The sequence below is a fragment of the Daucus carota genome, chromosome 3, assembly GCF_001625215.2.
Source record: "Daucus carota subsp. sativus chromosome 3, DH1 v3.0, whole genome shotgun sequence".
Lineage (NCBI taxonomy): Eukaryota > Viridiplantae > Streptophyta > Magnoliopsida > Apiales > Apiaceae > Daucus > Daucus carota.
Window position 1 is genome coordinate 21,663,525 of NC_030383.2, and position 72,089 is coordinate 21,735,613.

The 72,089-nt window shown below is 37.6% G+C and overlaps 1 protein-coding gene and 1 non-coding gene across 2 annotated transcripts; one reads left to right on the top strand and one right to left on the bottom strand.

Moving 5' to 3' along the window:
- The first annotated feature begins 21,503 nt into the window (after window positions 1-21,503).
- LOC135151419 (uncharacterized) lies at window positions 21,504-29,370 on the top strand. The gene is made up of 4 exons (XM_064089866.1): window positions 21,504-21,782; window positions 21,828-21,912; window positions 28,269-28,981; window positions 29,356-29,370. Exons 1-4 carry the CDS (start codon window positions 21,504-21,506, stop codon window positions 29,368-29,370), a joined length of 1,092 nt encoding a protein of 363 aa, XP_063945936.1.
- A 42,476-nt stretch (window positions 29,371-71,846) lies between these two features.
- Window positions 71,847-71,953, bottom strand: LOC135151783 (small nucleolar RNA R71). Its single transcript, XR_010290702.1, has one exon. It is a non-coding gene; the product is annotated as a small nucleolar RNA R71 (small nucleolar RNA).
- Between the last annotated feature and the right edge of the window lie 136 nt (window positions 71,954-72,089).

Here is a 72,089-nt window from a genome sequence, read left to right on the forward strand (position 1 = left end):
GCAAGAAGATCTAAATGAATTTGAGAGAAATAAAGTCTGGACTTTGGTACCAAGACCCAAGAACAGATCAATAGTTGGTACTAAATGGGTGGTCAGAAACAAGACTGACAGTGAGGGCATAATCACCAGAAATAAAGCAAGACTGGTAGCCAAAGGATATTCTCAACAAGAAAGAATTGACTATGATGAGACCTTTGCTCCAGTTGCAAGGTTAGAAGCAATCAGAATCTTTCTAGCCTATGCTGCTCACAGGAAATTCAAAGTTTTTCAGATGGATGTGAAGAGTGCATTTCTCAATGGGGAATTGGAGGAAGAAGTGTATGTTGAACAACCTCCAGGTTTTGTAGACTCCAAATTTCCAGATTATGTCTACAGACTTGACAAGGCACTCTATGGACTAAAGCAAGCTCCAAGAGCATGGTATGAAACTCTGGCTCTATTTCTTTTAGAAAATGGATTCACCAGAGGTACAATTGACAAAACTCTATTTTATCTCAACCATAGTAAAGACCTGCTTTTAGGTCAAGTTTATGTGGATGATATCATTTTTGGCTCTACTAATTCTAGACTCTGTGAAAGATTTCCAAAGCTTATGCAGTCTAGATATCAGATGAGCATGATGGGAGAAATGAGTTATTTTCTGGGACTTCAAGTCAAACAGTCTGATGAGGGTATCTTCATTAATCAGTCTAAATATACCAGGAACCTGCTAAAAAGATTTGGCATGCAGGACAGTTCAGCTGCCACCACTCCCATGGCAATAGCCACTAAGTTAGATAAAGACACTGGAGCATCAGTGGATATTACTAATTACACAGGCATGATAGGCTCACTTTTATATCTGACAGCTAGTAGACCTAATATCATGTTTGCTACCTGTCTCTGTGCAAGATTTCAAGCAGATCCAAGAGAACCACATCTGGTAGCAGTTAAAAGAATCTTCAAATATCTCAAGGGAACAGTTGAGATGGGACTCTGGTATCCTGGAGAATCAGACTTTACACTAATTGGCTACTTAGATGCAGATTTTGCCGGATGCAGATTTTGCCGGAAAAGCACCAGTGGAAGCTGCCAATTTCTTGGAGGCAGATTAGTTTCTTGGTTCAGTAAGAAACAAAAATCCATATCCACATCCACTGCAGAAGCAGAGTATTTTGCTGCAGAAAGCTGTTGTGCTCAGATTTTATGGATGAAAAATCAGCTGCTGGACTATGGGCTAACTTTAACTCAAATTCCTATTTATTGTGATAACCAAAGTGCTATTGCTATGACAGGAAATCCAGTACAACACTCAATGACCAAGCACATCAGCATCATATATCATTTCATCAGAGAACATGTGATGGAAGGGACAGTGGAACTATATTTTGTCCCTACAGATCAGCAGTTGGCAGATATCTTTACCAAACCTCTGGCTGAAGCAACATTTACAAGACTTGTAAATGAACTAGGGATGATCTCTGGTCCTCTCTAAACTCTGCTTAGCTATCTAAAAACATATCACTCATTATCTTTCACGAGCATGATTTATAACTGCTTATGTTATTCTCTGATTTAAACTCTGATGATTATGTACTGATATGATAAACTCTGATGATTATACTCTGACTCGACAAACTCTGATTGCATAAATTTTCTCTGCTGAGTGACATTCCTGTGAAGAAATTGTTACAACTCTATGAATTGAGTCTTGAATTACTCAATAGTCTGATATTTGTTTAGTTGCATCTGTGGAATTCACATTCACACACTCAGAATCTTAGCCTGCTTCTTAGACTGACTTACTTCTTAGATCTTAGATATGTAATCAGTGTAAAATTTTCTTTATTCCCTTTATGAGCACAGAGTTATTAAATCTTAATTCTGGATTAGTTTATACTATGCCTTCTATACTCAGAAAAGAAAAGAAAATAAAGTCGCTAGAAAAAGAAAAAGCATATAGACTCAGGTACTCCTTTGAGATCTTAGATATTCTGTGGAAGGAACGATCCAAGTGCAGTGCTGGTATTAAGCAAAATGCATCAGAAAAGCAATATTTTTCTTGGTGACCTTTCACATTCTCTGATTACTGGAGAAATACTCTGAGCACAAGAAAATTAATCTGATAATGGTTATAACTCACTTACCCTGAGAAGTTTCCATTTTAAAGATCATCTGTGATTCAATAATGAGAAGCATATGTTAAACTCTGATCCATACAAAAGTAGGCTCTGTTGCAATTGGAGTGTTTAAATTAATTTATGACAACTTGATTCTTTCTAAAAATCTTGAAAATTTTGTCAATCTTTGTAGCAAAATTAGATTCATGAATTCACACACTTAACACTCCACTTATGTGATTAACGAATTTTTCAGATCCGAGTGATTTTTGAATTAATTCAAAAATATTCGTAAACTCTGAGGAAAAATACTGGTCTTAGTTTAAGACATCTGATATGTCATCTCAGTTCAGACAAAGTGTGTGTACATACTCTGAGTGGTCGTAAATTCTGATATTTACTTAAATTCTGACTTTCAGTCAATCTCTGATTATCTTCGGAATTTATTTATTTCATGATTATTTGTCTCAGTAAATATCAGATATTATTTTCAAACGGTTAAAAATCTGTTTGCATTCTTTAGTGGAGTAAAACACGGGTGATAATTGTGTTTTCTTGGTAATAGTCATTTTACACAGGTTTACACGCAACACTAATTATTACTACTCCACTACTTAATCTTTTTACCGTTAGCAGACTGCCACGTGTCCCACTAACCATTTTCTTTCAGCAGTACGCATGCAGTCATATATATACAGAGTAAAAAGATTTTCTTTTTATTTTTTTACACACCTCTTTCACTGCTGTTATTCTCTATCTCTTCTCCATATTCTCTTGCACATTATATCAAACACTTCGTATACATCTCACTGACAAAGCTGTCGCGTGCCTATCAAATAATAAAATATCTAACAAACCTTCCAACTATGTAGTAGGCTAAGTCAGAGTCGTTCCCACAGAGACAAACGTATCAAACACCCGGTTGTCCTACAATTTCATGTGTCATAGGAGAAACTTTTGTGGATAAGGCGTTACTTGATTTAGGGGCTAGTGTTAATCTCCATCCATATTCTGTCTACCAAGCCTTAGGTTTAGGGGAGCTCTGACAAACTAATGTCACACTTCAATTAGCCGACCGATCCGTGAAATTCCTAAGGGAATGATCGAGGACGTGGTAATTAAAGTAGGTGATTTTGTGTTTCCCGTAGATTTTGTCGTCCTATAGACCGAACCGGTTAGGAACCCGAAGAATCAAATTCCCATAATCCTAGGACAACCCTTTTTAGCTACATCCAACGCGTTGATTAATTGTAGGAATGGCTTAATGAAGCTAACATTTGGCAACATGACAATCGACCTCAACATATTTCATGTAGGGAAACAATCCGATGATTTCTATGATCAACCTATGGATGTTAATCTAATTGATGAAATAGTTGATCAAGATCTCATGAATCCTAAAGATGCCCTTGAATTTTGCTTAAAACATTTTGGAGAGGATTGGGATGTTTCTGACTACACACATGAGCTCAACCAAATGTTAGAATCCACCATTCCTACAACAAGTCAAGAGCGTGATGTTGAACCCGAGCATTTGCCTTCACCAAATAAAAGCGTTGAGTCACAACCGCTGGAGTTAGAACTCAAACCTCTTCCCGACACTCTTAAGTATGCTTTTCTAGGCCCTAACGAGTCATATCCCGTCATCATTGCCTCTAATTTGACTACGTCACAAGAGGAAGAACTTTTAGGAATCCTTAGAAAGCATAAGGGAGCGATAGGGTGGAGCATCTCGGACATTAAAGGAATTAGCCCGGCGATTGTCCAACATAGAATTCATTTGGTAGAAGATGCAAAGCCCGTGAGAGAACCTCAAAGGAGGTTAAATCCTCCCATGATAGAGGTAGTTAAGAAAGAGATTCTTAAGTGCTTAGACAATGGGATCATTTATCCCATTTCTGATAGTAAGTGGGTGAGTCCCGTTCATGTAGTGCCTAAGAAGTCGGGCATTACTTTGGTGACCAATGAGAACAATGAGCAAGTTCCAACACGTGTCCAATCCGGTTGGAGAATGTGCATCGATTTTAGAAAGCTCAATGTCGTCACTAGGAAAGATCATTTTCCTTTGCCCTTTATCGATCAAATGCTAGAGAGGTTAGCGGGTCATGCCTTTTATTGCTTCTTAGATGGTTACTCGGGATATTTTCAAATCCCAATCGCACCCGAGGACCAAGAAAAGACCACTTTTACTTGCCTTTTTGGAACCTTCGCATATAGACGCTTAGCTTTCGGCCTAACCACGAGCCCATCCACGTTCCAAAGGTGTATGACTAGCATTTTCTCCGAAATGATAGGTGACTTTCTAGAAGTCTTCATAGATGACTTTTCCATCTTTGGACCATCTTTTCACCAATGCCTTAACAATCTAGACTTAGTTTTGAAAAGATGTGAGGAAACGGATCTAGTGTTGAATTGGGAGAAATGTCATTTCATGGTTAAGGAGGGAATCATTCGAAATATCATTCGATCCCTTTTTCAGAAATTTTGTGTCCTAAAACGATTCCCTCCTTAACCATGAAATGACATTTCTCCCAATTTAACACTAGATCCGTTTCCTCACATCTTTTCAACACTCGATCTAGATTGTTAAGGCATTGGTGAAAAGATGGACCAAAGATGGAAAAGTCATCTATGAAGACTTCTAGAAAATCACCTATCATTTCCGAGAAGATGCTAGTCATGCACCATTGGAACGTGGATGGGCCCGTAGTTAGGCCGAAAGCTAGACGTCTATAAGCGAAGGTTCCAAAAGGGCAAGTGAAGGTGGTCTTTTCTTGGTCCTCGGGTGCGATTGGGATTTGAAAATATCCCGAGTAACCGTCTAAGAAGCAATAAAACGCGTGACCCGCTAACCTCTCTAGCATTTGATCGATAAAGGGCAAAGGAAAATGATCTTTCCTAGTGACGGCATTGAGCTTCCTAAAATCTATGCACATTCTCCAACCGGATTGGACACGTGTGGGAACTTGCTCATTGTTCTCATTCGTCACTAAAGTGATGCCCGACTTCTTAGGCACTACATGGACGGGGCTCACCCACTTACTATCGGAAATGGGATAAATGATCCCATTGTCTAAGCACTTAAGAATCTCTTTCTTAACTACCTCCATCATGGGAGGATTCAACCTCCTTTGAGGTTCTCTCACGGGTTTTGCATCTTCTACCAAATGAATCCTATGTTGGACAATCGCCGGGCTAATTCCTTTAATGTCTGAAATGCTCCACCCTATCGCTCCCTTATGCTTTCTAAGGATTCCTAAAAGTTCTTCCTCTTGTGACGTAGTCAAATTAGAGGCAATGATAACGGGATAGGACTCATTAGGGCCTAGAAAAGCATACTTAAGAGTGTCGGGAAGAGGTTTGAGTTCTAATTCCGGCGGTTGTGACTCAACGGTTTTCTTAGGTAAAGGCAAATGCTCGGGTTCAACATCACGCTCTTGATTCGTTGTAGGAATGGTGGATTCTAACATTTGGTTGACCTCACTACTAGAAAAAGTAGAATAGACATCGCCCCTTAGACATCGGTTGCTCTTGCAGCCGATGTAAACAATGTTTTCCACATCAGTTTTTAACGAGCGATGTATTTTGTTAATATAAACATCGGGGTTTTAGTCAAACTGATGTTATAAGTCTGTTTTAAAAAATTAACAAGCGCGCCTTCCCCGTTTTTCCCCCTTAGCCAAATATTTATTCCCTCTTAAAAACTCCCCCCCTTTTTTTGCCTTAGCAAAATTTCCCACCCCCGCTCTTTTCTTTTCACTGTGCATCTTGTAATTAAAAATAAATAAAAATTATAATCAAAAACATAAAACTTAAAACTTAAAACATAAAACTTAAAACTAAAACATAAAAACAAAAACATCAGTCTCCTCTCCTCTCCTCGCTCGTCACTCTCTCTCTCTCTGTGGTCGGAGCTGCTCTCTCTCTCTGGTGGAAGCGCTCTCTCTCTGGTGGAAGCGTTCTCTCTCTGGGCTGTCTCTCTAGCTCTCTCTCCGTCGAAGTTACAGTGTTCAAGGTTAAAGGGTTAGAGTTTAGAGCTAAGTTGAAGGTTAAAGGGTTGTCGGAGCTCAAGTCGGAGTTCCAATCGGAGTTCAAGTGGGAGTTTAGAACTAATTCGGAGGTTAAAGCTTGAATTGGGTAAGTTTTAAACCCTAATTTTAGAATTGGGGGTTTCAGTTTGAAACCCTAATTTTTAAATTTGTAATTAGTTGAGTGATTGTTCTTATTGTGCATGTTACAGAGCATGTCCTAATTTTTAAATTTCTCATGTTGCAGTTCAGATGTAATAATATGATGTTGAGCATATTATTGTTGTTAGTAGTAATTTTATTGACCATATTTTCATGTTTTCATGTTAATCTAAGTTTGAATTGGGTATTGTTAGTGTAGTGTAATGTCAAGGAGCATGTGCTAATTACTATTTTTGCCAGCTCTGGTGCGGGGAATCCGTATGCTATTCATATTGTTAGTGCAGTGAAGGTGTTTTATAAGAAGGAGCTGACGTTTTGGGTGTCGTTGATTGTGATTGTCACGACTCAAGTGTTGGGGGTTTGGATGGGAAGGGATTTTTAGGAGGTACTTGGTGGAGCTGGCTGCTATGTGGTGGCCGCAAAATCTTGTACACGTCTCGCTTTTCAGGTATTTTGCAAGTTACAAGTATCTCAATGTTTGTGTTAGGGGTCACATGTTTTGTTATAAGGAAATAAATTTTAATAAACAAGTCACTTTTAAGTCATTTTTGAATTAGTCATGATTTTTCTGGATATCACAAGGGATCTTGTTCAAAACTTATATTAGCTTGCACATAAAGGCCAATTGACAAGAGAGCAAGTGTATAACTAACATAAAAACTACATAATTGCTCATTATCTTTTTCTGGAAGGTAAATTGAACTTCCAAGTTAATCTTACATTATCTTTTTGGTGAATCAGATTATACTTTTTTCAATACCCTATATCTTGTGGTTTTGCAAGTTTGTGGAGAATATCATGGAAGAAAATTGCTTTTGTGATGTTTTCTTTTAGTAAATTTTGCTCATTTTGATTTGAAAATATTATCTCTAGTGGTGATTTGTTATTGCTTTTGTTTAGTAATTTATAATGTTTCATTGTTTGTGTATGCATACCTACATAATTGGCTATCTTTCTTGAGCAACTACCTTGTTATATAATCTAACTCACATTTACAAGGTCTTAGAGAACTATGGCAGCAGAGCAAGTCCGTTTTCCAAAATAAACATATGGATGTGCACACAAGGCTTATGAGAAAGTACAAGCAAGTTCCAGAATGGTGGTTCGCTTGCATTCTCTTGACAAACATTGTAGCAACCATATTTGTATGTGAATATTACAAAGCCCAACTCCAGTTACCATGTTGGGGTGTCTTGCTAGCATGTGGCATTGCCATCTTTTTCACCCTACCTATTGGGATCATCACTGCCACGACTAATCAGGTATCACGCCATCACTCTATGTAACATTTTACTTATTGTGCCCTGAAAGTTGTTTATACATTTTACTTTTTCACCCTAAATGCATTGGTGCATTTAGGAACTTCATGGTGGCTAATGAGCACTGTGCCAATTATATGTGACAGGGCCTTGCTTTCCCCAGCCAGCCCATGGACGTGCCGAGGCGATCATGTGCTCTATTTCGCCTGCATTTTTTCGGATATTGTAGCTAATACAGTTAGAAAAGATCATGGATGAATGTCAAGTAGTAGTAGTTGATGTTGATGGTTTAGTATTACTATGTTGGGATATATTAGTGTGGATGATATTTGGAGATTAGTGGATGTTAATTTGGATGCTCGTGGATGTTTGGATGTGTACTAGAAGTTGATTAGGAGAATATGATAATTGGTATATATTTGGAGATTATTTGAATGTTAATTTAGTTGTTTGATTTGCAGTATTTTGGTTTTGGTAATGTTTTTGGCACCTTTTTTTTCAAAATTTGCATAAAAAAAAGCAGGTAATCAGACATCATTTATTACAAAGCAACCGATTTTAAAAGGAAGTAATAATGTTAAATTAATATGACTTTACACAACAGTGTATAAAAAGGAAATGATGTTATTAATTTTCATAGACATCAGTGCCTTCTACAGAGACATTAGTTCTAGCTTAAGAAACGATGTTAAAAGCTCTACTAACATCGGTTTATTTCGAAAACTGATGTGAGAGATGTTAGTAACATCACTTTATAAGGAAAATGGAAGATTTTTGCTTGTCTTGCATATCTTTAAATTGATAAAACTATCATATTATAGTAATATATAAATTATAGATGTGCAATAAAAATTTAACATCAAGAGATAGATATCAGTTTACAACTGAAAGAACGATGTCATTGTCATCTTTTACATCAGTTTAAAACCGATGTTAAATGGGGGGACCTTTAACATCGCCCACAAAGACATCGTTTTTTGTTTTTCATAGACATCGGTGTTTAACCGATGTTTATTGATGTTTTTCTAGTAGTGCCTCATGTGTGTAGTCGGAAACATCCCAATCCTCTCCAAAATGTTTTAAGCAAAATTCAAGGGCATCTTTAGGATTCATGAGATCTTGATCAACTATTTCATCAATTAGGTTGACATCCATAGGTTGATCATAGAAATCATCGGATTGTTTCCCTACATGAAAGATGTTGAGGTCGATTGTCATGTTGCCAAATGTTAGCTTCATTAAGCCGTTCCTACAATTAATCAATGCCTTGGATGTAGCTAAAAAGGGTCGTCCTAGGATGATGGGAATTTGATTCTTCGGGTTCCTAACCGGTTCGGTCTCTAGGACGACAAAATCTACGGGAAACACAAAGTCACCTACTTTAATTAGCACATCTTCGATCATTCCCTTAGGAATTTTCACGGATTGGTCGGCTAATTGAAGTGTGACATTGGTTTGTCGGAGCTCCCCTAAACCGAAGGCTTGGTAGACAGAATATGGAAGGAGATTAACACTAGCCCCTAAATCAAGTAACGCCTTATCCACAAAAGTTTCGCCTATGACACATGAAATTGTAGGACACCCAGGGTCCTTGTATTTCACGGGAATTTGGTTTGAGAGAATCGAACTAATGTGAGACGTAAGGAAAGCTTTCTTAGGAACATGGTTGGTTCTCTTATGGGTACATAACTCCTTGAGACACTTAGCATATGAAGGAATTTGTTGAATTGCATCTAAAAGGGGTATGTTGACCTTGACTTGCTTAAACACTTCAAAAATCTTCTCCATTTGAGCCGATTGCTTCGGTGAAATGAGTCTTTGAGGGTAAGGGACTCTTGGTTTATAGACAACTTCACTTTGCAACTCGGAAATCGGTTCCGGGTTTGGGTCACTCGACTCCTCACGGGTTTTTGAACTCTCGGGTTTGTCATGAATAATGGTAGTGAAGGGTGGACTTGGGTTGGAAGTCGAATCCCCTTTCTTACCGAGGTTCTCACCAACTTGGGTATCAACTTGTTTACCCGACCTAAGGGAAATGACCGCATGCACATTATCCGGGGGTCTTTGGTTAAGTGGAAATTTCGGGTTCACCTCCGGTTGACTAGGGAACTTATTCTTTTCTCGCTCACACAACGTGCTTGCTAATTGACTCAATTGGGACTCTAACTTAGAGACGGCTTGCACATTAGAATGCAAAAGTTGCCTATCTTGAGTTAAAGTTTGCATGAAAGTTTGTTGGGATTGGGTCAAGTTAGTTTGCGATTTCACTAAGGCCTCTATGCTCTTTTCTAAGGAATTAAGTCTCTTATCCGAATCATTAAAACCGGGAGGATTTATCGGAGCTTGACTCGGGTTTTGATAATTCGGAAAAGAATTAGGATTGGGCCTAGGAAAATTAAGTTATGGAGCTTGAAAGTTTTGACCTTGGTTCCACGAGAAATTCGGGTGATTCTTCCACCCGGGGTTGTAAGTTGGTGCAAAAGGATCATTTCTAGACTTAGGTTGAAACATCGCGTTCACTTGCTCAAAATCATGAGATTGTTGGATCTCGGGATGGGAAGCATTATAGTTCGGGAACATAGGCATAGATGAGGGGCCACTATGAGACTCTAAAGTTTCGAGTCTCTTAGTAAGGGTTGCTAATTTGGCATCGGTTGCCACATTGTTTCCTATCGAGTGCAAACCCCTAGAGCTAGACGCCTCAATCGACTTTTTAGGTTCCCTAGTAGACTCCCATAACATTGTTTTCTCGGCTAAGTCCTCGAAAAATTCCCACCCTTGGTCCTCATCTTTTTCCATGAATTTGCCTTGGCACATAGATTCTAACAAAGCGGTTGTTTGACTATCTAAGGCCTCGTACACAATCTTACAAAGTCTCCATTTCTCTATTCCATGGTGGGGGCATTGTGATAAAAGATTTTTGAAACGATCAAAGAATTTCCAAAATGACTCATTTTCCCTTTGATGGAATTGATTTATTTCATTTGTAATTCGAGTCGTTTTATGGTTTGGAAAATACTTTTTTAGAAACATTACCACAAACCCCTCCCAAGTGGAAATAGAATTGACGGGAAGACTATACAACCATTTTTTAGCATTTTCTTTTAAAGCAAAGTTGATTAGTCTAAGCCGAATGGAGTCTTCGCTCAATTGTTGGAGTTTTTGCAAACCGCAAACCTCCTCAAATTCTTGAATGAAAAGATAGGGATCCTCACCTTCACTCCCTAAAAATTTAGGCAACATACTAATGTGATGTGCCTTAATCTCGAAATTATTCCCATTAACGGGAGGAAGGGTGATGCACGAAGGTTGAGCGGAACGGGACGGGTAACAGCGGTCTTTAAGAGACAACGCCATGTTTACTATCGGTTTGCTAGCTTCTATGGGTTCGGAGTCCGAAGAGGACGAAGAAGGAATTTCGATGATCGGTCTAACTAATCTAGACGATTCGCTCCTAACCCAAGTAGTTCGCATAAACTAGATAGTAAACACGTAGCAAGTAAGTGCGAAGAAATAAAACAAACAAAAGAAAGGGTGTAAAAGTGAAAGAAAAACCTAAATCTAGGGTTGCCTAATAAAAGGAACTAGACCTTGCTCCTAACGTTAAGGACCACCAAAAACTCGATAAATCCAAAATTATTCGGACCGGTTTGGCCAGTTTGGAGCAGGCATTGCCAAGAGGCCAATCTCCGCGCTTAGACACCAAACCCTAATCGGCCAGGTAAGCTTTCGCTTGCCTTAGACACCGAAAAGTCGGAATAATTAAAGATTTACCTCGTCTTTTAGGTACCTTCCTAGTTGAGTGCGAAATCCTAGGGGCTAACGTCTAATTCAATTTTATTAAAAGGCTAGGGAAATGCAAAATGAAGTAATTAAATCGTTGTGGGCCAAGGAAAGAGTGATGAAATCCCTTCCCTTATCTTATGAGTGGTTTTGCCCTTAAGATTTATTTAAAATGATGCACCACACAACGGGATAATAAAAGCGATAAACAAATATGGATGCTCTAAACTACGTGTTTTAATCTAGAGAAAAGAAAGAAATTAACGCACCTTAGGGTCCTCCAGCGATCACCACAATTAAAGGTACGAAAATTTAAAAACAAAAAATTAAAATCTAAATGATGTGCCCTAAGTGATTAAATGTATGATGCAACACACATTTAATTCTATCTAATATTTTTGGATTTTAAATATTTGATTTGTTTGTGTTTTTTTTCAATTTTCAAATTTGTTTGTGATTTTCTAAATAAAGACGAAAAAGTGGGGAGATACGGTTTACCAAAGCAAGCTTCCAAATTCCGAGCAAAATTTGTCCACTTTACTCCATAATTCCCGAATAATCCTCCTCGAAATAAAAACAAAAATAGTGAGAAACAAACTAATCCGAAAGATTAAAAATAAATGTGCGAAAAATTAATTTTAATCCCCGGCAGCGGCGCCAAAAACTTGATGTGCTAGAAATAATTGCAAGCGCACGATCACCGTTTTAATACTTTTAGATTCGTCCACAGGGATTAAAAGTATTTTCGCAACTTTAAATATTAATCTAGGCGAATTAGAACATTTTAATTAGTGAAGAGGGATTTGTTAAAATTAAGTCTAAACTAATCTAAACTAATTAATTAAGCATAGTGAATCACTTAAAATTAACAAGCAAATTCCAGAAAAATTAACAATCCGATTAACTCTGGACTAATTAGAAAAGATTTGTCTAGTAAATTAAGTGAAACTAAAGCAAAGCGAAAGATTCGACTAAAGTTTTTGTTTTAAAGCAAAATGAATTCGGCAAGCTGTGTACTCATATTCTCGACTTAACAAAAGAATCCAGAAAACAGGCTTGGCAAATATACTTAAACTAATCAAAACAAAACTCAGCATGAAAGCTAGTAGCTAACTCGAAGACTCGGTGAAAACAGCACACTCTTGTTTGCACAAATTAAAAACATACAAACTCTCAAAGCAACAAACAAAACTCAGGCTTAGACTTCAAAACACAGCAGCGGAATAAGAAATCAGACAAACCCAGCAAGCCAGAACTCGATCTACAGGGGGACTCGGACTACAAAACAAAAACTCGGCAAGAACGAAAGAAAACTAAGCAAACTAAGAGAAAAACAAACAACTCGATGCTGTGACTCGAATGACTCATGAGCAGACTTGACGAAAACAGAGCAATGCAGACAAACAAAAGACGCAGCTCGGAAAAAACCATACTAAACTCAACATCAGAAAATCAGAACTCGGACTCACAAATTAACATGGAAACTAACCAAAAATCTAAATCAAAGTTCGGCCAATAAACGAAAACGCAGCAAAAGTTCACAACCCAACCGGACTGAAACTCGATTAAGAATCTAACTAAACAACGGACCCAGATTTTAAAACTAACGCAGCAGCAGAAAGAAACTATCAGACTCGAAGACGCGACTAAAACAAAGCGGTAAAAGCAAAAAGAAACTGGGAAAGAGGTTTGGTCAGATGACCCACGAACAAAACGCAGCAAAAAGAATTAAAATAGCTTGACTCAGGACTCAGCAACTTAACAAAAACAGAACCCAGGACTCGATTTACAAACGCATGCAGCCATAACTCAGCAACACTCGCTACTCACAAAGCCAGCACACTCAAAAGTTTAGTACAAAAACGAAACAGAACAGCCAACTCAGACTCGATTACAAACTCAGCTACAAACTCGGTTAAAAGAACAGCGACTCAAACAGAAAGCACAGCAGATTCAACTAAGCAAACACCCAGAAAAAGCAACACAGCAACTCGAAACATGACTCGAAGGCTCGGAAACTCTGCAACAAAACTAATACAGTAATTAGACAACTCGGGGTACTGACTCAGAAGACTCTGTAGTGACTCGGCGAGTGACTCAGTAAATTAACTCGAGAAGAAAAGCAAGAAAAACAGGGGAGATGCTTTATGTTTAAAACGAAATGATGCAGTGCTGTGAACAGGGGAAAGGGAAATGGGTTTTAGACATTAAAACAAATATTCCTCACTCGAATACATAATTTAAGATTATGGCTACTAAGATTTTATGATAACAAAGCTGAAATTCTGAATTGACACTAATATATAGTGGCCTTTAAATATAAATATTTAACCCCCACACAAATCATCTTTTGTGCTAGAGTTTTACTTTCTTCTTAAAAATTAAAACTAAAAATTAAGAGATCTACAATAATCACAAACTCAATGATTCTTCATTTCCCAAAAGCTTAAAAGCATGTGGTGGTACTTAGAAGAGTCATTCAATCTTGGAGAACATAAATTAAAAAGACAATACAAGATTAAGATAAAAGAGATTTGCATAGAAATTAAAAAGTGTATACAAGCTTGGAAAGGAAATTGGGGCTAGCAAAATGTAAATCTATCTAAGATACTAACTATAGAAATGACTAGGTAGAAAAGGAGAGTAGGTGGCTAGGTTTTTTTACAAGTAAAGAGAAGGAGGGTATTTATAACTAAAGAATTAGGGTTTAGGGGTAGGGTGACTCAATCTTGACCATCCATGTGCCTTGAGTGTTGGGAGAATTGTGGCCATCCATGTGTCCTTTACTTGCCAACCCTTTTTCTTTTTCTTCTTTTCTTTTCCTTTTCTTCTTTTTCTTGCATTTTCTCTTCTTTCTTTATTAATCTACAATTTCCTGAAATAAAATAAATAAGCGATTAATACTACGAAAATAAACAAAAAATAGGCACTTAAATATGCAAAAATATGGACTAATCAATCAATAACATGGCATTTTATAAGCCTGAACATACATATCTCAGCAGATTTTAATCATCCAACACATACAGTGACAAACTTATGAACCAAATCAGTGGAAAGCAGATAGACTCACATATTTCTAATCAATTCAGCAGATTTTTTTTTTTAAACTAACCACATAGCCACAGATTTTAAACCCAATATTACATCGATTAGAGCAAAAATCAACAAACAAGTTCAATCGATTTATTCATACGCGAAATCAATTTTCTAGCCAAGCAAATAGAGAATATCAATTCAACAACAGCATCACAGTCATTTCATGAAAATTATATAAATCTCAGCATCTCAACATACAAAACACATAACTCACGTCAAAATACTGGCATGCAATCACAGAAATAACAGATTTGAAACAGGAAATTACCTGAGCCAAGGTCGAGAACCTCTTGGACTTACCTTGCGGGCGGATTAAGTAAGATGGAGAGGTTGAAATCTTTAAGCGAGCTTCGTGCGACGAGTTTGCTCCAAACTTCTCTGCGATTCTTCGAATCAACCAGAAATCAGCAAATCCATCATAATCAACTCGAGGTCGAGTTAGGGTTTTAAATCCCAAACTCTCAACGCGATTGAATCGCCCTCGAATCGAGTGATTAACCTTGAGAGAACAGCAAACAAGCCACATGTCTCTACAGAACCCGTCGACAACTCGAGATCGAGTTAGGGTTTGTAAACCCTAACTCTCAAAAGAATTGAAATTGCTCTCGAGGCCAGAACAGGGTCCTGCAAAGCCCAGAAATCATCAATCAAGTGTAAATCAGACTCATTGCCGATTAGGGTCTGAAAACCCTAAATCCAAGATTTGCAAAATAGTGAAATATCAGTATCATCGGCTCCGATTCGTCGTTCCTGCAAGACAAAACTCAAATACATGTCAGTATGTATTCGGAAATCAAATAAATCAAGGAAATCAGTGTGATTCATCCACATATGTGCGATTCAGACCTTGACTCGCCGTCAATTAGAACGACGACGAGACTATGTGGTCGTGAATCGAGTTTTTCTTACCCAAGCCCTTCGAGAGTCTTACAAATCTAAACATAAGACTCAAAAAGTTTGTAGAATCAAAGTGTTTTTGTGAAAGAAACAGAATCGCCATGTGTTTTTGATCGGAGACTCGCGAATCCTCTAGAGAGAACTCGAGAAAACGAGAGTGGCCGAGCAAACAAAAGAAAATGAGGCGAGAGACAGTGAATAGTGCTGTGACACTGTATAAATATATATGAGAGTTAGCTAATGGCTGAGATCTCTTAGGGTTTAAATCAACGGTTGAGATTAAAAGAGAGACATGGGGCCGGGTTATAACAACAATGGACTGGGTCAATTTGAAAAAACTTGACAAAAAAAACTGGGCTTGATTTAATTTAATAAAACCGAAATTTTGATAAAAACATTTTAAGGCTAAGAAAATTATTCTGCCCAATTTTGAAAATTATGTATAATAAAATATTCGGGATAAAAATAATACAACTCAAAATATCAATAAATAATAAATTATCCTCTTATTGTAATAATTTATCCAAATTTTAAAAATAATATATTTTAAAGAAAATGTTGGATAAAATATTATAAAGAGCAATAATCTATAGATATTATTCCTAAAAACCTACCATCATACACTATGGAAATAAATAATATTCTGCTTAAAGTACAAATTTATCCAATTTTCGAAAGATAATATATTTAAAAAAATATTATTGGATAAACTTGCTAGCAAAATAATATTAATTCTCCTTCCCATATATTTCCATATTGTTAGGCCGAATTAACTCACTATATAGATTAATATAGTGAACACAATCAATAACAAACTACGTCAATATAAGAGATTCAACAAAGTAAACTCTTATTCACAATACTCAGTAGGTTACAAAAACTCTCTTTGTGATTTATATCTTATCACTAAGAGCTGCTGGGTCACAAGAATAATGTTCTCGATGTTCTAACTCTTATAGAGTAAACCCTAATCTGTGTTTATATACACAGTTACATGATATCTACTGATTGATTTATAATTATCTGCTTCCTAAAATAATCTAATCAGTTGCTATCCTTCTGCTGTCCTGATTTACATAATCTCCCTTGATCTTTATCTTCCTTATTTAGTCAGATATGCTCCTGAAAATCAGCCGCCTGCAAACTCTGATCATCGATAAACTCTGATCCAGTTGTCAGTCGTTAAACTCTGATTTCAGCTAAACTATGATATTTGCTTCTGCACACTAAACAAGTTAGATACCTGTGACATCATCAAATATGTAACAATCTCCCCCAACTTGTGCATTAGACATAATGAACAAGTTATATATATATGTACTGATGATGTCAAAAACTATCAAGGACAAATGCATGAAATAATTAATTTATAAAATTAATTACAACTTACAGAACCAGCAGAACTATCTATCAAATCAACCGATATCCATGGCTTTCTCTGACAAACTGGTTGATCAGATTTTCTTCTTTCAGCTTTAAGGTCTGGATCATCTGGGCTTTGACATTTCTGAGTTCTTCAGTTTCATCCCCAGTATGATAGATAGCTGCTCTCAAGGCATTTACCTTTCTTCTCCGCATTGCTTCCCCAAGCTGAATCACCCTTGGTCTGTCTGCATCATTGTTGTAACCCAAGATTCTGGTGTTGGCAATGTTAGTATTGGTGTCCTAGAGACAATACTATTGTGTTCTATTGTAGACATTTATGGATTATGTTATATTGATTATTGAATAAATATTTATTATATCTTTATTTACTGCGTAATAAATTGAAAGCATAATAAATGTCCTTGGAATATTATATGTAATTCTATATCTCTAAGTACGTGACTTAGAAATGAGATTATGAGAATAATATCAATATTCCTAAATGTCCCTAGTCGAGTATTATTGTTAAGGGACAATAATGATGCATTAAGACTAGTATGTTTGTTGACTGATGATCACATCTCATTGATCATAGGTATAGTGATGCTAAAGTCAAGAACATAAGTGCATGTATCGACACATGGCACTGGAATGACCCACCGTGAGATTTTACATGTTAATAAGTGTCATTGGAAATTCTCACTGTGATAATGATGTAATGATCCTCTGACTTGATATCATTATATTTCTATATGAGAATTGATATACTTTGGTTGCACTAAAAGTTACCTTTGACCGGGTGGTGATGAAATGTACATTGGGTATATTATGAATCGTATGAGAAATATGAATGATCTAGAAAGGATTTAACCCTCCTATTTTAGGAGTGATATTATTGGCCTCTTGATTGAGTGAGACTATAAAATGCATGGCCGTGCTCAAATATTGATTTGTTTAATAGTCTACTCATTGATCAAGGAAATTCGGATTAGACGATGAAGAGGATGACACAATACATGCCTTGAGTCTGATCTATAATATAAGGTTAAAAGGATTATATTACATTGTACATTATTCACAAAAGGTTTAATTGAATCACCAATTATTATTATTACTTGGCTAGCAATGATGTATTACTAGATGCCGCTCATTGTTTATAATTTTATTATTGGATATTAAAATTATTGCCAACGTAATAATAACCTAAAGGGTCACACACTTAGAACGTTTAAAGGAGTTTTAATTTAAATTCTGAATTTAAATTAAATGATTAAGTTCGAAATAAATTGTTTAATTGAGCCGGTCTTAATTAAGTAATTAGAATTTCGAATTTAATATTAAAACCAAAATCGGATTAGGTTTGGAGAAGCCCAAATCCGATTAGGGTTTGGCCCATCTATCTCTCTTCCCTATAAGTACATAATGATGTATTGTTTTAGGGTTAAGTAACATAAAATTCGTTTTATTAAAACCCTAGCAGCTCTACATCAAGAGAGAGGCTAGAGAGAGAGAGAGAGGCTGCATTCGGCTAGTACCGGCTCCGGTGATCTTTGGCGATCAGACGTTCGTGTGGACTGCTTAGAGACGCGATCCTTAGACGAGGGCTGCGTGGTGATTGCTTGTTCCGGACCTCCATCTTTCGCTAACGTAAAGCTTGAACAAGGTATTATTTCATATCTCCATGATCAGCCATACTTTATAGATGGATCCTCGGGTTAGGGTTTCGGATTTTTTTTTTATTTTACGTCGACTATCCGCTGCGTTTTGTTGCCCCGAAACCCAACAGGCAATAGTCTCCATTACAGAGCTATTCTTTTCCATACAAATTTCAGAACCATCATCTTGAGCTATCTTTGGAATGTATTCCTCATCAGACTTCACTCCATAAAATCTTCTCTTTTCATTTATAGTCTTCTTCATCAAATCAGACCATCTCTGAGTAGCTTCATTCTTGATCTTCAGCATATAGTGAAAATGTTCCAGCTCTCTCAGAGATTTCAGCAACAAATCAGCTTCTGAGATTCTGTAGACTCTGCCAGATTCCAGAAATAGAGCAATCTTCTCCTTATCTCCTGTACCATCATGAGTATCCATGAGGATCTGCACTGACTCAACTTTATCTAGGTCCTTCTGAGTAACAGCATCTCCCACTTTCTCAGTCAGAGGATAAGGATCTCTGAAAATAGTTGCTGAATCTGTTTGAATTTTCTCCTTCTTGTGACCTAGACTAGTTGTGTCATAAGCTTCCTTTCCTCTGGTTCCATGAGTCCTGATTCTGGTGAGCATTGGACTTTCCTTGTACAGACTTGTACCAAGGCTTCCAAAGAGACTCGTTTTCTTCTGATCTTGAGTCTTTTCAGAGTTTATCTTCAGCCAGGAGGCTTTAGCATTTTCAATCTTATCTTCTGTTACTGAAGCTTTAACTTGAGCATTGTCAGAGGTTAAAGTCATGTCAGAGATTGATTTGTCATCACCCTTTCTTCTTCTGGTTAAACCAGGTTCCTTTTCTCCTACTTGATCAGATACATCAGCAATTATGTTCACATTCTTGCTTAGCTCGATCATCCTCTGAGAAGGATTTTCTGATGCTATCTTGATCACTGATTTCTTTATCACAGGAGGAACTGAAGAAACCCCATCAACAGGTTTCTTCCCTTTGTCTACTGCATCAGACTCAGATTGAGTTTGAGACCTGGTTCTTGGTCTGTTGATGTCAGTGTAGTTCACGTCACTAATTACTATTCCCTTTTGCTTTGGAATCTTCTGTTTTTGTGAGGGATCAGTAATCTGTTTTTGCTCATCAGACTTTGTCTTGCTGATCTTCTTCTTCTCAGCAGCCAGTCTTTCTTCCTCAAGTCTGATGGCTTCTATATCCACTCCTGGATTTTCCTTTTCAAATATTTTCCTTGCCATAGCTTCATCAATTGCTTGAGCATGGTGCTGGTTATGGCCTTAAGGACCCCTAGTTTAATGTTTTGTGTTTTTGGTTGTATAAATACGACTTGCATGTCGTGCTATTTATTCTTGTAATTTTAATCTCGAATGTAACTCGAGTTTTCTCATGTAAGTACATTAGAATAGGTTGTATTCAATTATTCATTGTAATGTACTTGAAGATTGAAGGATGATCCACAAGGAGGGGCAATCAAGGAGCATGAAGACTTGTAATAGTTATACAACTTCACCATAGATTGACCTAGATTCTTTCATTAGCTTGAAAGAATCATATAAGATGAAGGCCATAACCATGCACGTTTACATACTGCACTTTACATATATGATGCATGAGATGATGATATGTATGCGTAGTTATAGAGATGCATGCTTAATTAGATTAAGATGTATGTATTTGATACGACACCCATGCCATGCTTGTTTAAACAAGATAAAATCTGTAACGACTCAAGATTTTAAAAGGAATACAACGATCATGAGATTCTCGTCTTTATGAAACACGGAATTAATTATGGATTTTCGATATTCAATGAGAGGAAGATTCCGTCGGATTTGAGGTTTTTAAGTATAGCCGCTGTGCCAACACCTCAGGTCGGGTTTTCAACCAATCAAAGAGTATTGATTTGAAATATTTAATTCAAGAAAAAATTGAGGATCTCTTTATGACAGGATCATGGTCGTTTTAATAAAATCCCTAATTAAAATATTAAGTTAATCAGATGCCTTCCAATGATTAATACTCGTCAAGATCTAGATTAAAAGAAGTAGGTTTTCCAAAGCAAAGTGCTTTAATCAATCATGGGAAGACGTGATAAGTAAATGTACTTAGTTATTGAATTATTGGGTTTAACTTAACTAAACCATCACAATAGGATTGTGGGTTTAGAGGCATGGAGATTGGTGAGATTTATTACATAAATATGTGCAAAGGGTTGCTCCACCATACTATCCAAGAGTTATATTTGATATAATTGACAAATGTTGTCTACCTAAATAGTCATGTTTTGAGGGTATTAGCCCACGCTAACTTAAAACATGGATGAAATATGGATCTTGGCTCACTAGAAAGATTTGCAGAAATGCTTTCCGAATTAATAGTTAGGGCTATTGATTTGAACAAAATAGTGGGAGATATATATTTTGAATATATATTTATAATCACTTGAACATAATTTAATAAACATCTGTAAACTAATTTATCTTATGCATTTGAAATATTGTAGATATCCAATGGCAAATAATTCAAACAACTTCTCTGTACGATCAGTCCTTGAGAAGGACAAGCTGACAGGAACCAACTTCCTTGACTGGCAAAGGAATTTGAGGATTGTCCTCAAACAAGAGCGCAAGCTCTATGTCATAGATATTCCTCGCCCTACACCTCTCGCTGTAGGATCAACCCGTGCTCAGCATACTGCTTATCAGAAGCATATCGATGATGACACGGATGTTCAATGTCTCATGTTAGCGACCATGAGTGCTGAACTTCGGAAACAACATGAGAATATGGATTCTTATGATACGATTGAGCACCTTAAGCGTATGTTTGAGGGACAGGCTCGTCAGGGGAGGTTTGATACTTTCAAATCTTTGAATGCTTGTAAGCAGGGTGAACGTGATCCGGTAGGACCGCATGTTCTGATATGATAGGGTATATTGATTATCTTGAAAAATTGGGTGCCCCGATTGGTCCGGAGCACCAAATTGATCTGATCTTGCAATCTCTAAACAATAACTATTCTCAGTTTGTAATGAATTACAATATGAATGAGATAAACAAGAACCCCGCCGAATTATTGGCAATGTTGAAAACTGCTGAAACCAACATTCAGAAGGTGTCCCCTACTCCCATATTGATGGTGAATAAGGGGAAGGCCAAGGGAAAGGGTAAATGGAAAGGCAAGAAGAAGATGGGATCTAATTCTAATGCCAATCCGAAACCTGGTCCGACTAAGGCCTTGAAACCGAAAGGTGGTGTTCAGAAGGATGGTGATTGTCACTATTGCAAGAAACCAGGTCATTGGAAGAGGAACTGTCATGCTTATTTGGAGAATCTGAAGAAGAAGAAGGCTGCTGCCGCTTCTGATTCAGGTATTTATGTTATAGAAGTCAATTTGTCTACTTCAACATCTTGGGTATTAGATACTGGATGTGGTTCTCACATTTGTATTAATGTGCAGGAACTACAGGGAAGTAGGACATTGGCAAAGGGAGAAGTCGACCTACGAGTTGGCAATGGAGCAAAAGTTGCTGCTATAGCTGTAGGTACTTATCATTTATCGTTGCCCACTGGGCTTATTTTAGAACTTGAGAATTGTTTTTTCGTGCCTGCAATTTGCAGAAACATTATTTCAGTATCTTGTTTCGACAAGAAAGGTTTTGCTTTTTCAATTCAGAACAATAGTTGTTCCTTTTCTTTGAATAATGTTACCTATGGGGTTGCACGTTTATTTAACGGTTTATATGTTCTTGACTTGGATACTCCCATCTATAATGTGAATAATAAACGTCTTAAAACTGATGACTCAAATAAAACATACCTCTGGCACTGTCGTTTAGGCCATATAAATGAGAAGCGCATTTCCAAGTTACGTAAGGATGGTTACTTGGATAAGTTTGATTTTGAATCATACGAAGCATGCGAACCATGTCTCATTGGAAAAATGACTAAAGCACCTTTCACTGGACAAGGTGAAAGGGCCACTGAGAGATTGGAACTAATACATAGTGATGTATGTGGTCCAATGCGAACTATGGCAAGAGGTGGCTTTTACTACTTCATAACATTTACTGATGATTTCAGTAGATATGGATATGTGTATCTTATGAAGAATAAATCCGATTCTTTTGAAAAGTTCAAAGAGTACAAAGCTTAAGTAGAAAAGCAAACTACCAAAAGTATTAAGACTCTACGATCAGATCGTGGAGGTGAATACTTAAGCCAAGAATTTAAGAATTTCTTAAAAGAGTGTGGTATTGTATCACAACTTACTCCTCCTGGAACACCACAATGGAATGGAGTTTCCGAGAGGAGAAATCGTACCTTGTTGGACATGGTGCGATCAATGATGAGTCATGCAGATCTTCCAATTAGTTTTTGGGGCTATGCCCTAGAGACGGCTGCCTATACACTTAACCGAGTTCCTACTAAAACGGTCCAGAACACTCCATATGAAATATGGACTGAGAAACGTCATAGCATGTCATTTATGAAAATTTGGGGAAGTGAGGCGTTTGTGAAACGTCAAAATTCTGACAAGCTAGGACCTAAGTCTGATAAATGTAATTTTGTGGGATACCCAATTGAAACAAGAGGTTATTCATTCTATAATCCTTCTGAGAACAAAGTGTTTGTTGCTCGAACCGCTGTGTTCCTTGAAAGAGAGATGCTTTCTAAGAAAAACAGTGTGTTAGATATAATTGATGATTACTGATGTTCTTAAGGTTTGTTTTAGAACAGGAATCATCAGAGTTTAAACTGGAAGCTGATCAGAGTTTAGCAAAGTCTGACAGAGTTTAATAAAGTCTGATCAGAGTTTACATAGTCAAGACTCGACAGAGTTTACACGTGGAAAGAGCTCAGAAGCGGATATACTTCAAGGAAGGATAGAAGCTGAGGAGTGATTTGCTGACTATGGAAACTAAACAGAAAACTGGAGCAATCTTTGATTGATAGATTTATTAGCTGAGTTATAGGATATCAAATCAGAGATTGATTTTGTAACTGTGTCTATATAAACACAGATTAGGGTTACTCTATAGGAGTTGAGTTATCGAGTATATTGTTAAGAACCCTAGCAGCTCTTAGTGATACAATATAAATCACTGAGAGAGTTTTTGTAACCTTCAAAGCTTTGTGAATATAAGAATTTATTAATTCCAATTACTCATATTGTCTTACTGTTTTACAGATTGTGATCACTATATCATATTATATAGTGAGTTTATAGGACCTAACAAGTGGTATCAGAGCCAGCTCTGTTAAGATTACTACAGTGAGATCTTAAACACAATCATGTCTGAAAAATCACAAGCTTCATCCTTTAGAGTCCCAACCCTTAAGGCATCTGAATATCCAGTCTGGAAAGAAAGAATGATCATATTCTTAGACTCTGTTGATCCAGAATACCTTGACAGGATTTATGATGGACCACATATGCCCACCAAGCTCTCTGTTGGAATTGCAGATGAACCTCAAAAGATGGTTCCAAAAGAAAAGAAAGATTATACTCCAGAGGACATCTCATCTATCAGTAAAGATGCAAAGGTGAAGCATCTATTGCATAGTGCCCTTGATAATGCAATGTCTAATAGGGTGATTGGGTGCAAAACTGCTAAACAAATCTGGGATGCTCTGGAAACCAGATGTCAAGGAACTCAGGCCATTAAGAAAAACAGAAAAACAATCCTTACACAGGAGTATGAGCACTTTGACTCAAAATCTGGTGAGTCCCTGACAGATCTGTATGACAGATTTGTCAAACTGCTAAATGACTTATCTCTGGTGGACAAGGAATATGATCTTGAAGACTCAAACCTCAAATTCCTTCTAGCTCTTCCTGAAAAATGGGATTTGAAAGTCACTACTATAAGAGACAATCTTGATCTTGGAGAAATGTCTCTTGATGATGTTTATGGAAGACTGAAGACTCATGAACTTGAGATGGAACAAAGAAGCAAACGACATGGAGGAAAATCAAAGTCTGTTGCTCTGAAAGTTCAAGAGGAAGCTGCTAAGAGCAAGGGAAAAGCTCATGTCACAAAGTCTGACATTGAGACATCAAACTCTGATGACTCAAACTCTGATGTTCCCTCAGACTCTGAAGAAAGTGATGATGAGATGATGCAGTTAGCAGCATTGATGGTGAAGAGCTTCAAGAAGTTGGCCTACAAAAAGTTCAACAAAGGCAAAAGTTTTTCAAGGAAAGACAGAAACTCTGACAGAGTTTATGACAAGAAAAACTTTAAGAAGAATGAGGGCAAAGAAGGGAAAGCTGGAAAATCTGACAAGTATACCTGTTTCAACTGTGGTGAAAAGGGACACTTTGCATCTGAATGCAAGAAAGCCAAGAAGGAAAAAGAAAAAGCCTTTATCACCAAGAAAGGAAACTGGACAGATACATCTGATTCAGAAGAAGAAGTCAATTATGCTCTAATGGCAAACACTGACAACAACACTGAATCTCCTGCTAAGGTACCTCACTCTACTCTTGCCTTTGATACTGAAGATATAACTGAGTTAAGATTGTTTCTTAAAACTTTACATATCAGCTTTAGAGATCAGACTTTAGAGAATGAAAGATTAAAATCTGAAACTCTGAGTGTAAAGAAAAGGAATGATTTTCTAGAAAAAGAATTAGTTCAAATGTTGGAAGTTCAAAAAGAAAGAGATGATGCTGTCATTGTCAAAGATGAATTATCAAAGAGGTATGCATCTCTTCAATCAGAACTTGCCAAGGAAAGAGAGATCATTAAAACATGGACTAATTCAGGCAAAACCACTCAGGATATCTTAGGTAGTGGAAACTGGAAGAAGGGACTAGGTTACACTGATAACTCAGAAGCTGAGTCATCAAAAACAGAGTTTGTTAAAACTCAAAAACCTAAGGTTAAACCTGTTAAATTTGTTGTTGAATCCTCTAAGACTAAACAATGTAGACCAAAATCAGAGATTAACAACAATTTAAAATCTGAAAAGCCCAAACAGGTTAACATAGGACTGATGACTCAGAAACAGCTTAAACATAAGCTTAAAGAGGTAAAGTCTGATGACAGAAACAAGGAGCCTAGGAAAAATAGAAATGGCAAAATTGGCATAGACAAGAGTAACAACTACATGCCTGTTCCAAATGCACCTAGGAAGACATGCCATAACTGTGGTAATACTAATCATCTTGCTAATTTTTGCAGGAAGAACAAGGACATTAACTCTTTACCTACAAAGTCTGGAGTTAGAAAAAGTAGTATTAGATATAAACCACAAGATCCATGTTTTCATTGTGGTAGTTTATGGCATTCTATTTATACTTGCAAAGAATATCATAGTCTGTATTATGATTATTATCAATTGAAACCTTCTTTAAAGGTTAATAAAAACTCTGCAAGTACAAACTCTGTTTCCAGTACAAACTCTGTTGCAAAGTCTGTTAGCTCAAACTCTGAAAATAATACCGCTGCAAAAGCTAACAAACTTAATAAGGCCAAGGGATCCAAGCAAGTCTGGGTCCTTAAAACTAACAACTAGTGGTCTTTGTGATTGCAGGGCAACAGGAAGAATATCCTAGTCTTGGACAGTGGATGTTCAGGACACATGACTGGAAATAAGACCCTGCTGTCAGAGTTTGTGGAGAAGGCTGGCCCAAGTGTTTCTTATGGAGATGGCAACATAGGAAGGACTCTGGGATATGGCAACATCAATCTTGGAAATGTCATCATATCAAATGTAGCTCTTGTTCAAGGGCTGAAACACAATTTACTCTCTGTCAGTCAGATCTGTGACAGAGGATATCATGTTGATTTCTATGAAGAACACAGTGAGATAGTAAGCAAGTCAACAGGCAAAGTGGCAGTAACTGCTCACAGACATGGGAATATTTATGAAATCCACTTGCCTATAAACTCTGAAGGAAATGCAATTTGCTTGTCTACAAGGATCTCTGCAGAAGAAAGTTGGAAATGGCACAAGAAGCTTTCACATTTAAATTTCAATTCCATAAATGAGCTTATAAAGAAAAAGCTTGTGAGAGGACTTCCTGAATCACTTCTGACATCTGATGGATTGTGTGACTCATGTCAAAAAGCCAAGCAGAGAAAGACATCTTTCAAGAGTAAGACTGAATTCTCAATAAACAAACCATATCATCTTCTACATGTTGATCTATTTGGACCAGTCAATGTACCATCCATTGCAAGGAAGAAATATGCTCTTGTCATTGTTGATGAGTATACTAGATACACTTGGGTATATTTTCTTCACTCTAAAGATGAAACAGCCTTGCATCTGATGGATCATGTGACACAACTGGATCATGGATCTGAAGACAAAGTGAAGATTATTAGAAGTGATAATGGAACTGAGTTTAGAAATTCAACAATGGAAGAGTTCTGCAAAGAAAGAGGTGTAGTGCAACAGTTCTCTGCACCTGGTACACCACAGCAAAATGGTGTAGTTGAAAGGAAAAACAGAACTCTTATAGAAGCTGCCAGAACTATGCTTGATGAGGCTAAATTGCCTACATATTTCTGGGCAGAAGCTGTTCAAACAGCTTGTTTCACTCAAAATGCAACCTTGATTAATAAGCATGGCAAAACCCCATATGAGATGGTGAAGAAAAAGAAGCCAAATCTGAAGTACTTTCACATATTTGGGTGCAAATGCTTTGTATTGAAGACTCATCCAGAACAGCTTACCAAGTTTGATTTAAAAGCTGATGAAGGCATTTTTGTAGGTTATCCTATCATAACAAAGGCCTTCAGAGTCTATAATCTAAGAACCAAGGTGATCATGGAATCCATACATGTGTCATTTGATGACAAAAGAATAATGGGTCTAACAGATATGGATGATCATGAAGAACTGCATTTTGAAAATGAAGAAATATTCTCTGATTCAACAAACTCTGATGAACAGTCAAACTCTGACTGTGAACAAAACACAGCAAACTCTGGTGAAAATTCACAAGTTCATGATGATGAAGCCCTTGCTGAGGGGGAGCATCAGAATGCTTCAGACTCTACTCAAGACTCATCAGAGAATGCTAACTCAACCTCATCAGAGAATACTGATTCAAACTCTGATAGCACAATTGTAGGGGGAGCTACAGAGAATAATCAGCAGAATCAGGAGAGCATGGATCAAGGGGGAGGATCCAATGATGAAAATGGTCAACTTCCACATGCAAGGAAGTGGACAAAATCTCATACACCTGATTTGATTATTGGAAATCCAGAAGCAGGTGTACAAACAAGGACAGCTACAGCCAATGAGTGTTTACATCATTGCTTTCTGTCACAAACAGAACCCAAAAAGGTGGAGGAAGCTCTTCAAGATCCTGATTGGATTCAAGCAATGCAAGAAGAGTTAAATGAATTTGAGAGAAATAAAGTCTGGACCCTAGTACCAAGACCTAAAGACAGATCAATAGTTGGTGCAAAATGGGTGTTCAGAAACAAAACTGACAGTGAGGGTGTCATTACAAGGAATAAAGCAAGGCTTGTGGCAAAAGGGTATTCACAACAGGAAGGTATTGATTATGATGAGACATTTGCTCCAGTTGCAAGATTGGAGGCAATTAGAATCTTTCTGGCCTATGCTGCACACAAGAAATTCAAAGTATTTCAGATGGATGTCAAAAGTGCTTTTCTAAATGGGAAACTGGATGAAGAGGTATATGTTGATACACAAGTTCTACAGACAAAGTCTGATGACCAACCCTCTACAACAAAAACAAGAACCTCTGTTGATACACAAGTTCTACAGACAAAGTCTGATAAACCAACAAACTCTGAAGCCCCAAACTCTGATGTTCTAGTAAACTCTGAAGCTGCTTCTTCTCCAAAGCAGAAGAAAAGAAGAAGACTTGTTGCAGCATATGACTTTGATGATCTTGAACCTGCACAAGATGTAAACTCTGAACCTACACCTACAACAACCAATGAACCTGCTCAGTCTAGTCCTCAACAAAAACCAGCTAGATTCAAAAGAAGGGCACACAAGCCAAAGAGAGCCAAGATTCCAGAATCTGAAATTACTGATTTCACTATCCAAGAAGAGCAAACACCATCAAGCCCAATTCCTGTTGATCATTCTCAAGCTCTGATGGTGGAACCTCTTCAAGCTGTTCCTATCACTGATGCCACACCATTATCTCCTACAACATCTCCTAAAGCATCTCCTACAGCATCTGCAGTAGATGAAGAGATCAGGTGTGATGAACCAGTTACTGCTGAAGCTGAAGCAACTCAGTCTGATTGTCAAACTCCACTATCTGATCATGGTCAAATTCCTCAATCTCCAATGAAAATTCCTAAGGATGCCATTGTTCATGATACAGCTCCAGAGAACTACAAGTCTGATGCAGTTGAGGAAAGTGACAAAGTAGCTGTGGAAGCTTTACAATCTCTGGCTCAGACTGGTGAAGAGCCCATCAAGTCACAGTCTGAAGATAAAGGAAAATCTGCTCAGGATAATGTGGAGAAAGTTGCAGATCCTGTTCCTGCAGATGAAAAAGCAAACTCTGATACTGAGGATGATACCAGTTCAGATACTGACAAGGATGACAATGCTGAAATCCCTTTGACACAACAGAAATGGGAGTCTACTAGCCAGTTCAATGCAAGGCTACAAACTCTGAATACAGCCTCTGAGCCACTCCCAAGGGATCTTCAGGTTGATCCACCAAATGAAGTCTGGGATAAACTCTGGTTGAGTCACCAGCACTCCTTGGAAACACCTAAAGCTGAAGAGTTCTTAGCTATGGCAGAGAAGAAAATTACAAACTCTGATGTTATGTCAAGCCTCAAGGGCACAATTCTATATCTGAAGACATTTCATCCTGCTCATGACCAGACATCTAAATCTATAGATAGTCTAAGAACTGAGGTGGCAAAGGTCAAGGAGACAAATGACCTGGAAAAGAAAAGGACCATCAATCCTATGAAAGAAAGTGTACAGAAGCTGGTCACTACAAATGAATCTCTTAACCAAAGGATGACCTTGATTGAATCCAATCAAGAAAAGATGTCCAAACAGCTTGAAGCTATCCAAACTTCACTTTCTCTGATCACATCCATTCTGATTCCTGATGAGGATGATGTCAAAAAGGGGGAGAGAGTAGCTCAAGTCAAATGCAAGTCTACTACTCAATCTCTGAAAAGGAAGAAAAAGGATGATGATGATGATGCTGATGATTTTACAAAGCACAAAAGATTTCAAGCAGGGACTGGTGGAAGAGTTTCAAACTCTGACAGTCAGAAACAATCTAAGCAAAGCACAAAGTCTGGTCCAACTCACAACATCACATCTGGATCTAAGCAAAGTCCAGTGACTGGATCAGACAAACCCATGACTGATGAAGAGCTTGCTAGATTGATTTTTGAACAAGAAAATCCAGAAGCAAATTTGGATTTGGAGTTGATTGCTGCAGAAGAAGAAGAACTAAAGAAAGAACATGCTGAAGCAGTAAAGTCAGGAAAAATCCAAAAGCCTGCAAAATCAACTGCCAGACCAAAAGAAAAAGGGATACTGATCAAAGAAGCTACTGTTGCTGATCAGAGTTTACCAATCAAGAAGGTATACTCTGAAGATGAATACACCTCCAAGGGTAAAAGCAAAGTAGATGAACATCTGGAGAGAGGCTGGGAAAAGAAGAAATCTACAACCTCTGACAAGGATCAAGTTGTGAAGGAAAAGAAAACAGAAGCTGCAATCTCTGACAGAGCTCATGTTGCAGAACCTCAAAAAGAAAGATTGACCTCTGACACAGCTCAAGTCAATAAAGAAGCAAAGAAAGACACAGTCTCTGACAAAGCTCAAGCTGTGTTCAAACCAACAACTACACCACTGGCTGGATTTGCAAAACCTACTCTGATGACTGAAATAAGTTTTGAAAAAGGCTCAATTAAACCATTTTCTCATCAAAAGGCAGGAAGAGATAAAGGAGGGCTGGGATCCAAATATGAAAAATTTGATCAGAGTATAGGATCAAGACCAGATGACCCCTCATCTCTCTGTGCTCCCAAGACTGGAGTATTGCAAGACAAAATGGATAAACTTGATTCAGTCCAGTTGGTAAAGAATGACAGAGGAGATAATATCCTTATCTACTTCATGTCTGATGGAACAGTGTTTAGAGTGCTTGAAGCAGATCTATATGCTAAACACTGGGAAGAATTGAGATATGTATCATACATATTTCAAGTAAAGAACAAGTCAGGACAACACATCTCCAACCTGCTGAAAGATCAAATCAGAAGAAAGATGGGGATTACAGGAAATAAAAATGCTGGACCTTTCATTCCTAAATATCTCAATCATAAAGGACAGCTGGTGGAGATGAAGAAAAATTCAGCAAAGATTGAAACGATAGGTGGAATCAGAACTCTTGCATTTAATGAAGAGTCTGATAAAGCTTACAATATAAGGCTGGATAGAGACTTGAAGAAGAACAAGATCTATGATCTCAGAGCTGCAATTTATCAAACTGGAGTTTCAGATCCAGAGTTGAGAGAGATCAAGAGACAAATGATTACAGTGCTTGATGATGCTGAAAAAGAACTCCTCAGAGAGTATCTAAAGACAGCAAATGGTGTCTATGCAGCTAAGGAATAAAGTATCTGTAAGTTTTAAAAGTTTTCTGTTATATAGTTAAACTCTGTTGCATTTGACTTAAATGTTTTGACATCATCAATTATCTGTTAACTTGCACATAATTTATTCATGCACAAGTTGGGGGAGATTGTTAGATATAATTGATGATTACTGATGTTCTTAAGGTTTGTTTTAGAACAGGAATCATCAGAGTTTAAACTGGAAGCTGATCAGAGTTTAGCAAAGTCTGACAGAGTTTAATAAAGTCTGATCAGAGTTTACATAGTCAAGACTCGACAGAGTTTACACGTGGAAAGAGCTCAGAAGCGGATATACTTCAAGGAAGGATAGAAGCTGAGGAGTGATTTGCTGACTATGGAAACTAAACAGAAAACTGGAGCAATCTTTGATTGATAGATTTATTAGCTGAGTTATAGGATATCAAATCAGAGATTGATTTTGTAACTGTGTCTATATAAACACAGATTAGGGTTACTCTATAGGAGTTGAGTTATCGAGTATATTGTTAAGAACCCTAGCAGCTCTTAGTGATACAATATAAATCACTGAGAGAGTTTTTGTAACCTTCAAAGCTTTGTGAATATAAGAATTTATTAATTCCAATTACTCATATTGTCTTACTGTTTTACAGATTGTGATCACTATATCATATTATATAGTGAGTTTATAGGACCTAACACAGTGGGAGGATAATAGATCTCGATGAAGTTCGAGAACCACATGATAACATTGAACCAGAGCAGGAACCTGAGCAGGATGTACATCAAAATATTGAGAGTAATCCTGTTCCGGAAACACAGGTTGTTCGTAGATCTAGTAGGGTTCGCCATGAGCCAGAGAGATATTATGGTTTTCTCTTGACTCAAACTGGTGATGTGATGCTTATGGATAATGATGAGCCTCTAACCTACAAAGATGCTAAGAACACTCCAGATTCCAAGAGATGGCTTGATGCCATGAAATCTGAGATGGATTCCATGTATGAAAACCAAGTATGGACTTTGGTTGATTTACCCGAGGGAGTTAAACCTATTGAGTGTAAATGGGTTTTCAAAAAGAAAACCGACATGGATGGAAATGTTCAGACCTATAAGGCACGACTAGTTGCAAAAGGTTTTAGACAAATTCATGGTATTGACTATGATGAAACCTTCTCACCAGTTGCTATGGTCAAATCCATCAGGATTTTGCTTGCAATAGCTGCTTACTATGACTACGAAATCTGGCAGATGGATGTCAAAACCGCCTTCTTGAATGGAAGCCTAGAAGAGGATGTGTATATGACACAACCTGAAGGTTTTGTCGATCCGAGATTTCCCAAAATGGTTTGTAAGTTGCGACGATCTATATACGGATTAAAGCAAGCCTCAAGGAGATGGAATATTCGTTTTGATGAAACAGTCAAAGAGTTTGGCTTCATTCAAAATGAAGATGAGCCTTATGTTTACAAGAAAGTGAGTGGGAGCCATGTGGCATTCCTAGTGCTATATGTGGATGACATATTACTAATGGGGAATGACATACCTTCTTTACAGGCTGTTAAGACTTGGTTGAGCAAAAATTTCTCGATGAAAGACTTGGGCGATGCGACCTATATATTAGGGATCAGGATCTATAGAGATAGACCAAGAAGACTAATCGGCCTAAGTCAGAGTACATACATTGATAAGGTATTGCATCGATTTGGGATGCAAGAGGCAAAAAGGGGATATGTCCCAATGTCTCACGGGATATTGATCTCGAAAGAAAACAGTCCGAAATCATTGGATGATAAGGACCGTATGAGCAAAGTTCCATATGCTTTGGCAATTGGTTCCATAATGTATGCAATGATATGTAGTCGTCCTGATGTCTCGTATGCCTTGAGCATGACGAGTAGATACCAGTCTAATCCAGGTGAAGGTCACTGGACGACAGTCAAGAATATTCTTAAGTACCTAAAGAGGACTAAAGATCAATTCTTGGTATATGGAGGAGAAGAGAAACTAGTTGTAAAAGGTTACACAGATGCTAGTTTCCAAACAGACAAAGATGATTCGATCTCTCAGTCTGGCTTTGTATTTTGTCTAAATGGAGGTGCTGTTAGTTGGAAAAGTTCAAAGCAAGAGACGGTTGCCGATTCTACAATGGAGGCTGAGTATATAGCTGCTTGTGAAGCAGCCAAGGAAGCTGTTTGGATCAGGAAATTTCTTACAGGACTTGATGTGGTTCCTTCAGTATCAGATCCGATAGATTTGTACTGTGACAATAATGGAGCCATTTCACAGGCTAAGGAACCCCGATCTCATTCCCGCACTAAGCATATACTCAGACGATACCACCTGCTCCGAGAGATTAATACTCGAGGGGATATACATATATGTAAAGTGCATACAGATGATAACATTGCAGATCCACTGACCAAGGCTTTGTCGCAGCAGAAGCACGAAGGTCATACTAGTTCCATGGGTATTAGATACATCAGAGATTGGCTCTAGTACAAGTGGGAGATTGTTAGTATTGGTGTCCTAGAGACAATACTATTGTGTTCTATTGTAGACATTTATGGATTATGTTATATTGATTATTGAATAAATATTTATTATATCTTTATTTACTAGGTAATAAATTGAAAGCATAATAAATGTCCTTGGAATATTATATGTAATTCTATATCTCTAAGTACGTGACTTAGAAATGAGATTATGAGAATAATATCAATATTCCTAAATGTCCCTAGCTAGTCGAGTATTATTGTTAAGGGACAATAATGATGCATTAAGACTAGTATGTTTATTGACTGATGATCACATCTCATTGATCATAGGTATAGTGATGCTAAAGTCAAGAACATAAGTGCATGTATCGACACATGGCACTTGAATGACCCACCGTGAGATTTTACATGTTAATAAGTGTCATTGGAAATTCTCACTGTGATAATGATGTAATGATCCTCTGACTTGATATCATTATATTTCTATATGAGAATTAATATACTTTGGTTGCACTAAAAGTTACCTTTGACCGGGTGATGATGAAATGTACATTGGGTATATTATGAATCGTATGAGAAATATGAATGATCTAGAAAGGATTTAACCCTCCTATTTTAGGAGTGATATTATTGGCCTCTTGATTGAGTGAGACTATAAAATGCATGGCCGTGCTCAATTATTGATTTGTTTAATAGTCTACTCATTGATCAAGGAAATTCGGATTAGACGATGAAGAGGATGACACAATACATGCCTTGAGTCTGATCTATAATATAAGGTTAAAGGGATTATATTACATTGTACATTATTCACAAAAGGTTTAATTGAATCACCAATTATTATTATTACTTGGGTAGCAATGATGTATTACTAGATGCCGCTCATTGTTTATAATTTTATTATTGGATATTAAAATTATTGCCAACATAATAATAACCTAAAGGGTCACACACTTAGAACGTTTAAAGGAGTTTTAATTTAAATTCTGAATTTAAATTAAATGATTAAGTTCGAAATAAATTGTTTAATTGAGCCGGTCTTAATTAAGTAATTAGAATTTCGAATTTAATATTAAAACCAAAATCGGATTAGGTTTGGAGAAGCCCAAATCCGATTAGGGTTTGGCCCATCTATCTCTCTTCCCTATAAATACATAATGATGTATTGTTTTAGGGTTAAGTAACATAAAATTCGTTTTATTAAAACCCTAGCAGCTCTACATCAAGAGAGAGGCTAGAGAAAGAGAGAGAGAGGCTGCATTCGGCTAGTACCGGCTCCGGTGATCTTTGGCGATCAGACGTTCGTGTGGACTGCTTAGAGACGCGATCCTTAGACGAGGGCTGCGTGGTGATTGCTTGTTCCGGACCTCCATCTTTCGCTAACGTAAAGCTTGAACAAGGTATTATTTCGTATCTCCATGATCAGCCATACTTTATAGATGGATCCTCGGGTTAGGGTTTCGGATTTTTTTTTATTTTACATCGACTATCCGCTGCGTTTTGTTGCCCCGAAACCCAACAGGCAATAGTCTCCATTACAGAGCTATTCTTTTCCATACAAATTTCAGAACCATCATCTTGAGCTATCTTCGGAATGTATTCCTCATCAGACTTCACTCCATAAAATCTTCTCTTTTCATTTATAGTCCTCTTCATCAAATCAGACCATCTCTGAGTAGCTTCATTCTTGATCTTCAGCATATAGTGAAAATGTTCCAGCTCTCTCAGAGATTTCAGCAACAAATCAGCTTCTGAGATTCTGTAGACTCTGCCAGATTCCAGAAATAGAGCAATCTTCTCTTTATCTCCTGTACCATCATGAGTATCCATGAGGATCTGCACTGACTCAACTTTATCTAGGTCCTTCTGAGTAACAGCATCTCCCACTTTCTCAGTCAGAGGATAAGGATCTCTGAAAATAGTTGCTGAATCTGTTTGAATTTTCTCCTTCTTGTGACCTAGACCAGTTGTGTCATAAGCTTCCTTTCCTCTGGTTCCATGAGTCCTGATTCTGGTGAGCATTGGACTTTCCTTGTACAGACTTGTACCAAGGCTTCCAAAGAGACTCGTTTTCTTCTGATCTTGAGTCTTTTCAGAGTTTATCTTTAGCCAGGAGGCTTTAGCATTTTCAATCTTATCTTCTGTTACTGAAGCTTTAACTTGAGCATTGTCAGAGGTTAAAGTCATGTCAGAGATTGATCTGTCATCACCCTTTCTTCTTCTGGTTAAACCAGGTTCCTTTTCTCCTACTTGATCAGATACATCAGCAATTATGTTCACATTCTTGCTTAGCTCGATCATCCTCTGAGAAGGATTTTCTGATGCTATCTTGATCACAGGAGGAACTGAAGGAACCCCATCAACAGGTTTCTTCCCTTTGTCTACTGCATCAGACTCAGATTGAGTTTGAGACCTGGTTCTTGGTCTGTTGATGTCAGTGTAGTTCACGTCACTAATTACTATTCCCTTTTGCTTTGGAATCTTCTGTTTTTGTGAGGGATCAGTAATCTGTTTTTGCTCATCAGACTTTGTCTTGCTGATCTTCTTCTTCTCAGCAGCCAGTCTTTTTTCCTCAAGTCTGATGGCTTCTATATCCACTCCTGGATTTTCCTTTTCAAATATTTTCCTTGCCATAGCTTCATCAATTGCTTGCAAGGAAGGAGACTTGTAGAAAAGAGTGGTTTCTCTGCCTCTGAACTTCAGAGTTTGGCAGAACTTCTGAGATTCAGGGTCTCCAGCTTCAATCAACTTATCAGCTCCAGGAATCAGATCTTCTTTCTTCTTTTCAGCCTCAGAGTTCACAAGAGCTATTTCTTTAGATATAACATTTGAATCTCTGACTGCTTTACTTATGTTCTGAGCTTGAGACATAACAGTTAGTTCCATAGACTTGTGCTTCTGTTTTGATTCTCTGGGTCTCTCAGAGTTTGCATCCTTATTGCTCCTGATCTGTACCAACTGCTTAATGGATTTGTCTTCATTAACAGCTTCCTTAGCAGCTTCCTTCTTTTCCTCTTCATCATCATCATCTGACTTTTTATTCATTAATAGCTGGTCATTTTTGCATTTGTCTTTAAGCACTTTCTCCCCCTTTTTGACATTATCAGAGGTAAGAGCTTTAACCAGCTGAGCTATAGAGGAGCTCAAATCAGTCAGAGTATGCTGCATAGACACTTGAGTGGCCTCAATGGAAGTGAGTGTGTCCTCAATAGTAGGAGGTGTAGCTCTGCACATCCTTTGATAATAAGTTAAATTGCAGACTTTTCTTCTGGCAGGCACAGAGAACGGAAGTGGAGAGCTTGGAACTGTGGGAGCTCTGATAGGAGAAGATTCTCTGACTGGTGATAGTACTTTAATTGGAGAATCAGCCCTTTCAGGTGTAGTGTCTCTGACTGGCTCAGAGATTGAGAGGTGAAGACCATGTGTCTGTATGGGAGTGGATGTGACCTCTGTTACATCATCATCTTCATTGTCATCAACAAAAATGCTCAGAGTATGAGATGCCAGAGCTTCAGTAGCTGCATCAGAGTGATCAGCTACAGGAATCTCCTGAGTAGGAGCTGCAACAATAGCTTCAGGTTGAAGCAGAGAATCTTGAATCAGTTGCAAGACCATCTCTATCTGTGCATCTTCTGATTGACTGGGGACATCAGAAGCTTTTTCTGACACAAGAGTATCAGCTGCAATTATAATTTCATGTTGAATCAGAGATTCCTGATTCAACTTCAGCCCTTCATCAGATTTTGTCACTGTTGGTTGATCATTGTGCTCAGAGAATGATTCTGACATTTGTGTGTCAGCTGCCACTGTGTCAAGTGGAATTGCAGTGAGAGGTTCAATCATAACAGGCTCTGCACCAGAGGGTTGATCAGAGAATGGGATCAAGGCCTGTGTTGGATCCTCTGACTGAAGTGGCTCAACAGGCAGATCAGTGATTGTGGTTGGCTTGATTTTCTTTCTCTGTTTCTTTGCTGGTGGAGGAGGTGGAGGTGCTTCATCAGAGTCAGAGTCTGATATTTTCTGCAGAGATCTTCTTTTTCTGGGAGGAGGGGAGGGTTTGGTTGGGGATTTAGTGGACCTGAGAATCCTCTTGGGTGAAGATGTTTCAACTGGCCCTTTTTGGGAAGAACCAGAGGGTAATGCTTGAGTAGATTTTACAACTGGCCCCTTTTGGGAAGGGGGAGGCTGTGGTATATTCTCATCAGAGAATAATGCTGCATACTTGTCAGGCAGAGCTATCCTTAACTTATCTTGCACAGTCACAGGAATAGCAAACACAGGCACATTTGGTTTCTTACTATCCTTCTTAATAAGATCAGTAAAGGCACGTTTGGTGATCTTAAAGGGCAATTCATTACCATTTTCAGGGATGGGTACATCAGGAAAACAGTAAGAGAATATAAGCTGACAAAATCTAGCATAATATACAATGTTCATATTCTCCTGTCTTCTATCTCCAATAAAACGCAGTATGGATGTAGCAAGATCAACTTTAAGGTTATGAATTAGAGAGTACCCGATCTGTTGGCTGAATATAGGAATAGCATCGAAGTTACTGCACTTGTTTCCAAATGCTCTTGTGATGCAGTCATAGAAAAAGCTCTATTCCTTGCAGAGGTTTGGACGCTTGAGCTCTCCCATCTTGTCAGTACTTGCTGTGTACCCAAGGAAAATCATCATGTCCCTCGGAGTTTGAGTAGGGACTGAAGAATCAAACTTCTTCTCTTCAGGAAGATGAAGAGCCTTTCTGATAGTCGCTGGTGAAACAACGTACTCCTGACCCTCGTAATCACAGGTCAGAGATGGAGAACCATGGTCACCCCCATCATCATAATTAGCAGTCCTCCGGAAGGTGAGAACCTGAGAAGGAGAGATGGACTCCGGCTGAGTCAGAGCATACATTAGCTCACTGTGAGCCAAGAAGTCCTGAATAAGATGAAACTCTTTGGGGGCTTCATCGTTATCTAGTATGGCAGCGTAGTTGTTTGTGACAAACTTCGCTCCATCGAACTCAAAAGCTGTTGTCGACATGATTTCTGAAAGAAAATGAGAGTTTAAGATAGTGCAGATAAGGTGTTTGATGAAATGCTGGTGAGAAAATGAGAAGAGAGTTTGAGAGAGAGAGAGACAGTAAAATATCGTGTGTAAAAAGTGAAAATAAATTTTCAAAAACGATATATATGTGTGTATACACGATGTACTGACTCTCGGTGTTAGTGGGACACGTGGCAGATGTCTAACGGTCAGAAAATAAGGTAGTGGAGATGTAATCATGACAAGCGTGCAGTGGAGTGTGAATATGTATTACAGTGGAACAATTACCGAGAAAACACAATTATTTACCGTGTTTTTCTCCACTCAGGAATTCAAATGGATTTTGTACCGTTTGACAATTAAATCTAATATTCTCGTGACCAAAAATCATTTATTTTAAACTCTGAATAGAATCAGATGTTTGACCATTGACCAGACTTTAAATAAATGGCAAATTATGAGACAAAACCGAGATTGTTCATAAAATTTTGTACTGATGAGACATAAACAGTGAAAGTCTGAATAACAATTTTTCCTCAGAGTTTGCAAACGATTATTTGAATTTAATCAAAAATCACTCAATGTCGTAAAATTTGTTAATCACAGATGCGGAGTGAAAGGTGTGTGTTGACATGATTCCTCTAATTGTAACAGAGATTGACAAATTTCTTAAATAATATTAGAAAGAATCAGATGTATAGAAGATGTTTTAACCATCTCATAAGCCGAGTTTCTCACAATATGGATCAGAGTTTAAATTTTCTTCTCTTTTCTCTATCATTTAACTTTTGAAAGGAAACTTCTCATGGTAAGTGAGGCATAACCTTCATCAGATTTTTATTTTCTCAGTGTATTTCTCCAGTAATCAGAGATTGCGAAAGGTCTCCAAGAAAAATACGATTTTTCTGATGCCTCTACTTAATACCAGCAGTGCACTTGGATCTTTCCTCTCACAGAATTTCTAAGATCTCAAAGGAGTACCTGAGATGATTTTTCTTTCTTTTTCTTTTCTTTTCTTTTCTTTTCTTTTCTGAGAAGAAACAAATTTGTGATCCATATCTGAGACCTAATCACTCTTAGCTCATAAGGGGAGTAAAGCAAGTTCTTCACTGAGTACTTATCTAATATTTAAGAAGTAAGGCAGTCTAAGTAACAAATTTAAATCATGTTTTGTGTAGAATAGATTTCCACATATGTAATGTCTCAAAAATCAGACTGTGACGGACCCAACTTAAATAACCGACTAAAACATGCATATCGATATATATAATTAAACTACAGAGTTATAAAGATTAATCTACAAGTCTAATCCACAATCCCGGAATCACCAGGAATGAGTATGAACAACAACTAAAGTTATTACAACCCAAATAGAAATCCAAATTAAGTCTAAGTCAAACTACAGTTTTTAAATCCCAAAAGTTCAAAAGAAATTAACTAGGGAACTACGAGTTCCCAACCTGCTCCATCATACGGCGGTAAGCAATCCCGTTGCCTGAGGTGGATTTACGTGCGGTCTGCTTGAAACGGGCCATTCTCGGGTTTCACTGAAGGGTTATAACAACAACAATATATATATGAGCATAAAGCTCAGCAAGTGAAAGCAGTAAATAAAACAGTTCACAATATGCAATATATCAAGTGCAAAAGCAACAACGGATATCACAAGGTATAAACACAAGTAAAGGTGCAATGTGGGATATCAATTTATTGGAATTGGAAACACACAGCGCTACGAGCATTGAGGGGTGATCAGCCCACACCAAGCTCCGAACCACATAAAGTGATTCAACCAGGGAGGATCCTCGGCACACATTGGCCATAAATAGACATCAGGCTCCCCGCTACTGATGCTGCAATAATAGACTGGCGCCTCAGTCTTAATATAAAATTATTATCCAATTCCTTTTAAGGTCATTTCAAATTAAATCATTTTCAAAAAGGGGTCTTGATCAAAGACAAGTTATAAGCAAGGGTGTTTTCAAAATACAAGTGATCTTTCATAAGTAAAGGATGTTATCAAGATCGGGGTTCCAAATGAGATAATTCAGTTTCATGTGGGGTATCAAGTTCTCATTATTCATCAAAGGACTATTGGAGTATAATCATGTGGGTGTAGGGTGATAACATATGAAAAAGGTAATTCAAGTATTAAGGGTATTATTGGAATCCAAAGTTATGATCATAAGGGGTGATGAGGTAATTCAGTTCTAAGTAAACAGTGATTCAACGTTCACAGGGTATACAATTACAAAGCAAGTATAAAGGAAGAGTTTCACTTGCCTGGATAAAGCTTACTGCACTCTTGTATAGATGCATCTAGGGGTTCCTTGCCTGGCCTCCTACTTGCACCTATAATTAATGGTATCCTCGTCACTAACTACCCTTTCGCGTATAAATATATATATATATATATATATATATATATATATATATATATAATATATACATATATATACAATATACACTTAAACTTAATTAAAACAAATAGCATGATCATCAAGTAATCCACATAGCAAGTAAAGCATGGCACTTTATCATTTAACTATTATCACTTAAGAATCTCTAACTACACCTAAGTCACTTAAGCATTTAATCAAGTAACACATAAGGTCTAAGTCCAATACCTCCTAACTATACCCTACTGACCTTCAATTAACAAATTAATAGTAAGGCACACTTGTGCCCCACCTCCCAAGACTTACAAGTGAAGTGCAACCTAAATGACTCACTAGTATGCTTACCTTGGCAACACTTGGGTGCCTTGGTAAAAGAATGCATCTACACTAAGTGAATTGACTTAAACTAACTTGCACTCTCTAGTATGACTCAAAACTAACTCATGAACTCAATATGAGGTCAAGGCCTCACTGATGACACACTAAAATGCAATGCATACTAAGTTGGTACTAGAATGTGACTCCATGTGTGACACTTGTGTTCTTTAGTGGAAATGAGGCATCTCCACTTAAGGTATTGACTCCAAACCAATTTCTAAAGGTTGACACAATCTTAAACTAATATTATGAAGTGGTATGACTCAAAGGTCTTGCCTATATGGGTCCTTAAAAACTAGTGTACCAAAGTGACCATTCTGCCTTGGCAGTTTGGCACCTCTTGGGGGTTTTGGCAAAAACAAGTGTTTCCACTATGTTCCTTGGTGAAATTGTGACTCTACTGGATACTTAAGACTTAAATCTAAGTTGTGCACTTGGAATGACACTAAGGCCTTGCTCAGGCCTCCTTGGGCCTCTAAACAAAGTTGGCACAGAGCACCCTGCCCTGCTGTGGGGACTGCCATGAACTTACCAACTTGAGACTCACTAATCTCACTCACTACACCAATACAATGACTCAAATAGCTTCCTAATACTCCCCTAAGCTCATCTAAATCAAGGCCCCATGAGGGCCTCATCATTGACAAGGTTTTTAACACTCAAAAGTGCAAATGACACAATTGTGCCCTGTTCTGGGGTATACTCTGAAATTTGTGTGTGCATCTATGTAAATGATGGTTTTTGTGACTTTTAAAGCTACTGGAGACTTGTATACATCAAGTCCCAACTCCAGGAGACTTGGGCCTATGAGGGCCTAAGCATGACACTTCCATTCCACTAGTTTTCTAAGGTGTAAAAGTCTGCCATGGTGTGTGTGTGACTCCTTCCACCTTAACACCCTCCAAAACTCCATATACCAACAAACCAAGCCACAAATCCTACCCTACAATATACATGCACCTACTGACTAGCTACTCCAAGCAAGATATCACAAAATCCAACCTCATATAAGCATAAAACCGAGGCATGTATAGAGGTAAAACAGAGCAGAATTTCAGGGAGCATATATGAGCAAATTTTCGAGTATATCAACATGGTATTCACATAATAGCTACTGATTACTACTAGATATCATCATGCACACCATAAACTATCATTTTAACACTTAGAACATGGCATGCATTACTCAAAATCATGTACAAAACTCAAATTCCAAAGCTTAACACTCGGTTTTCAAATAACTCAACATGCATCACTAGAGTTTCTTATACATAGCCTTATCTCATCATATAACATCAAAATACTAACATGCAAGGGCTGAAATCACACCAAAAACTCAGCAAATCAGTATACCTTTCGAATATACAAGAAACCAACTCAAAATCATGAAGTTTCAAGATCATCACATACATATATACATTCGGCTCCTCTTGAGAGTCATTGCCAAATGTGATGAATCAAGAGGATGCCTTGGTCAAATAGAGGTATAAACCCATCCAAGATCATCTCAAGTTCATCTTTAGGAGCCACCAAAATAGAGACCCTAAGCTCATAAGAACCAAGGCCCTATTTCGGCTCCAAACTCAACATGCAACCAAAGGTCTAACCTCAAAATGAAGATGCAAGCTTGAATGGTGGAGTTCTTGACTTGACAAGCTTGAAATGTTAAAGAAAATGAATAAAAATGGTGGAGAATGGTGGCGTGTATGGTTCGGCCGAGAGAGAGAGAGATGAGGGAGAGAGAAGAGAGAGATGAGAGAAGAGGGTTTTGATTTGGTTGGTGTGTGAGAATGAGTGGAGTGTGGTGGAGTGTTCAAGCATTCTTGACCATTTGACTTGACCAAGATGTGGTAGTGGAATGTAGAAATGACCAATCAATCCTTCTAGCTAGTGTTAGTGTAAAATGCATGCAAGGGTAGACTAGACTTTTGATAATTAATAAAAGTGTGATTAAAAGAGTATTAAAAGAAAGAGTTTTAGTAAATAAAGTACAAATCGATAAATCATGAAATTAATATCACAAATAGTATGGGATTTTAGAAGTTTAATAAAATAGTTTTCACAAATTTTGGACAAGGAATGAATTTTAAAAGAAATATTACAAGTAGAGCTCTAATAGTCACATTTCACATAAATATAAAACACGAATATAATATACGTAAAATCTCGAGAAGAATATATATAATGAAACGCTATTTTACAAGTTAAAGTTTATCGGCTACTCGCAATTTATCAAATATCACTAAATCACATATATCTCAACTATTATTTAATCGGGTAACGGCAACGATCACATTTATTAATAAAAAGTCAAAACCGTCGCAACTAGTAATATTATTAAATCGCGTAGCGAGAATTATTCGCCAAAAGTCATATAAGTACATTATAACGACATACGAAAGTCACATAACAATAAACGAGTCACTTCACATAATTTGGCAATTAAAACACGAAATTTTATATATCACCAAAATGAAATACTGTAATATATATAAGTCAAATATTACAGGCGTTACATCCTTCCCCCCTTAAAAGGATTCTGACCCCAGAATCTAAGTAAACAAATGAGGATACTTATCTAACATATCACTTTCTAATTCCCACGTTGATTCTTCAACTTTGGGATTTCTCCACAAAACTCTAACTAAAGGAACTGTCTTATTCCTTAACACCTTATCCTTTCTATCTAGAATGCTAACCGGTTGCTCGATATAAGACAAATCGGGTTCCATTTCAACTGGTTCATTTTCTATGATGCACTTGGTGTCGGGGTTGAATTTCTTAAGCAACGAGACATGGAAAACATTGTGAACGTGCTGCATTTGAGGCGGTAAGGCTAGTTCGTACGCCACTTTCCCAATTCTGCTTAAAATCTCAAAAGGACCAATAAATCTTGGACTCAGTTTCCCTTTCTTTCCGAATCTGGCTATTCCTTTCCAAGGTGACACTTTCAACAGAACGGCTTCTCCAATTTCAAACTCAACGTCTTTTCTGTGCGGGTCAGCATACTTTCGTTGTCTATCTTGAGCTGCAATCAATCTGCTTCGAATCACATCTACTGCTTCTTTCGTTTGCTGGATCAATTCTGGACCAATTACTTTCCTTTCTCCAACTTCATCCCAATATATCGGAGATCTACACTTCCTTCCATAAAGAGCTTCGTACGGGGGCATTCCAATGCTGGCATGATAACTGTTATTATACGAAAACTCAACTAATGGCAAATGCTCGTCCCAATTTCCTTTGAAGTCCAAAGCACAAGACCTCAACATGTCTTCGATAGTTTGAATTGTACGCTCGCTTTGTCCGTCCGTTTGTGGATGATAGGCAGTACTCATCTTGAGTCGGGTTCCTAAATGTTCTTGAAATAGCTTCCAAAATCTCGAGTTAAAACGAGGGTCTCGATCTGACACAATAGGTACTGGAACTCCATGACGAGTAACAATCTCTTTCAAATACATGTGAATCAGCTTGTCCATTGAATATCTCTCGTTAATTGGCAGAAAATGAGCCGACTTGGTCAACCGATCAATTATTACCCAAATAGCATCATGATTAGATTTCGTCCTTGGCAATCCAACTATAAAGTCCATTGCAATGTGCTCCCACTTCCATTCTGGTATCTCCAACGGCTGTATTAATCCACTTGGCTTCTGATGTTCAGCTTTTACTCTTTGACAAGTGTAGCATTTACTGATCCACTGAGCAATTTCCTTCTTCATATCTGGCCACCAAAAGTTTTGCTTCAAATCTTGGTACATTTTTGTGCTTCCGGGGTGAATAGAAAACTCTGAATTGTGAGCATCCTTCAAGATTTCATTCTTCAATTCCTCCACGTTTGGTATCCAAATTCTTGATGAAAACCTCAAGATTCCTTGGTTGTCTTTCTGTGTGCAGATTTCTTCTCCGGTTAACTCATTCATCTTTTCATTCATCACTTCTTCTTGGCACTTCTTTATCTTCTCCATCAATTCAGGCTGAAAGGTCATGGTATGAATCATTTCTGTAGATGCACTAGGGGCTCGAATTTCAATTCCCATCTTCTCAAATTCCTGTGATAGTTCTTGAGCCATGGTCAGCATATTCAACCTTTCTTTGCGACTTAACGCATCCGCTACTACGTTCGCCTTTCCGGGATGATAATTAATCGTGCAGTCGTAGTCTTTAATCAATTCCAACCATCTTCGCTGCCTCATGTTCAACTCTTTTTGCGTGAAAATATACTTCAAGCTTTTGTGATCCGTGAATATCTCACACTTCTCGCCATAAAGATAGTGTCTCCAAAGCTTTAAAGCAAACACTATTGCTGCCAATTCCAAGTCATGAGTCGGATATCTTTGTTCGTGTGGTTTGAGTTGTCTTGACGCGTAGGCTATTACTTTCCCGTGTTGCATTAAGACACAACCTAATCCTTTGTATGACGCATCACTGTAGATAACAAAATCTCCTTGATCATCTGGCAAAGCTAGAACTGGAGCGGTGACTAACTTCTGTTTCAACTCTTGAAAGCTCTTTTCACATTTGTCGGTCCATTCAAACTTCTCATTCTTCCGAGTCAATCTTGTCAACGGCACTGCAATCTTCGAAAAGTCTTTCACAAACCTTCGATAATATCCGGCCAATCCCATGAAACTTCTAACTTCAGTTGGGGTCTTCGGCCTTTCCCAATTCATCACAGCTTCTATCTTGGCTGGATCCACTCTAATTCCTTCACTTCCAACAATATGCCCTAAAAACTGCACTTCTCGTAGCCAAAATTCACATTTTGAGAACTTTGCATACAGCTTCTCCTTCCTTAAAGTTTCCAAAGCTATCCTCAGGTGTTCAGCATGTTCTTCTTCAGATTTCGAGTATATGAGAATATCGTCGATAAATACAATGACGAACTTGTCTAAATACTTCTTGAATACACGGTTCATCAAATCCATGAAGGCGGCTGGTGCGTTTGTCAATCCAAATGCCATAACTAGAAACTCGTAATGCCCATACCGAGTTCTAAAAGCTGTCTTTGGAATGTCTTCCGGCTTAATCTTCAATTGATGATATCCCGAACGCAAGTCAATCTTCGAAAAGTAAGTTGCTCCTTTGAGTTGATCAAATAAGTCGTCGATTCGAGGCAAAGGATACCTATTCTTGATTGTTAACTTGTTCAATTCTCTATAGTCGATGCACAATCTCATGCTTCCGTCCTTTTTCTTCACAAAAAGAACTGGGGCTCCCCACGGGGATACACTCGGCCTTATAACTCCTTTGTCTAACAACTCTTGCAATTGCTTGGCCAACTCCTTCATTTCTGCCGGCGCCATTCGATACGGTTGCTTTGAAATTGGTTCCGTGCCGGGTGCTAAGTCAATAGAAAACTCAATTTGACGGTCGGGAGGCAATCCAGGAAGATCGTCAGGAAATACATCAAGAAATTCATTAACTATCGGAATGCTTTCTATATTCGGCGTCTCTTTAGATCTATCAATCACATGAGCCAAATAACCTTCACAACCTTGTCTTAACAACTTCTTAGCTTCAATTATCGTCAGAAATGTCTTGGTTTGTTTCTGCCTTTTGAATTCTACTTTCTTGCCTTGAGGAGACTTAAGGATTATCTTCTTCTTCTTACAATCTATTTGAGCTTCATTTTCTGCTAACCAATCCATACCTAATATGACGTCAAACTCTCCTAATCGAAAAGGTATAAGGGAAGCAGGAAAACTAAAGCCAGAAATCTCTATAGTACATCGGGGGCAAATACTTCTAACAGATACTTGTTCTTGATTAGCAACAATGATAGATAAGGGTTCAACTAACGGTTCAATTTCACAATTCAACTTGCCAACAAAAGATTCAGATACGAAAGATCTAGTAGCTCCAGAATCAAATAGCACTTTAGCATGGTTGTTGTTGACAGAAAGCGTACCTGCCACAACCTCAGAACTCTGAACAGCATCCTTGATATTCATGTTGAATGTCCTTGCTTGAGCCGGATAAGAGGGATGGAAAACAGGAGTTGCAGACTCAAAAACTTGAGTAGAAGGTAGTTGCAGAATCGGAACAGAAGATGTCATTCCTTGATTGTAAGGGGTAGCTGCCAATTGCATCAACTTGTTAGTTCCAGGAGCTCTACAATCTCTTGACATGTGACCGGTCTTTCCACACTTGAAACAGGTAACAGACGGCTTCGAATTCTGGCACTCGTTTGCATAATGACCCTTCGAGTTGCACTTGAAACAGACAATATCAGCCTTATTACAACTTCCCGTGTGTTTCTTGTTGCAGAACTTGCATTCTGAATTTGCTTGTTGACTCCTTTGACCACTCGGTCCTTGAATCTTCTTCACATTCCTATTATCTCCCTTCTTGAAACCTCGGGGACCTCCTTGATTCTGAACTCCAAACTTCTTGAAATTTCTTCCACTTTGGCTCCCCTGAGCCGAACCTTCACCTTTACTCACAAACTTTCTCTTCTTGTTATCCTTCTCCTTCTGGTTCTGATCACTTTCTCCTTCAATTACCATTGCCTTCTGGACCACTTCAGCATATGTGGCCAATTCAAAAGCAGCCACTCTGCTTCGTAGCCAAGGCTTCAATCCTTGTTGAAATCTTTTTGCTCTTTTCTCATCCGTGTCCACATAATCTCCCACGAACCTTGCTAATTCTGTAAATTTCTTCTCATATTCCCCAACAGTCATTCCCTCTTGCTTCAATTCAAAGAACTTCAACTCCATTTGAGTTTGCATATACCTTGGAAAATACTTGTCTAGAAATATCCTCTTGAATCTATCCCAAGCAATAACCTCACCTTCTTCTAAAGCACGGGCTGATTCCCACCAGTAATTTGCTTCATCTTTCAGAAAATAGGAGGCATATTCAACTTTCTTATCATCGGTTACAACAGCCAAGGTGAAAGCCTTCTCCATCTCCTTTAGCCAGGATTGAGCTTCAACAGGGTCTTGAGTTCCTCGGAACTCGGGTGGTTTCACAGCTTGAAAAGATTTGAAAGTAGTAGGTGGTGGTGGTGCTTGTTGTTGTTGCTGGAGTTGTTGTTGAAGTAATTGTTGTTGTTGAGCAAGGGTAACAGATTGTTGGTGAAGAAGTTGCATAAGTTGAGCCAAGGTTGGTGGTGGTTCTTCGGTATTTTCATTGGTGGTGTTGCGGGTTCTTCGAGGAGGCATGATTCTGAATGTAGACAAGAAAAGCTTATTCACAGTTCAATATATGCACACAAGTTATATCAAAGGGAATATTGGGTACAAAGGTATTATTCAAGAGTTATTCACATGGTAATGGTTTATGGTTATTATTATGGCATCATGGTATGTGTGTGTATTATTAGAGTCTAAGGTATCATATTGCAAAGGTACAATTATTCGGTCAAAGTCATATCATGGTATATTGGAAAAGTTTAAACATGATCAAGTTCTAAAGGTTTAACATGGCAATTTCTGTCTAAGCATGGTATATATGTAATGACAAAATGAGATAAATAGTCAAGGTGCGAGATTAAACATTAGTTCAAATGATAAGTACGGAACAGTACGAACGGAAATAAAGTGCGAATAAAGTTTTCCCGAAACAATCCGGGGGTACAAAGTACGAATGAAAGTCAAAGTACGGATAACATGATAACAAAGATAAATAGACTAAGGAATAGTCTAGGGGGATGGTGATGATGCTGGTGAAGCTGATGGACTGGCAACTGGCTCACGGAGACTGCTAATCACACGGCAGAGCTCGTCAGTAATGGCGGTCAAAGTGATACGACTCTCACGCTCGCGGTAGGGTGGAATAGCTGCCAAACGGTCCTCGGCCATGCGAATGATCTCCTCGACCCTAGCAATCAAACGGGGACGGTTGCCTTCATCATCAAAGTCCTCACGGTACAGCTGGTCAATCCGGTGCTGGAGAATCGTGTTCTGGCCCTCGAGTCGGTCAGTAAGTCTCACCATCTGCTCGTAAAGCGGGAACGGAACAGTAGTCGGGAATCCGGGACTAGAAGATGACGATGCCTGCCAACAGTTATATATATATATACGCGGTTATAGTCAAAAGGGTGAGAAAACTTAAAAGATTCTAACGCCCCAAGTCCCACATGATCTAAGTTCATCTTAACCTCTAAATCCTATCTTATATTCATTTATCCTATGTTGTTCAGTGACTCAAACCTGTCGCTCTGATACCAACTGTGACGGACCCAACTTAAATAACCGACTAAAACATGCATATCGATATATATAATTAAACTACAGAGTTATAAAGATTAATCTACAAGTCTAATCCACAATCCCGGAATCACCAGGAATGAGTATGAACAACAACTAAAGTTATTACAACCCAAATAGAAATCCAAATTAAGTCTAAGTCAAACTACAGTTTTTAAATCCCAAAAGTTCAAAAGAAATTAACTAGGGAACTACGAGTTCCCAACCTGCTCCATCATACGGCGGTAAGCAATCCCGTTGCCTGAGGTGGATTTACGTGCGGTCTGCTTGAAACGGGCCATTCTCGGGTTTCACTGAAGGGTTATAACAACAACAATATATATATGAGCATAAAGCTCAGCAAGTGAAAGCAGTAAATAAAACAGTTCACAATATGCAATATATCAAGTGCAAAAGCAACAACGGATATCACAAGGTATAAACACAAGTAAAGGTGCAATGTGGGATATCAATTTATTGGAATTGGAAACACACAGCGCTACGAGCATTGAGGGGTGATCAGCCCACACCAAGCTCCGAACCACATAAAGTGATTCAACCAGGGAGGATCCTCGGCACACATTGGCCATAAATAGACATCAGGCTCCCCGCTACTGATGCTGCAATAATAGACTGGCGCCTCAGTCTTAATATAAAATTATTATCCAATTCCTTTTAAGGTCATTTCAAATTAAATCATTTTCAAAAAGGGGTCTTGATCAAAGACAAGTTATAAGCAAGGGTGTTTTCAAAATACAAGTGATCTTTCATAAGTAAAGGATGTTATCAAGATCGGGGTTCCAAATGAGATAATTCAGTTTCATGTGGGGTATCAAGTTCTCATTATTCATCAAAGGACTATTGGAGTATAATCATGTGGGTGTAGGGTGATAACATATGAAAAAGGTAATTCAAGTATTAAGGGTATTATTGGAATCCAAAGTTATGATCATAAGGGGTGATGAGGTAATTCAGTTCTAAGTAAACAGTGATTCAACGTTCACAGGGTATACAATTACAAAGCAAGTATAAAGGAAGAGTTTCACTTGCCTGGATAAAGCTTACTGCACTCTTGTATAGATGCATCTAGGGGTTCCTTGCCTGGCCTCCTACTTGCACCTATAATTAATGGTATCCTCGTCACTAACTACCCTTTCGCGTATAAATATATATATATATATATATATATATATATATATATATATATATATAATATATACATATATATACAATATACACTTAAACTTAATTAAAACAAATAGCATGATCATCAAGTAATCCACATAGCAAGTAAAGCATGGCACTTTATCATTTAACTATTATCACTTAAGAATCTCTAACTACACCTAAGTCACTTAAGCATTTAATCAAGTAACACATAAGGTCTAAGTCCAATACCTCCTAACTATACCCTACTGACCTTCAATTAACAAATTAATAGTAAGGCACACTTGTGCCCCACCTCCCAAGACTTACAAGTGAAGTGCAACCTAAATGACTCACTAGTATGCTTACCTTGGCAACACTTGGGTGCCTTGGTAAAAGAATGCATCTACACTAAGTGAATTGACTTAAACTAACTTGCACTCTCTAGTATGACTCAAAACTAACTCATGAACTCAATATGAGGTCAAGGCCTCACTGATGACACACTAAAATGCAATGCATACTAAGTTGGTACTAGAATGTGACTCCATGTGTGACACTTGTGTTCTTTAGTGGAAATGAGGCATCTCCACTTAAGGTATTGACTCCAAACCAATTTCTAAAGGTTGACACAATCTTAAACTAATATTATGAAGTGGTATGACTCAAAGGTCTTGCCTATATGGGTCCTTAAAAACTAGTGTACCAAAGTGACCATTCTGCCTTGGCAGTTTGGCACCTCTTGGGGGTTTTGGCAAAAACAAGTGTTTCCACTATGTTCCTTGGTGAAATTGTGACTCTACTGGATACTTAAGACTTAAATCTAAGTTGTGCACTTGGAATGACACTAAGGCCTTGCTCAGGCCTCCTTGGGCCTCTAAACAAAGTTGGCACAGAGCACCCTGCCCTGCTGTGGGGACTGCCATGAACTTACCAACTTGAGACTCACTAATCTCACTCACTACACCAATACAATGACTCAAATAGCTTCCTAATACTCCCCTAAGCTCATCTAAATCAAGGCCCCATGAGGGCCTCATCATTGACAAGGTTTTTAACACTCAAAAGTGCAAATGACACAATTGTGCCCTGTTCTGGGGTATACTCTGAAATTTGTGTGTGCATCTATGTAAATGATGGTTTTTGTGACTTTTAAAGCTACTGGAGACTTGTATACATCAAGTCCCAACTCCAGGAGACTTGGGCCTATGAGGGCCTAAGCATGACACTTCCATTCCACTAGTTTTCTAAGGTGTAAAAGTCTGCCATGGTGTGTGTGTGACTCCTTCCACCTTAACACCCTCCAAAACTCCATATACCAACAAACCAAGCCACAAATCCTACCCTACAATATACATGCACCTACTGACTAGCTACTCCAAGCAAGATATCACAAAATCCAACCTCATATAAGCATAAAACCGAGGCATGTATAGAGGTAAAACAGAGCAGAATTTCAGGGAGCATATATGAGCAAATTTTCGAGTATATCAACATGGTATTCACATAATAGCTACTGATTACTACTAGATATCATCATGCACACCATAAACTATCATTTTAACACTTAGAACATGGCATGCATTACTCAAAATCATGTACAAAACTCAAATTCCAAAGCTTAACACTCGGTTTTCAAATAACTCAACATGCATCACTAGAGTTTCTTATACATAGCCTTATCTCATCATATAACATCAAAATACTAACATGCAAGGGCTGAAATCACACCAAAAACTCAGCAAATCAGTATACCTTTCGAATATACAAGAAACCAACTCAAAATCATGAAGTTTCAAGATCATCACATACATATATACATTCGGCTCCTCTTGAGAGTCATTGCCAAATGTGATGAATCAAGAGGATGCCTTGGTCAAATAGAGGTATAAACCCATCCAAGATCATCTCAAGTTCATCTTTAGGAGCCACCAAAATAGAGACCCTAAGCTCATAAGAACCAAGGCCCTATTTCGGCTCCAAACTCAACATGCAACCAAAGGTCTAACCTCAAAATGAAGATGCAAGCTTGAATGGTGGAGTTCTTGACTTGACAAGCTTGAAATGTTAAAGAAAATGAATAAAAATGGTGGAGAATGGTGGCGTGTATGGTTCGGCCGAGAGAGAGAGATGAGGGAGAGAGAAGAGAGAGATGAGAGAAGAGGGTTTTGATTTGGTTGGTGTGTGAGAATGAGTGGAGTGTGGTGGAGTGTTCAAGCATTCTTGACCATTTGACTTGACCAAGATGTGGTAGTGGAATGTAGAAATGACCAATCAATCCTTCTAGCTAGTGTTAGTGTAAAATGCATGCAAGGGTAGACTAGACTTTTGATAATTAATAAAAGTGTGATTAAAAGAGTATTAAAAGAAAGAGTTTTAGTAAATAAAGTACAAATCGATAAATCATGAAATTAATATCACAAATAGTATGGGATTTTAGAAGTTTAATAAAATAGTTTTCACAAATTTTGGACAAGGAATGAATTTTAAAAGAAATATTACAAGTAGAGCTCTAATAGTCACATTTCACATAAATATAAAACACGAATATAATATACGTAAAATCTCGAGAAGAATATATATAATGAAACGCTATTTTACAAGTTAAAGTTTATCGGCTACTCGCAATTTATCAAATATCACTAAATCACATATATCTCAACTATTATTTAATCGGGTAACGGCAACGATCACATTTATTAATAAAAAGTCAAAACCGTCGCAACTAGTAATATTATTAAATCGCGTAGCGAGAATTATTCGCCAAAAGTCATATAAGTACATTATAACGACATACGAAAGTCACATAACAATAAACGAGTCACTTCACATAATTTGGCAATTAAAACACGAAATTTTATATATCACCAAAATGAAATACTGTAATATATATAAGTCAAATATTACAGGCGTTACACAGACTCTAGAGTTTTTCATGATCTAATTCAAGTATTTGCAACACATTCTTCACAGGAAAGTCATCTATCAGTAAAAATTTCATGTCATCAGAGTTTGTCGGGTCAGAGTATAAATATCAGAGTTTATCATGTCAGTGCATAATCATCAGAGTTTAGATCAGAGAGTAACAGATGCAGTTGTAGATCAAGTTTATAAAAGAGATTAATAACAGATATCTTATGAGGGAATGTAACAGAGTTTAGAGAGGACCAGAGATCATCCCTAATTCGTTTACAAGTCTGGTGAATGTTGCTTCAGCCAAAGGTTTGGTGAAGATATCTGCTAACTGCTGATCTGTTGGACCAAAGTGAAGTTCTACTGTTCCTTCCATCACATGTTCTCTAATGAAATGATATCTTATGCTGATATGCTTGGTCATGGAATGCTGTACTGTATTTCCTGTCATGGCAATAGCACTTTGGTTATCACAGTAAATAGGGATTTGAGTAAGAGATAAACCATAGTCCAACAATTGATTTTTCATCCATAAAATCTGAGCACAGCAGCTTCCTGCAGCAATATACTCTGCCTCTGCAGTAGATGTGGAAATTGATTTTTGTTTCTTGCTGAACCAAGACACCAGTCTTCCTCCAAGAAATTGACAACTCTCACTTGTGCTCTTTCTGTCTATTTTGCATCCTGCAAAATCTGCATCAGAGTAACCAATCAGTGTAAAGTCTGATTCTCTGGGATACCAGAGTCCCATATCAACTGTACCCTTGAGATATTTGAAAATCCTTTTGACTACTATCAGATGTGGTTCTCTTGGATCTGCTTGAAACCTTGCACAGAGACGGGTAGCAAACATGATATCAGGTCTACTAGCAGTGAGATATAGAAGTGAGCCTATCATACCTCTGTAGTTAGTAATTTCTACTGGTGATCCAGTATCTTTATCTAACTTGGTGGCTGTGGCCATGGGAGTAATGGCAGCTGAACTATCCTGCATACCAAATTTTGTTAGCAGATTTCTGGTGTATTTAGACTGAATAATGAAAATTCCCTCATCAGTCTGTTTAACTTGCAGTCCCAGAAAATAGCTCATCTCTCCCATCATACTCATCTGATATCTAGACTGCATAAGCTTTGAGAATCTCTCACAGAGTTTAGGATTAGTAGATCCAAAAATGATATCATCTACATAAACTTGAAATAAAAACAGATCATTACCATGGTTGAGATAAAACAGAGTTTTGTCTATTGTACCTCTGTTGAAACCACTGTCCAAGAGGAATTGAGCCAGAGTTTCATACCATGCTCTTGGTGCTTGCTTTAGTCCATACAGTGCCTTATCCAGTCTGTAGACATGATCTGGAAATTTTGAGTCCACAAAACCTGGAGGTTGTTCAACATATACTTCTTCCTCCAGCTCTCCATTTAGAAAGGCACTTTTCACATCCATTTGAAAAACCTTGAATTTCTTGTGTGCTGCATAGGCCAAGAAAATTCTGATTGCTTCTAATCTGGCAACTGGGGCAAAGGTCTCATCATAGTCAATTCCTTCTTGTTGAGAATATCCCTTGGCTACCAGTCTGGCTTTATTTCTGGTGATTATTCCATCACTGTCTGTCTTGTTTCTGAACACCCATTTGGTACCAACTATTGATCTGTTCTTTGGTCTTGGTACTAGTGTCCAGATTTTATTTCTCTCAAATTCATTTAACTCCTCCTGCATTGCTGTTACCCAATCAGCATCCTTAAGAGCCTCTTCCACTTTCTTTGGTTCTGTCTGAGATAAGAATGAGTGAAATAAGCATTCATTTGCTGTTGCAGTTCTGGTTTGTACTCCAGCATCTGGATCTCCAATTATCAGATCTGGTGTGTGAGACTTTGTCCATTTCCTTTCATGTGGCAGTTGACTTCTGGAACTAGATCCTCCCCCATAATCCATGCTGTTTCCAGTGTCATTCTGATTCTGATTTTGAGTTCCTGATGCCTCTCCCCCATTATTCATGCTATCTCCATGAGTGTTCTGAGTTTCTGATGCTCCCCCTGAAGATGTGTTCTCATGATTCTCTGCTGTAGAATGATCAGAGTTTGAGGAATCAGTATTAGAGTTTGTGTTTTCTGCTGAGTCTTCAACATTTTCATCCAGATTTTCATTGTGATTGTGCTCCCCCTCAACATGTGCTTGAGGTTGGTAAGTTGGAGTGACATACTCTGATATGATCTAAGAGTCAGAGTTTATGGAGTCAGAGAATGCATCTTCATCTTCAAATCTCAGTTGCTCATGGTCAGCAAAATCTTCCATTCCAGTTATTTTCCTATCATCAACGGATACATGAATGGATTCCATGATTACCCTTGTTCTCAGATTGTAAACTCTGAAGGCTTTTGTTGACAGAGGATAGCCAACAAAGATTCCTTCATCAGCTTTTAACTCAAATTTGGTCAACTGTTCAGGATGATTTTTCAGAACAAAGCATTTACACCCAAATATGTGAAAGTACTTAAGATTTGGTTTTCTGCCTTTGACCATCTCAAATGGTGTTTTCCCATGTTTGTTTATGAGAGTTGCATTTTGTGTGAAACAGGCAGTTTGCACTGCTTCAGCCCAGAAGTAAGTTGGTAACTTTGCTACCTCTAACATGGTTTAACTTGCAGTCCCAGAAAATAGCTCATCTCTCCCATCATACTCATCTGATATCTAGACTGCATAAGCTTTGAGAATCTCTCACAGAGTTTAGGATTAGTAGATCCAAAAATGATATCATCTACATAAACTTGAAATAAAAACAGATCATTACCATGGTTGAGATAAAACAGAGTTTTGTCTATTGTACCTCTGTTGAAACCACTGTCCAAGAGGAATTGAGCCAGAGTTTCATACCATGCTCTTGGTGCTTGCTTTAGTCCATACAGTGCCTTATCCAGTCTGTAGACATGATCTGGAAATTTTGAGTCCACAAAACCTGGAGGTTGTTCAACATATACTTCTTCCTCCAGCTCTCCATTTAGAAAGGCACTTTTCACATCCATTTGAAAAACCTTGAATTTCTTGTGTGCTGCATAGGCCAAGAAAATTCTGATTGCTTCTAATCTGGCAACTGGGGCAAAGGTCTCATCATAGTCAATTCCTTCTTGTTGAGAATATCCCTTGGCTACCAGTCTGGCTTTATTTCTGGTGATTATTCCATCACTGTCTGTCTTGTTTCTGAACACCCATTTGGTACCAACTATTGATCTGTTCTTTGGTCTTGGTACTAGTGTCCAGATTTTATTTCTCTCAAATTCATTTAACTCCTCCTGCATTGCTGTTACCCAATCAGCATCCTTAAGAGCCTCTTCCACTTTCTTTGGTTCTGTCTGAGATAAGAATGAGTGAAATAAGCATTCATTTGCTGTTGCAGTTCTGGTTTGTACTCCAGCATCTGGATCTCCAATTATCAGATCTGGTGTGTGAGACTTTGTCCATTTCCTTTCATGTGGCAGTTGACTTCTGGAACTAGATCCTCCCCCATAATCCATGCTGTTTCCAGTGTCATTCTGATTCTGATTTTGAGTTCCTGATGCCTCTCCCCCATTATTCATGCTATCTCCATGAGTGTTCTGAGTTTCTGATGCTCCCCCTGAAGATGTGTTCTCATGATTCTCTGCTGTAGAATGATCAGAGTTTGAGGAATCAGTATTAGAGTTTGTGTTTTCTGCTGAGTCTTCAACATTTTCATCCAGATTTTCATTGTGATTGTGCTCCCCCTCAACATGTGCTTGAGGTTGGTAAGTTGGAGTGACATACTCTGATATGATCTAAGAGTCAGAGTTTATGGAGTCAGAGAATGCATCTTCATCTTCAAATCTCAGTTGCTCATGGTCAGCAAAATCTTCCATTCCAGTTATTTTCCTATCATCAACGGATACATGAATGGATTCCATGATTACCCTTGTTCTCAGATTGTAAACTCTGAAGGCTTTTGTTGACAGAGGATAGCCAACAAAGATTCCTTCATCAGCTTTTAACTCAAATTTGGTCAACTGTTCAGGATGATTTTTCAGAACAAAGCATTTACACCCAAATATGTGAAAGTACTTAAGATTTGGTTTTCTGCCTTTGACCATCTCAAATGGTGTTTTCCCATGTTTGTTTATGAGAGTTGCATTTTGTGTGAAACAGGCAGTTTGCACTGCTTCAGCCCAGAAGTAAGTTGGTAACTTTGCTACCTCTAACATGGTTCTAGCAGCTTCAATCAGAGTTCTGTTCTTTCGTTCTACAACACCATTTTGCTGAGGTGTTCCAGGTGCTGAAAATTCTTGCTTAATGCCATTTGCTTTACAGAACTCTTCCATTTTAGAATTCTTGTACTCTTCCATTGCTTTACAGAATTCTTGAAATTTTGTCCAGTTGTCTGACATGCTCAATTAAGAGAGATGATGTCTCATCCTTGCTGTGTAGAAAATAGACCCAGGTATATCTGGTAAATTCATCAACAATGACCAGAGTATATCTTTTCTTTGCAATGGACATTATATTTACTAGTCCAAAGAGATCAACATGGAGCAGATGATATGGCTCAAGAATTGAGGACTCAGTTTTACTTTTGAATGAGGATTTCCTCTGTTTTGCCTTCTGACAGGATTCACAGAGTCCATCTGGCGTAAAAACTGATTTGGGAAGTCCTCTCACAAGATCTTTCTTCACTAACTCATTTATATTGATGAAGTTCAGGTGAGATAGTTTCTTGTGCCAGTTCCAACTTTCTTCAATATTAGCTCTGCCAAGTAGACAGATTGCAGAGCTTTTAGAGTTTAAAGAAAGCTTGGCTTCATAGATGTTCCCATGTCTATAACCTTTCAGAACAACTTTGCCAATGCTTTTGCTAACCACTTCACAGTGTTCTTCAAAGAAATCAACATGATACCCTCTGTCACATATTTGACTTATGCTGAGCAGATTGTGCTTAAGTCCTGAGACCAGAGCTACAGATTGAATGATGACATTTCCAAGATTGATATTGCCATATCCCAAAGTTTTCCCTATGTTGCCATCTCCATAAGAAACATTTGGGCCAGCCTTCTCCACAAAGTCTGATAGCAGGGCTTTATTTCCTGTCATATGTCCTAAGCATCCACTGTCCAGAACTAGGATGTTTTTCCTGTTGCCCTGCAATCACATACACAACTAATGATTAGTTTTAAGGACCCAGACTTGCTTGGATCCTTTGTTCTTGTTAAGTTTCTTAACACTAGCAGCGGAAGATTTATCAGAGTTTAAATCAGAGTTTGTGCTAACAGAATTTTTAACAGAGTTTAAACCAGGAGAATCAATCTTTTTCTTCAAAGAAGGTTTTAATTCATAATAATCATAGTATAAATTATGGTATTCCTTACAGGTGTAAATGGAATGCCATAAACTACCACAATGAAAACAAGGATTTTCTGGTCTAAATCTAGTATTCCTAGTCTTAACTTCTGATTTGGAAGACATAGCATTTATGTCCTTATTCTTCCTGCAAAAAGAAGCAAGATGATTAGGATTACCACAATTATGACAAGTTTTCCTAGGAGCATTTGGAATAGGCATATAATTGTTGCTTTTGTTTATTCCTACCTTCCCATTTCTATTTTTCCTAGGTTCCTTGATCCTGTTTTCTTTCTTAACCTCTTTGAGCTTATGCTTAAGCTGTTTCTGAGTCATTAAACCAATATTGACCTGTTTAGGTTTATCAGTCTTTGATTTGTCCTGAGCCTTTGATTCTGCAACAAATCTTACTGGAACTACTTTAGGTCTCTCAATCTTAATGGTTTCTTGTTTATGTGACTCAGCTTCATTTTTATCAGAGTATCCTAAACCCTTCTTCCAGTTTCCACTTTCTAAGATATTCTGAGTAGTCTTTCCTGAATTAGTCGAAGTTCTAATTATCTCTCTTTCCTTAACAAGTTCTGATTCAAGAGAAGCATTTTGCTTTAAGAGTTCATTTTTAACAAAAACAGAGTCATCTCTTTCCTTCTGAACTTCTAGCATCTGAACTAGTTCTTTTTCAAGATAATCATTCCTTTTCTTAACTTCTAGGATTTCAGATTTTAGTCTCTCATTTTCTAAAGTCTGATCTCTATAACTAACATGCATATTTTTGAGAAACAATCTTAACTCAGTTATATCTTCAGTGTCAAAAGCAAGAGTGGAATGAGGTACCTTAGTTTCAACAGCCTCAATGCTGTTGTCCATATTTGCCATCAAGGCATAGTTGACTTCTTCCTCTGATTCTGATGAGTCTGCCCAGCTTCCCTTCTTTGTGATAAAGGCTTGTTCCTTTTCTTTCTTGGCTTTCTCACACTCAGTTGCAAAATGACCTTTCTCACCACAATTGAAGCAGGTGTATTTAGACTTATCAGCTTTTCCAGATTTTTCTTCTTTGCCTTCATTTCTTTTGAAGACCTTCTTATCAGAGTTTCTGTCCTTCCTTGAGAACTTCTTCCCTTTGTTGAAGTTATTGTAAGCCATCTTCTTGAAGCTTTTCACCATCAGTGCTGCCAGCTGCATCATCTCAATATCACTGTCATCAGAGTCTGAAGGTATATCAGTGTCTGAGTCATCATCAGAGTTTGATGACTCAGTATCAGACTTTTTGACATGTGCTTTTCCCTTACTTTTCACAGCTGTTTCTCCTTGAACTTTTAGAGCAACTGGTTTGGGTTTCCCACCATGTCGTTTACTCCTTTGCTCCATCTCAAGTTCATAAGTTTTTAATCTCCCAAAGATATCATCCAGAGACATCTCTTCAAGATCATGATTATCTCTTATAGTGGTTACTTTCAAATCCCACTTTCCAGGAAGAGCAAGTAGAAATTTGAGATTTGAGTCTTCCAGATCATATTCTTTATCCACTAGAGATAAGTCATTCAGCATCTTGACAAACCTGTCATAAAGATCAGTCAATGATTCACCAGTTTTTGAATCAAAGTGTTCATACTCTTGAGTAAGTATGGTCCTTCTGTTCTTTTTCATGGCTTTGGTTCCTTGACATCTGACTTCCAAAGCATCCCATATTTCTTTTGCAGTTTTGCATCCAATCACCCTATTTGACATAGCATTGTCAAGAGCACTGTGCAATAAGTGTTTTACTTTTGCATCCTTACTGATTGATGAGATGTCCTCAGCAGTATAGTCTTTCTTTTCTTTGGGGATCATCTTCTGGGGTTCATCTCCAACTGCAACAGAGAGCTTTGTTGGCATGTGTGGACCATCATAAATCCTGTCCAGGTATTCTGGATCTGTAGATTCCAGAAACATAGCCATTCTAACCTTCCAGATAGGATATTCAGATGCCTTGAGGACCGGAACCCTAAGTGACTCATATCTACTGTTTGAAGTTTGTGATTTCTCAGACATGATTGCGTGAATAAGATCTCACTGTAGGTATATCAACAGAGCTGGCTCTGATACCACTTGTTAGGCCGAATTAACTCACTATATAGATTAATATAGTAAACACAATCAATAACAAACTACGTCAATATAAGAGATTCAACAAAGTAAACTCTTATTCACAATACTCAGTAGGTTACAAAAACTCTCTTAGTGATTTATATCTTATCACTAAGAGCTGCTGGGTTACAAGAATAATGTTCTCGATGTTCTAACTCTTATAGAGTAAACCCTAATCTGTGTTTATATACACAGTTACATGATATCTACTGATTGATTTATAATTATCTGCTTCCTAAAATAATCTAATCAGTAGCTATCCTTCTGCTGTCCTGATTTACATAATCTCCCTTGATCTTTATCTTCCTTATTTAGTCATATCTGCTCCTGAAAATCAGCCGCCTGCAAACTCTGATCATCGATAAACTCTGATCCAGCTGTCAGTCGTTAAACTCTGATTTCAGCTAAACTCTGATATTTGCTTCTGCACACAAAACAAGTTAGATACCTGTGACATCATCAAATATGTAACACATATAATAAATAATATTTATTTACTTGAGATAAATAATTGAATATCCGGATAAATATATTCATTAAATATGGTATGTTTAAAAAGTAAATATTTTGACAAAAGATAATTCTTTTATTAATAGAAGAGATGCCATATAATTAGTATCTTAAAAACATTTTTGATAAATCAAAAATATTTGCTCGCCTAAGAATGATCATCAATACTTAAAATTTCCAAGTGATAGCTCATGAACATCCGATCAATAAATTTCTTTATTGACAAATCTGAATTTTCAGAGTGCACACAAGAAAATTAATTGACAATATTTCTTACAAGTAAGATGACTAAAAACATGATAAATATTCTACCAAGAATATGTAATGTAAATAATATGCCAAAATATTACTTATTATGTTCCAGCATTCCTAAATCCAATCGGAGTTTAGCGAATCTTTTGGAACCTAAAGGCTTTGTGAAAATGTATGCGATATTATACTCAGTTTCAATATGAGTCATTTTTATGTCGCCTTTATTGACATGATCACGCAAAAAGTGATGTCTTATATCTATATGCTTAGATCTTGAATGTAACACGGGATTTTTACTTAAATCAATTGCACTCGTGTTATCGTATAAAATAGATATAACATCAAATTTAACATTGTAATCCGCTAATTTTGCTTCATCCATAATATTTGTGCACAACATTTTGCGGCGGCAATATATTCAGCTTCAGTGGTAGAGATAGATACGGAATTTTGTTTCTTTGAAAACCACGAAACTAAACATCCACCAAGAAATTGACACGTACCACTAGTACTTTTTCTATCAACCAAGTGTCCGGCATAATCCGAATCAGAAAAACATACTAGATCAAAAGGTACTCCTTTTGGATACCAAAGGCCTAGATCAACAGTGCCTTTTAAGTATCGTAAAATTCTTTTAACAGCAGATAAATGAGATACCTTTGATGCAACTTGAAATCTAGCACACTTACAAACACTATATTGAATATCGGGTCTACTTGCAGTAATATACAATAAACTTCCAATCATTCCCCGATATTTCTTAGTGTCGACAGGAATCCCTTTGGGATCTTCCGTTAATTTATCGGAAGTAGACATAGGAGATGATATGGGTCTAGCATTTTCCATTTCAAATTTCTTGAGCATTTCTTTGCAATATTTAGATTGAGAAATATGAATGCTCTCATCGGATTGCCTAATTTGCAAACCCAAAAAGAAATTTAATTCACCCATCATACTCATCTCGAATTCTTTACTCATATTTTCAGAGAATTCCTTACATAGATCATTATTTGTTGATCCAAAAATAATGTCATCTACGTAAATTTGGACAAGTAGTATATCATCTTTTTCTTGTCGCGTAAATAGAGTTTTATCGGCCGTTCCCATCTTAAAATTATTCTCTAATAGGAACTTACTAAGCCTTTCATACCAAGCTCTCGGAGCTTGTTTTAATCCGTATAAAGCCTTGTATAGCTTGTATACATACTCGGGATTAGTTGCATCTTCAAAACCGGGAGGTTGTTTAACATAGACTTCTTCTTCTAATATCCCGTTTAAGAATGCAGATTTAACATCCATTTGATATACTTTGAAATCCTTATAAAACGCAAAAGCTAAAAACATACGAATAGACTCGATTCTAGCTACGGGTGCATAGGTTTCATCAAAATCAATACCTTCCATTTGAGTATATCCTTGAGCCACTAAACGTGCTTTGTTTCGAACAACCGTTCCATTTTCATCTAATTTATTTCTAAATACCCATTTAGTTCCAATTACGGAAGTATTTTCGGGTAGTGGAACGAGTTCCCATACTTTGCTACGAGAAAATTGTGTTAATTCATCTTGCATTGCGGATATTCAATCCTCATCAAGCAAAGCCTCTTTAGCAGTTTTAGGCTCAATTTGCGAAAGAAAACTAAGATGATTTACAACATTTTGAACTTGTGACCGAGTTTGAACTCCTTTAGTCAAATCCCCTAAAACATTATCCAACGGATGACTTCTAATAATTGGGATTTCTTTAGAAAGTTCTTCATCGGTTTGTAACAATTCTAATGGATTATTAGGAGGGGAAATTCCTATAGCCATATTTTCGAATTGTCGAATAACATCTTCGACACCATCTTGTTCGGCATCTTCTTTATCCACAAGATCAATATACTTCGAGGGTGGTTTTGATTCATCAAAAGCAACATTCATAGATTCTTCCAGCACAAGAGTTTTAAGATTAAATACACGATATGCTTTACTATTGGTAGAATAACCAAGAAATATACCTTCGTTTGATTTAGGATCAAACTTCGTAAGGTATACTTTAGAATTTAAAATAAAGCATTTGCTCCCGAAAACTCTACAATAACTAACTTTAGGAGTTTTACCATAATACAATTCATAGGGAGTCTTTTGAGTCATAGGACGTAATAATACTCAATTTAAGATATGACAAGCGGTAGACATAGCTTCGGCCCAAAAATATTTAGGACGACGATATTCATTAAGAATAGTACTTGCCATTTCTTGTAAAGTCCTATTTTTTCTTTCTAAAACTCCATTAGATTGAGGAGTATAAGGTGCAGAAAAGTTATGTGTAATTCCATTAGACTCACAAAACGTAGTAAAACTAGAATTCTCAAATTCCTTACCATGGTCAGTCCTTATATAGACAATGGTATTATTTTGTTGATTTTGAATCTTTTTGCATAAAGAAGTTAATGATTCAAAAGCATCACTTTTAGCTTTGAGAAATTTTGTCCACGTATATCGTGAAAAATCATCAACAATGACCAAGGTATATGAACAACCTCCAAGACTTTGTACCGAAACCGGTCCAATTAAATCCATATGTAATAGCTCGAGAGGTCTAGAAGTAGATACCATAAACTTAGCTTTGTGAGATGCTCGAATTTGCTTTCCTATTTCACAAGCTTCACAAATATGATCCTTTTTAAAGTTTAACTTTGGTATACCCCTAACATGATCATTAGTTGAAATACTTTAAATTAATTTCATGTTCGCATGTCCTAATCTACGATGCCACAACCATGGATCATCAAGAGTAGAAAATAGACATACATTAGAATGTTTGCTAATATCACATGTGTACACATTTTTTCTACGAGGACAAGTAAGCATCAACTTTTCATCCTCATTTAAAATAGAACAATGAGTATGATAGAAAATTACCTTATATCCATTATCACAAAGTTGACTAATGGAGAGAAGATTATACTTAAGTCCCGTAACTAGTTGTACATTAGCAATCTTGAAATGTTCATTACCAATATCTCCAATACCAATGATACTACCCTTGCTACTATCTCCAAACGTGACACTTCCAGCGGCAACCTTTCTAATGCCATTCAAGAGAGACTTATTACCGGTCATGTGTCTTGAACAACCACTATCAAGGTACCACATATCATGCTTAGTAACAAGGCACACCTACAAAACAAATCAATTAAATTTATAGGTATTCTTTCGTCTTAAGGGTCCTCGGGTTAGTGTATCATTATAAGCATTCGAGTTCGCATGATAGAAACTAGGCATAGCTTAATCATGATTAGGCACATAGGGGTTTCTAGACGCAACATTCCTAGAATAATCACAGTATCTTGTGTTTTTTAAAGGATTGTTTCTTTGAAAGTTTACACCTTGATACATGTTATTTCTATCATTTGGATAATGCATGGTATTTTGTGGATAGAAATGTTGACTAGGAATAGAACGACTTCTAGAGGTTTTTTCCATTCGAATAAGCATTGTACCTTGTGTTTCTATGTTGATACGAAATAGGTTGTTGAACATAACTAAACCGTGGTTGTTTTTGAGTGTTATCAACGTTTTTATTTCTCACTTTTTGATCAACCTTATGATATGGTTTTGTTCCCTTACGAACCCATACATACTTCCCCTTAATCTCACCATTCTTGATTCTACAATATTCAACTGTATGTCCATCTTTATTGCAATATGAACATTTATATCTAGGTGAAGCGGGAACAAAGGTAGTTTGTTTCTTATCTTGCACAACCTTTTTAGGTTCAACATTTTTATCATATCCCAATCCTTCATGATTATATGATATCTTAGAATGTACCATTCTATCTAACATCTTATTTCCCTAAGTGAACCTTTGAACTACAACTTCAAGATTTTCATTTTCCTTGATCAAAACATTTAATTTATCATTAAGAATCCTTTCTTGATCTAAGGCATGAGCTAAAATCTTGGAGTGTTCATCCTTCAACTTTTGAGTTTCTAACTCAAACATCTTGTCTTTTTCTTTCAAGGCATGAACTAATTCAAGGTTATCTTTTTGAGACACCGAAGTTGATTTTTCTTGTTAATGACTCATTTTGGATTTTCAAATTCAACAAGTCAATATGAAGCTTAGTATTATCTCCATTTAATTATAGCTTCTCATTTTCTAATTCCTCGGTTTGTAGAACTAAGGAAACATTTTCAACTTCCAATCTCATAATAATATCTTTACTCTTATTATTCTCATTTTTCAAGATATCATTTTGTTCACAAAGAGATGAGATTTCTTCCTCATTTTTAAGATTTAAATCCTTAATCCGAGATAACTCTTCTTCTTGAGTTTTGTTCAACTTTTCAATATTTTCCTTCTCGGACCATAGTGAGAGAGTACGTTGATTAGCACTACTACTTATTCTATTTATTTCAACCACCAATTCAATCAAATCACTTTTACTCATATCCAATAAATGCAATGAAGATTCACTAAAGAGATGTAAGTTATGTAAAACTTTAGTTCGAGAACTTACCTCATCATTTGAAGTGGAGACATCCGATGACGAAGAATCATCCTCGAGAGCCATCAAGCACAAGTTGACCACTTCTTCATTAGTTTCCGAGATCTCTTCATCTTCACTTAAATCCCAACCATTTTCGGCCATGAGAATCCTTCCTTTAGAAAGTTTAGGACATTCCCGTTTAAAGTGACAGGGTTGCTTACACTCGAAACACACATCTTGTGCTTCCTCCGGATTTTGTTCTTTTGGTTTAGGAGGAGTGTAATTATGGTTGTTATTTGCATGATTATAAGCATTAGGGCTTTGATTGATTTTGCCTTTGTTATAGCCCGTAGTAGGATAATTACTCTTATAATTTGGAGTATAATTTTGAGAGTAATTAGGCCTTCCATTAGAGTTAAAAACTCTTTGTTGATTATTCTATTTAAGGAAACCTTTTCCATACCTTTGAGCTTTACTTTGAAGTACACGACGGAGTTGTCTCGTTAAGAGAGCGATCTCGCTTTCATCGAGATTTTGGAGTTCTTCATTCAACTCCTCGTCGTTATCATCCTCATCGATTAATATGGACTTCAAAGCCATATTTTTCTTTTTGTCTTCCACTTTAGGAACGACAATATCCGGAACATTATCTTCTTCGTAAGCACGAAGGTTTCCGAATAAGTTATCGATGTGGTAATCATTGAGATTGTGCATCTCTTTGATAGTTGTAACTTTAACTTTCCAACTCGGAGGTAAAGATTTAAGAACCCTACGATTCTTCTCGTTTCGAGTATAGTTCTTTCCGAGTTGAGCTAATTCATCGACTATACGAGTAAAATCTTTACGATGTGGTAATCATTGAGATTGTGCATATCTTTTATGTCAGTAGTTCCTTCATCGGTTACTACTAACTTGTTCCACATTTCTTGTGCGTACTTGCAATTATTTACTCGTTTATATTCTTTTTCTGCAAGTGCACTTGTGAGAACCATTTCCGCTTTAGCGGCGATATTCATTCTATCTTCCTCATCGTGAGTATATTCACTTACTTTCTTTTCGATAGTAATATCGTCGACTATTTTAGTCGGAATAATTGTACCATCTTCTATGGCCATCCAAACTTTGACACCTTGACTTCTAGCATAAATGTGAAATCTTGTTTTCCATGTGGCAAAGTTCGTGCCATCAAATAAAGGAGGTCTAGAATTTGAGAGACCTTCACTACAATTGATGGGATTAATATAAACCATATCGGATCTACTTTTTATAGTGCTTAAAAGTCAAATAGCACAAATAAAAGCAACTGCTCTGATACCAACTGTTAGGTCCTTATATAGGGATAATTAAGCTAGAAGGGGGGGGGGTTGAATAGCTTAATCACCAGTTTAAAAACTTTATGGCGTTTTAAAAAGTTTATCCCCTTTTTAAAAGCTTGTATCTATAGTAATGGCAGTTGTAAATGCGGAAGCAAAGAGCAAAGAAAGAAAAATACCACACGAGGGATTTTATCCTGGTTCGCGGTGGCTAACTCAACCGATGGAGTCCACTCACCCCTAGTCCAGTCCCCGAGCTCCTCCCCGGACTCGAGATTTTCTCTACTATAAAGATACTCCTTTAAAGTAGGCGGAGAAGCCTTTACAAATATATATCTTGGAGCCTAACTTCCCGTTACCCCCTCACTATAAATGGGTTAAATGGCGTTTTGGTCACTCAACTGACCGGAAACTTGCAATTAGGTCATCCAACTCAAAAAGCTTTCAATCACGTCATTATACTCTTAAAAATTTTCATTCAGGTCACTGACCGTTACACTCCGTCAAATATTTAACGGAGTGTAACGGCCAGTGACCTGAATGAAAATTTTTAAGAGTATAATGACGTGATTGAAAGCTTTTTGAGTTGGATGACCCAATTGCAAGTTTCCGCTCAGTTGAGTGACCAAAACGCCATTTAACCCCACTATAAATGTAAAAACACCTACAAAGCTTGTCTTGGAACTTAACTCCCCGTTACTTCCTCAAAGTCGATGTAGAACCTTGTGTAGTCTTTGTACTTCTACACCTTTTGCCGGTCTCGGGTCTTAGGTGTTAGATCTCGGGTCTTTCCTCTTCTTCACGGTGCAATGACTATTAACTCCCCGTCAATACGTCAAGGACTTGGGTCTTAGAATGAAGATCACCTCACTTCACTTCACCTCACTGCAAAAGTTAGAATACAATATCTACAAAAATATATCCTTGTTTTAATAAGATTTTTAGTCTGCTAAGTCAGTCCAATAATCACGGTCAGGTATAAGGTTCGTCAATTATAACAAAACTAACGGTGATAAGTCCAACAATTTATATCGCGCGGAAAATATAAATAGTTGATTTTAATTCGGATTGATTTTAATAACCTGAGCAAGCCACGTACGGGCAAGCTAAGAGAGTTATATTAATTAGTGTTGAGTGATTTATAGATATAAGACGCAGTCGATAATCACACTCACACACACGGGATTGGGAACCGCTAAACTCGTAAGGTTAGTATTTCCACGAAGCACAGCACATATGGAAACGTTCACCAAACGAGAAAGGGTATGTTGGGTGTAGGGATATAATAGTTAAGCACAAATAACACGCACAACAATAACTAACCTATCACCTTTGGCCTTATCCGGCTTTCCGTGCCAAGGCAAAGATCCCTCCAAAGTTTGGTGAGGAAATCTCAAAGGATACGAGTTAGGTTCCGGGACAAAACACACGCACAAATATATAACGAGTGGCTAACTCGTGCGTTTTGTAAACAAAGAGAGCTTTAAAGATGAAGAGAATATTTTTGTTCAAAAGCCCTTTGTCAAAGATGGTCGGTTAAGACACGAGTAAAAACGAAGCTAAAATAACCACTTACAAAAAGTTCGCCGGAAAAATTCGTCAGAGGTTCGACCGGATTTTGGCTTTGCACACGAACTTTGGAGAGCCCTTCGGGAGGACAAAAAGAGTGGTATGAAAATGAGCTAGGCGAGATTAGGCTAGGTTGGGTGGTACGAAGCCTCGGGGTTTAAAACCTTGTGTATATAACGAAGTATATGAAGAATCGAAGGTTTTAAAGATGAAGTAAATATGGTGGGTGCTTGAATAAACTTTGGGAGAGTGTTTTCACTTCAAAATCTCAGCATATATTTGGCTCTTAGCTTAAAAAAAATGGGTGGGGGAAGGCTTGTATTTATAGGCAAAATGGTGGAGGATGATGTCATGCAAGACATAATTAAAAGATGAAGTCATCCATGACACAAGCAAACCTTGGCCACCAAGTACTTCCATTATCCCATGTGCTCAATTAGGGAAGGCAACTAGCACCTTCCTTTTGAATTCTCAGCACTTAAAAAGCTCTAGAAGTTGCACGCAAATCGAGATAACGGTAATAAATCCGTTACACTTAAATAATGTGATTTTTCGAACGTGCGAGATAAATTCCAGAAAATTATGATAAATCTTAGAATATTGGAAAATGGCACTCTGGAAAGTTTGGTGATTTTTGGTCAACCCTAGCTTGGTTAAACGTTCAGCCGAAGTTCGGACAGACAACTAGAAAACGCAGAAAAATGAAAGTTCTCAAAAAATTCCGAAACTTTTACCATGCATTAAGAATAATATTGATAAGTGGATTTCACATCCACTTGGAAGCCTTCGTTTTGACTTAAAACGATGGAATGGCCTCAAGCTTTTGATGTTTTTGATATTTTTTAGTGTGGTGTTATGTAGGTTTCTTGGAAGGAGGATGAAGAGGAGAATCATAGCTTTCATTGAAGAAAAAAGGCGGAGCAATCGGATGCACGAGGCGAGAGTTATGGGCAAAGAAGTGTCGGGTGCGCGTTCTGCCATTGTGAGGCCCCCGCCTGAGATGTGAGGCCCCCGCCTGAGCATTCTGCCATTGTGAGGCCCCCGCCTGAGCTGTGAGACCCCCGCCTCACACTCTGGGCGGCATTTTTGGCCCGTTTTGACCGTTTTTGATCCGTTTGAAGGCCCGTTCGCTGGGGAAGTACAAGAAAGACTTGGGGGACTAAAAACATAACCTAGAAACATTCCAAGGAGCACGTGACGGCTACGGAGAAGATCGAGATCGAATTTTATACTTTTACTTTTGTAATTCTTCGAAGTAGGCGTAACTTTGGATGCTCGTTTCGGATTTGTTTCTTAACTCTTATTCTCGTACTTTGAGTTTGTTTTTCCTATTCCGTATCATGTTTACATTCGAACCCATTATGATGAGAAGTTCGATTATGAACTAATCATTATCGTGGGATTCCAGCGGATTTATATATGGATTTCAGTAGTTGATTTGCCATAATAAATTGTGTGATGAAGTTGATTTCTTCGTATTGGTTGTGCTTATTCGTCTTGGATGCGTAGCTAACATCTTAGATTGTTTGTTAATCTTTATTGAAGCGACAGTGGATATATTGATTTAGAACTTGCCATGCGAACATAGGATGAATTATGTATTCGATATACATGATTAGTGGTGTGATTTTAACCATCTTGCATCGCCCTATGTAATCTTGATAGATAACTTGTTCTTCAACCATTATGTTTTCAAATTCTATAGACATATAGGGTCTAAGAATAATTGGTGTCTGTTTACCTTCTATCTTAATTGTGGATGTGTAGCAGTATGGTGCACGTATAACGACAGTTAGTGTGTATCAGTCTCGTTTTATCTGATTAGTTATCAACCATCAGATATCGATAAGGCATAACTCTGAATGAAGTATATAATGAAGTTAGAATCCCATGTTTTTATTCTCATTAGTAAATCGTTATTTTCTTAGTTATAATTCTTAGTTACATAATTCGAATTGAATTAGTTAAGTAGATAACCCAACCCCAATTTGTTATTTGTCCGAGCATTGAATAATAATCATACATTGGTGCATAAGTACATAATTCTGAATACACCAGTCTCTGTGGGAACGAACTGAATTTGATTCTATATTACTTGTGACCACGTACGCTTGCGTGAAACTGTGCGAACAAGTTTTTGGCGCCGCTGCCGGGGGCTCGGTGTTATATTTTAGTTTATGTGCTTGTCATTAGTGGTCGTTAAAGTTCAGTGACTTGGATTCTTTTCTCACTTGTATTTCGTTTGTGTGTGTTTCAGGTACTTGAGTGACGTGTATGCGAAAACGTTCTCAGGCCCGTAAAGAAGCATTGGCAAAAGCAGAAACGAAAGTGAACACTATAATGGGTGATCGACCACCCGTTGCGAATGATACTAAGGCTCTTAAGGCTTTCTCGGAGCCTAAAATCAATGATATTCAGTCGAGCATTGTCAGGCCAGCGATCGAGGCCAACACTTTTGAGGTCAAACCGAGCACTATTCAGATGGTACAGAACTCAGTGCAGTTTGAGGGTTCTCCGAAAGAGGATCCTAATATGCATATTCGGGATTTCATTGAGATCTACGACACCTTCAAGTTCAATGGTGTTACTGACGATGCAATCAAATTGAGGCTATTCCCATTTTCTCTGAGGGATAAAGCTAAGGGATGGTTGCATTCTCTTCCTGCAGGATCTATTAAGACATGGGAGGATCTGGCTCAGAAATTTCTTACTATGTTCTTCCCTATGGCCAAAACAGCTGCAATGAGGAATGCTATCACTCAATTATCTCAGCTATCTGGTGAAACTTTATGTGAAGCATGGGAACGCTACAAGGAGATGCTGCGAAAGTGCCCACATCATGGGATGCCTAATTGGATGGTGATTAATTGCTTCTATAATGGCTTGGGACCTCAATCGAGACCAATGCTCGATGCAGCATCAGGTGGAGCTCTATTGACTAAGAGCTATGAGGAGGCTTATGAGTTGATCGAGATGATGGCT

What these genes read in the sequence shown, in the direction of transcription:
- LOC135151419 (XM_064089866.1), top strand. Translation starts at nt 21,504, where the DNA reads ATGGTGAATAAGGGGAAGGCCAAGGGAAAGGGTAAATGGAAAGGCAAG. An exon ending in TGTCTACTTCAACATCTTGG is followed by an intron (nt 21,783 to 21,827) that starts GTATTAGATACT and finishes ATTAATGTGCAG; the next exon opens with GAACTACAGGGAAGTAGGAC. An exon ending in AGTTGCTGCTATAGCTGTAG is followed by an intron (nt 21,913 to 28,268) that starts GTACTTATCATT and finishes AACCTGCACAAG; the next exon opens with ATGTAAACTCTGAACCTACA.